The sequence below is a fragment of the Hordeum vulgare genome, chromosome 3H (assembly GCF_904849725.1).
Source record: "Hordeum vulgare subsp. vulgare chromosome 3H, MorexV3_pseudomolecules_assembly, whole genome shotgun sequence".
Taxonomy (NCBI): domain Eukaryota; kingdom Viridiplantae; phylum Streptophyta; class Magnoliopsida; order Poales; family Poaceae; genus Hordeum; species Hordeum vulgare.
In genome coordinates, this window is record NC_058520.1 from 467,419,367 (window position 1) to 467,491,455 (window position 72,089).

General features: G+C 44.8%; 1 protein-coding gene across 1 annotated transcript; it reads left to right on the plus strand.

Annotated features, from left to right (window-relative positions):
- Positions 1-3,004: 3,004 nt before the first annotated feature.
- On the plus strand, positions 3,005-9,506 carry LOC123440188. The gene is made up of 3 exons (XM_045116762.1): positions 3,005-3,290; positions 8,229-8,464; positions 8,940-9,506. The coding sequence occupies exons 1-3, from the start codon at positions 3,014-3,016 to the stop codon at positions 9,504-9,506; spliced, it is 1,080 nt and encodes a 359-aa protein (XP_044972697.1). The 5' UTR covers positions 3,005-3,013.
- Positions 9,507-72,089: the final 62,583 nt, after the last annotated feature.

Sequence of the window (72,089 nt, forward strand, 5' to 3'; positions counted from 1 at the left end):
TCTCTATGAATCTTACCTGCAGAGGGGGAAGAAGAGGGAGAAGGAGGTGGCGGTGGGGGAAGAGGAACCCTAGATGAGGACCGCACGTCGAGGGAAAGTGCGACGAGGGGACGGCCTCGACGTCCGTGAAGCCACGACGTCGGCCCCTCTCTCTCACATATCGCTCTCTGTCTCGACGAAAAGGAGGGGAAAGGAGCACGGCGTCAGGAGGAAGGAGAGGGACGCCGAGCGGGCTGCGCTAGCGAAGAGGAGAGGTGAGGCCCAGGTGGAGGAGGAGTAGGCCGGCCCACCTGGGCTTCTCTCTGGAGCCGGCTAAAATAGAAAGAAAAAAGGGTTTTGCTTTTTTTAAATAACCAAAACAGCAAATGAAATATCCAGAGCAACATAAGGGTTTTGAAAATAAAATAACAACACCTAGGGCATGAGGGATTTATGCCCTATTTAACTAAAATGCAAACCTGATTTTTGGAGCAATTAAATTATACCTAAAAACAGGAATTAATATACCGTTTTATTAAAAAATCCAAATGTATTGAAGCTTAAAAACAACAAGACAAATACCCCCTCAACCACAAGTTAATTCTCTGTAAGTATAACATTTTTAAAACAGGTTATAACAAGGTTTAACAAGAAAGTTTAAAATAACAAAAGGGGGGATGGGCTTTGCATTGTTGTGAAAAGCATAGTAGGCAAACTTTGTTTGAAAACATCACCTCACTCCACACCACACAAGGCAAGCTATCACAAACATCATGGATCAACTAGCATTCAAGAATGAAAGCAATGCATTTGATGAGGATGCCATGATGCAAAAATGATGACATGAAATGATAACTTATATCACAACCACAACAAGGATTCCACAAAATAGGAAAGGATCCAAATATGGAAAGGATTACATCTGGGCTGTTACAGTCCCATAATAACCTTTTTTTCTTTTTCTTTTTTCCTTCCATCCCGAGAGATCCCGTCTCTAGCCACGGCGTGCCTCGCCCCGACGCCTCCCACCTCGCCCTTGACTCATCTCGGCGACGTCAGTTCCCGGCCACACATGGAGTGAAGGAGCCCTGCACCGTTCGCCCCGACCTTCACTCCCCGACGCGCTCGTCCGTCCCGAATTGAGCCTGGCACTGGTCCCCGTCGCGCGCGTGCGTTCCTCGACGTGGCAACACGAGCTCCTCCCTCCCGCTTCCCCTTCCCCCACCCTTCTTCGATGTCGGGCCGCCCATATTCGGGGCCGCTGGTGGCCTGCTCCGCCCTCCCCGTGGACGGCCTAGCCTCGGTAGTGGAGGTCGAGCCGGACGCAACTCGGATCGGCGGCGACAAATTCTGACGTGCGGCGACTTCTTTCGACGTACGGCGACAGATTCATGCAAGTTCTGGATAGATTATGGTTAGTTCCGCGGCGGCGCATTTGCTTCGATGAGGTTTGATCGGTTTACAGATTAAACTATGGAAAACTCTATCGTTCAACCGGCGGATCTGCGCGATCCATCCACCACCTGCTCGTCAGATCCCGCCATCGCAATCGTCTTGACTTTTTTCTGAAACTGGAGCGTTGTTTCCGCAACTGGAGCGTTGTTTCGGAAAACTACCCAGTCCATGTCTCCGCCTCCGCCTCAGCCCGACAACCCTCGCCGCCGCCGGCCTGCTACGGCTCGCCGCCCTCCGCCGTCGGCCTGCCCGCGGCCTCGCGTGCCCTCCGTCGCCGCCCCTGCATCGGCTCCGCCTCGGCTCCGGCGACCTCGCCCGCCGCCTGCTTGTTGCCGCTCAGCCTCGCCGGAGCTGCCGCCGTTGCCATGGCCTTCCCCGCCCTGCTCCCGGCCCCGTCGGCGAGCTCCCGCGACCACGGGGCAGCCGCCTCGCCTCACGCGGCCAGGGGGCAGCCGCCTCGCCTCACGCGGCGAGGGCCAACCGCCGTCGCCCACACCGCCGGAGTGCTGCCGCGTCCCAGCCCGCTCTCGGCTCCGCCGTAGCCCCTCGGCCACGCCGGCGAGCTCCCGCAACCAGGGGGCTAGACGCCTCGCCGCCCGTCGCCCCGCACCGCCGTAGCGCGGCCCCATCCCAGCCCGCTGCAAAAAATTCCTGAAACATGACCTTTGTTGCAAAAAATTCTTCCGCAACAGCACCCATGTTTTGCAGAAAGACGAACATTTTTTTTCCTGAAACAAGTAATTGTTTCTGAAACTCGACCGTTGTTTCAGGATTTAATGGATCCAAAGTTTATTTTTTGCAACAAAGCGATTGTTTCTGGAACTCGAACGTCGTTTCAGGAATTAAATCAGGAGCGGATCGGACGGCTATGGGCGAGATCGAACGGCTGTGGAGGTGATGGATTTTTAGTAAATATTCACCGGTGGATTGGTAGCAGCCCCCTTAAAATATATGTTGTTTTTGAAACTGTACATATAAGGTTTGGTTTTCACGGATGAATTTATAGTGTTATGTTTAAGGGTTGTCGCTTTTTTTTTTTTATATAAAACTATAAACACATGGATTCAACCACGTCGCCTCGTTCATCTCCGAAGCGGTACCCTCTCGGGGCGCCGCCGCCCTCCCCACCTCCGAAGTGGTGCCCTCTCGGTTTGCCGCCGCCCCCCAAACAACAATATCATCTGTTCATCTCATCTCTGCTCTCCTACGGTGGCCCCTCCCGAACTTGCGCAAAGAGATGCTCTACTCACGGCGGAATCTGTACCGTAGCTGCCGGTGCGTTTTTGCGTCGTCAATTTTTTTGGCTTTTTATTGACACCAACGTTGAATTTTGAATCGTATTCGGTCAGGTCTTATTGCTGATTATATTATCCACCCCTCCCCCACCTCACCCTAATCACGGCGAAATTGGAATTTGTATTAGTTTGTTATAGTAGTGGGAAATTTAATTTCTGTTGAGCTAGAGTTAGAACCGGTGACTATATTTAAATTTCTATCCTGCGTGATAGCATGTGTATCTTATTTGAATCGGATTCTAATATTGCTCTTTGATGATAGATCTGCTTATGAATCCTTCTTGATGGCAAGGAATATTGCAGTACATGGCCAAGTGAAACTGGGTAAGCCGATTGGGCCCAGCCACCTCCCTTATGGCAATGCATTTTTGTGCGCCTCCAGTTATCCTCTGGGCGAACAACTTCCCATCACCAAAGGGAAGGATATAGCAGAAATGAGTAGGGAAATCAAGAAGCTCAATGTACCATCAGCCACCATCATTACAAATAGTAGCCATCGCGATGGGTCTATATACAAAAACCCGTCCCTTCACGTATTTCGTGTCAAAAAACGTGGTGAGAGTAAGTGATGCAAATCTCTTTCATCTATTGCTCATATTTGACAATTTATATGATTCATCCTTTAAAAGTTTGTGGCTGATTGTTTTTTTTATTAATATGCAATGTGAATTTTGATTGTTGCACTGAAATTGCTCAGCAGGAGGTAGATCTGCACGCAGGATTTATATCTTAAACATATATGTAGAAAGCTGGTCCTGTACATGATTACTTTGTGTTGTGCTCCCTTGTGTGTGTGTGTTCGGATTTGGTCCTATACTAAACCTTGTGGCTGTGGTGGTTTGCTTTATCTATAAAACGGGACGAAAGCCTTTTTCGGTTTGTAGAAAGCTGGTGATTGATAATGCATAATTATAACTTGAACACTACTCTTGTTCCCCTATAATTAGTAGTCAATATGAGTGGTAATTATGTCAATGGGTGTTAAACTATCAACATTGAGTTGCTGGCAGAATAGAAGTCCAAGTATTTAATTATTATGTTGTTTTCCTGGAATTCCAATATCTTTTGATGGTAAGTTAGTCGATTAGCTCAATCACATAAGAGGATGAACGGTCATTGATAAGATTTCTGTGTGAGCAACCACTTGCTAACATCGTAAGGGGAAAAGGCTATCAATAAAGGAATATGTTAAGCCGTATATGTGATAATTAGTGTTACATTAATCATCTTGAGTTTTAGTATGTCTTGGGGTTGGCAAATTCATAAATTTATAAGTATTATATTTTGTCACATAAAGAAGAAAAAATAGCTATATCAAACAAAAGATGCATGGTCAATTATAACATTTTTGTGTGAGAGCATTAATTGCTAAACCGTAATAGAATAGGACTAGCTACATAAAAAAATTAGTGTTGTCATCAAGGTTTTCGAGTCGACGAGTCGTTCTGGGGTAGTGGCTCTTGATTAGTCGACCGTGCAGTTGTGACTAGGCGTGACTTGTCCGCTAGTCGACATGTTGTTCAGTCGACCTTTTTATACGACTCATCGATGACTGATCGCGTGTAGTCGTTCGACTCAAAAACAGTGGTTGTCATTCATAACCATCTCGGTTTTCAATTATTTTTCGTCTTGGGGAAAATTCATAGAACTTTTTGTAGTTCTGTTAACTACTATATTTTGTATTATTAATTATTGTTTATAACTCACAATTAATCAAATGATTTGGAGGCTGGTATAATGGTCATGGATGTTAGACTAACTCCAGCGCGTGACCCATCCGGACGTCCGTTTGGCTCGGATTCTGTCTGTTTGGGGCGGGCGATGGGGTCGTGTCCGGGCCTGTCCTGGGATGCGGTGGACGTGCGCCCAACGCGCGGATGCATCCTTCGGCCGCATCCTGTCCGCCACGGCCAATATGCCCATATATTCATATTTATCAATGTTTTAAACAAGTTTGCACGTTCATATATCAATTGTCTCGAATAAAAATAGTTTTACAACCCAATCGAAATTGTCTCGAATAAAATAGTTTTACAACCAAATCGAATGTCTTGAATAAAGATAATTAACCAATACATCTATTGGTTTCCAATGTGATCCCATATGTGCTCAACCAAGTCATTTTGAAGCTGCAAATGAGTGTGCCAATCACGGATTTCACGATGGAATTTGGTAAACTGCTCAAACGTGGTCGGTTCTTGGTGCAGGGGCTCAACATTGTTACCTTGAAAATCAAATCCTTGGTCAAAAATGGAGTCATCACGCTCGTCCTCGACGATCATGTTGTGCATGATCACACAAGCAGTCATCACCTCTCAAAGCTTTCCTTCATCCCATGTCAATGCAGGGTTTTGAACGATACCCCATCGGGATTGAAGCACACCAAAAGCACGCTCCACATCCTTTCTAGCACTTTCTTGCATTTGGACAAATCTATTTCTCTTCTCTCTTTGGGGGTTTGAGATTGTCTTCACAAAAGTTGACCACTGAGGATATATACCATGAGCCAGGTAGTATTCCTTGTTGTAGTGGTGGCCATTGATCTCAAAGTTCAGAGGTGGGGAGTGGCCTTCTGCAAGCCTAGCGAACACTGGCGAATGCTACAACACGTTGATATCATTGTGAGAACCGGCCATGCCGAAGAAAGAATGCCATATCCAAAGATCGTGCGAAGCCACCGCTTCTAATATGACAGCGCACGCTTTCACATGCCCCTTGTACTGGTCCTGCCAAGCAAATGCACAGTTCTTCCGCTCCCAGTGCATACAATCTATGCTGCCAAGCATGCCTGGAAAGACTCTATCGGCGTTGATCGGCAACAACCTTCCTGTGTCAGCGTCATTTGGCTGCCTCAAGTACTCGGGGCCAAACACCGCTACCACGACCTTGCAGAAGTTGTACATTGACAACAAACATGTGGACTCACTCATGCGCACGTACTCATCCACAAGATCACATGGAATTCCATATGCAAACATGCGAATGGCGGCGATGCATTTCTGATAAGAGGAGAATCCAAGCTTGCCAAGGGTATCTGTTTTGCACTCAAAGAATGGGTCATGCTGAACCACTCCCTCATGGATGCGATCGAACACATGCCTTGACATACGAAAACGGCGACGGAATTTCTCCGGTTTGAAGAGTGCGGTATTCTCAAAGTAATCAACGTAGAGCAACGCGTGGCCTCTCTCTCTAGCGGTTCAGGTTGGACGCACGGCCAGGCACTGACCCCCTGTACCGAGGCCGCTGCCTTTGAATGTGATCATGAACGACCAGTGCAGCCACCACAAGTTCTTCGTCATACGAGGACGAATCATCTGATGAACAAATGAAGTGGTTGAAGAAAAATTCATCTCCACTGTCCATACCATTGTGGGCAAAGTGTCAAACACCTTGCGGTCGTGATGGCGAAGAGGCCGTGAATCACCTCGAGGCAGCGGGGGGAATGTCGGCCGACTACAGGTCGCTCTGTAGCACCCCCGACGGAAGCTGCCGTTGCCGATGGGCGTCGTCGGCGATCGTATCCCCTCCGCGACCGGATCCGACGGTGGCGGGGTTGGGCGGAGAGGGGTCGGTGGAGGCTTGGGGGGAATGAATCGGCAGAGTCCCTGACAGGCGGGCCAGGGGAGGACAAGGGCGTGCGTCCCGCCCGTCCGCGCGCTGTCCGTTTCTCCCCAAACGTCGCGCAAGTTTGGGCTGGGAATGGGTCGAAAATGGACATTTGTCTGTTTAGGGCCACGCGTTGGGCCCTGCTATTCGTTCGTTTTACCCCAAACGAACGCACCCGGACCGGATGGGGTCGCGCGCTGGAGTTGGCCTTAGTGGAGAGGGTGATTGTATGATGGTGGACTAGGTGGGCAAGGAAAAGCTGAGGTGATGCAATTGGTGGTACTGGGCACGGTATTGTGAGGTTTGTGGGTGGATTGGAGCATAGATTAGAGTAGTGGTAGTGGTGTGGAACGTGGTGGATTGCAGGTATGCCAGTTGAGACATGGTAGATGATATGAGCAGAGGTGTGGTCGTGGATGATGCAATGGTGATGGAGGGAGCCGTCAGGTTGCTGCTAGAGGGCAGTCAGCCCAACAAGCCTAGTGCTTGGATCACCGGGATAGGGTGTGGTGGTCAAGCCTCCAAGAGGAGTGGGGCGTGACGATCTCGCAGAGCGACTGCTACTGCATGATCCAATATTCTGGCATGATCTGGGTAGGTGTGGTCGCTTCCTGCTTGAGAAGCATCCTCAGTCGAGCCAGCAGTCAGCCATGGAATCTGATACCAAGCTCTTATGATTCTTAGATTGAAGCTTGATGCCATGCCTGAGGGGTGCTCTCGGCCGATGAGTCGCCAGCCATCGGGTGTTGTGCAATCAACTGTGAGGGAGATATCGGGGTAGACGAGACAACAAGAGATTAGGAACTAGAACTTCTCTATTGATTGTCTTGAAACCAGCCGTGACTGCCTTTTCAAATAAAGGAAAGCCTAACATGTGATTTGACTTGGAACTCATTTACGATTCAGACTCTTACCAACGTATATTCAGTTAACCTATACAAATACTTTTTCCATTAGGGATCAATCATGACTAGGAAGACGAATGTGATAATTCTTGTATGTGTGGTAATTTAGCTATGTGTAATAACTAATGTTGTATTATAACTGTATTGGTTTTCAACAAATGTTGGAGTTGAGGCAAATTCACAATTTTTTAGTTGTTTTTATTATCGAGTATTATATTTTATCTTAGCAATTATTTTTTTTAAATCACATGGATGAATAGGTCTCATGTAAATAGTACTCCCTTCATTTTTATTTGCTCTGTATATTAGCTTTGTTCGAAGTCTACAATCTCTATGAACTTAGACAAGTTTATAGAAAAAGTCATCAACATCTACAATACCATTAGATTTATCATTGAATACATCATATCTTTTTATTGTAAATGTTCATTTTTTTATATAAACTTGGTAAATAAGAGCAGAGGGAGTATATGTCTACTTTATATTTTTCGCATGATCGATGGTAAAAGAATGAGAGTTCGTGCTATTGTTTATAAAAAAATTGAAAATTCTACCATAAGATACTTTAGCTTGGATCTTGGTAAACCTATTCGTATAACTTGCCCCCCAAAAGTTATACTTTTTCCTGGTAGCATTGTTTTATTCTCCTCACTTATTTGACTAGTGTATTTATCCTGTAATCCTCTTAGTTGAATAATTTTATTAGATAAACTTTTACTAAACCTAACACAAGTATGTACTTGTAAATCATCATTATATTATTACCTATTCGTATAACTTGGCCCCAAAAAGTTAGACTTTTTCCTGGTAGCATTGTTTTATTCTCCCCACTTATTTGATTAGTGTATTTATCCTGTAATCCTCTTAATTGAATAATTTTATTAGATAAATTTTTACTGAACTTAACACAAGTATGTACTTGTAAATCATCATTATACTATTTATAATGATCATTTGTCTAATATTATATTGTTTTTGACTGAAGCACAATTGGAGCCAATGGGGAAATCGGACCCTCCTAGTTGCTTTCCTGACCAGAAAAGGTGTCGTGTGCATTTTGAATGTGACATGATGCAAATTTTCTCATTAAAATTGGCTAAAGTTCCTATGAACGCAAGTTCGGTACAATTGTATGGATATATAGCAGCACGGGATTATCTGGATTCATCGCTTAATTATATTGTCAATCGTAGCAGGGACAATCCTCTTATGGTGCGACAGGTGCACATCTTCATCTAGACACAGTTATTTTAAGTATGATTCATTTGCCAGTGTAAGCTTAATTCCGTCACATGGATCTGAGCACAACAAATACTGTTGCCTTTGAAGTTCAGATTCCTTTTTGCGTCATTGTTGCAATATGTGAAATGCTATCTTCACACAACATTTGAGGTGTTGGTAATGATAGCTTCACTTTAAGTGAAATGTTATCTTATCATTATGGATTATTGAATAGAAATACATGTGTCTTGGACGATGTTATACAAAGAGGGTGTTATCTTTGCAAATGGGAGGCAAGTTTATTGTTCATTATCTTTGCATGATTTATCGAACATTAAGTTTTGTGTGCAACTGACTTATGTTTGTACGCGAGTTTAGAATTTGTGTTATCATTCGTTTGTGATTCTTTGCCAATTGGTTAGAAAGAGGAGTGCTTTTGATGATGAGCTACTAGCAACTAATAATAGTTTTGCAGGGTTCTCTCATTGAGATGACTGGCCCTAAGAGGGGCATCACAATGACCTGCCCTGTTCTAGTTGAGTATGACATGAGGATCAAGACAGGGGAGCAAGAAGAAGATGATCTACAATTAATTGACGGCGCATCAGACTTCTGCGAAGTATCCACACCTTCTCGTCCATATACGAGTCGCATTAATGGCGATTGTGGTGCAGTTGACATCACTGTAGCACACGTTGTCAATGCAGTGGAGGCTACAATAGATGTTGTTGTATCAGAAGTGCAGAGTGGATTCAAGTTATCTCTCAGTTCGTTTGTGTTTGTACGTGGGTCATGTAAGGGAATCGACCTCCTGTGTGATATTATTGGTGAGTCATGTGTTTTAACAAGAAGATACGTGATTGCCGTAGAGCTGGATAGTTGGATGCATTTGAAGCTCAAGGTAGGACAGAAAGGCTCTAAATACGATGATTTGGAACGTTATTGTCGCTTCAAAGCAAACCTCCATGGATATGCACGTCGACAAATACGACTTGAGCACGCCTCTATCTCGCTGAAGGTGACTTGGTCGGTTCTGCCATGAAGTTGTCATCTTTCAAATTCGAATTTTTGTATCATTATTTGATCTTGCATATACATGTCTACTTGGAACTGGATGGATGCCTACTTATTATTGAATATTGATGATGTGTCTTCCCTAAGCTGTGATCAGTGAGCGAGCGGAGCGACTCCCCTCCTGTCCCCGTGCCCGCCGTGCGTCACTCCGATGTTGGCGTCCACCTCCCACCTCCACTGTTGTCCGCCACTCCGGCAACATCGGCCACCTTCCTCATGGCTTTGAGCCTCAACTTTGTGACTGCGCTGCCCTGTAGGACCGGCGACCGACTCGTGGTCTCTCGACTGGGCATCTCCTTTGGCTCCGACTTGTCCGGTGGCAACGACGGTGTCACCCAGGAGATCTCGTCAAGGATGCGCCACGAGGAGGGTGTGGCGGGAGCACCAGCGGTGCAGGACGGAGCCGGTGGGAGCCGCAGGCACACGCATGATCGGGATCTGCTGGCAGTGCAGTCATGGCCGCGCTCCTTCCTCGCCTTACCCCGAGCGCGAGATGTCGTCGGACATGGCTGCTTCCGTTGCCTGCGGGAGGGACACTTCCGGTGAAGATAATTGCAGAGCACTATCACATTTGGGCATCATGTCACGAATTGGTATCAACATGGGCATTGAGAATTCTGCCCTGGATGTTTGCTTGGAGCATGGGCTGCCGCCTGAGCGTCGCTTAGCATTCAAAGGATTTGAGACAGGCAGGAGGCTTTTAGTGTGTGCTCAGTCAGTAAGATGCATGAAGTTGCTTCTGTTTTTTCTATCTGCTGGTTCCCTGCAATTTTCTAGATGCAGCTTAGTTAGATTAGCTAATTCCTGTTTAGATATCTGTTTATTCAATATAGAAGACTACATAGTTAATTGTTTTTGGTTGGTTCTTTAGATCTCTGTTAGCTTAGTTCGATGCAGGATATCATTGTTCCTGATCTCAGCAGTGTCATTGTTTATTACAAATGGGCAAGTGCTCTTAGATTGTTTAATACTAAAGATGGAGCTTAGCTCAAAGATTCTGGCTTAGTTAGAAGTGTTGATATTTTTTTACAAGTAGTGGAAGTAGTGGTGAGTACTTCTACAATTGCTGGTATTTTTTTATTGATTGTAAACATGGAGCTTAGCTCAAAGATTCTGGCTTACTTCTACAATTGCTGGTATTTTTTTATTGATTGTAAACATGGAAGTGCTGGTATTTTTTACAAGTAGTGGAAGTAGTGGTCAGTACTTCTGCAATTGCTCTTATTTTTTTACAAGTAGTTAGAAGTGCTGGTATTGATGGACTGCTAAAGATGCAACTTAGTTACAATTGCTGTTATTTTCTTACGTGTTCATGAAAGTAGTGGTCAGTACTTTTGCAATTATTTTATTGGTGTTTTTTATGGAATAATATAATATATGTTTTTTGTATTGCAGCCACCTCAAAACTGTGGTTTTGTTGGGTGGGTAGTCCAAGAATGGCCTCCCACAATGCAAAATGCATTGTTGAAACTTTGGGAAATGTTGGAAGACAACAAGAGTGGTAGGAGGGGTGATAATTTGGAGAATTCACTGAAAATTCACCACCTCATAGAGGAGAAAAGAAATCTTGATGCAAACTATGACAAACTAGTAGAAGATGTGAATCAACTGCTCAATGCCCAGGAGGAGAGGGTCATGGATTTGAGCTATATGAAGGTGAATGCCCATGGTGCAGAGAGATCTATTTCTGTTGTGTCTGTCATGAAGTCTGAGATTAAGAAGAAAGAGGCAGAGATAATGGAAGTTAAAGGGAAGTATTCAGTGCTTATGAACCTTGCAGAAGCTCAAGGCAGGGTCATTAGGACCCAGAAGGCAAATCATTTGAAGGAGAAGGAGAAGCTAAGTGAAGAGAACTACAATTTAAAGGTTCAGGTTGATACACTGTCAAAATCTGAGGAAAAACTTAATGATGACATTGCGGTGCTCAACCTTCACATTGATGGTCTGAAGAAAGGAATTGCGAATCTGATTAAACGCGGGGATGAGCTGAAGCTCCAGATTGCTGATCAGTTGAAGGCATTGGAGAAGAACCAAGAGAAGTTGAAGATGATCAGGGACATTTTGGATGGATGAGCTGATCAGATGAAGATGAAGTCCACTATGCTATGGTTGATGTGGTGCCCTTTTGTGAAAAGTTGTTCTTTAATGCATGATGAACTCCAGTATGCTATGTGTGTAACTCTACTATGCTATGGTTGGTGTGTTGCCCTTTTGTACCAATGTTGTAATGCAAGAATCTCTGAATTATGTATGCTTAAGTGACTTGATCTTTGTTCAACCCAAGTATGTTGTATTATGCTTAAGTGACTTCTTATTTGTTGCATTGATAGATGGGTATGTGTTTAAGTGTCCATGACAATGAAGCACCTGTTGCATTGATAGATGGGTATATCTTAAGAACCATGACCATCAGAGAGAAATAAGAACCATGACCATCAAGCACATCAGAGAGCAGATATAACACCATTTGAGCAATAAGAACCATGACCATTTGTTGTATTATGTGAAATCTGCTAGCTAAAGAGAGCTCTTAATTTCCTAACCTGTTGTTATAAACAGATGATGAACACATCAATAGATCAGATCATGACCATCACATCACACATCTTATAACCTGATCATCAGCTCACCAAGAAATTAGTACTTATCATAGAACCAACAAATTCACTTAATACTTATCACTTATCACACATCACTTACTACTGGTAGTACAACCAGCAAATTCACTTAATACACATCATAGAACTTAGTACTTATCACTTATCACACATCAATTAGTACTGATCATACAACCAGAAAATACTCTGAATACACATCATTAGTCATGGTTACCAGTGGCAGTAAAAAAATGCCATCCAGCCAGAATGGTTTCTTGGTGGAGGAGCAGCTGATGAACCTCCACGAGATGATGATGAAGCTCCAGCAGCAAATCTTGGGGCAGGAGCAGATGATGAACCTGCATCAACAAATGATGAACCTCTACCAGCAAATCTTGAAAGGCCTATGAACACTGTCACTAGTTGTTGATCTTCTGGTAGATCTTGCAGGGGGGAGGCTGTGATCTTGCTTCCCTCCTTGGTCTTGCAGCTGCAGGTTGTGATCTTGCAGTTGGAGGCTGTGATGTTCCAGTTCTAGCCTGTAATAATGGATTGAACACATGAACATAATAGTTGCAAAGCAAATAAACACAAAAGAAAATACTTGGAAAGCACATTATGAGAAAATGTGCTTACCACATGCTTGTTTTTCCTCAGAGCCAACTCTGCTCTCAACTGTTGTCTGCAGTTGGTGTACCTGTTGCCTTGGAGCCCACAATTGCTGCATGTTATAGTGGCCATTCTTGAACTGTCCTTTGGTTTTGGAACCTCATTTTTCCCTTTATTCTCTTCTCTTTCTTTCTTCCCTCTTCACATGAAATGTGGGTGGCTCTATATCTGGTCCACTTGTCCTTGTCCAATCATGTTCACCAGGAACATGATATATCATTGGCTCATAAGAAGCAAGGTAGAAAGGTTTTTTAAAGAATTTGGACACATATTCCTGTGGAAATCTTTTTGCCTTGTTAATTGCTGATATTGCATTGTTGCAAGGTATGCCAGACAGGTCCCACCTTTTGCAGCCACATGTATGCAGTTCCAAGTTTACAGCATGTGTTTGCTTCCCACTACTCACTTGCCATAAATTAACACCGGCCTGGATAGGTTTGCAGTATCTAGTCCTTTCCTTTTCCACCTCTAGCTTCTCAGCATAATGTGGTGTAATCTCCCACAGAGCTGCCTTTCCTTTCTCTCTATTCCTATGCCACATCACCATGTGCTTGTCCTTAATACCATCAATCATAGTCCTAATAGGTTTTTTCCCTAAAATCTAGGATATAATTGTTGAACACCTCACACATGTTGTTAACAACCAAGTCTGTCTTGCAGTTAGTGTCAAAAGCATGCCTAGCCCATGTGTGCTTAGGTATTCCAGTCAGCCACTTCCAAGCTTCCTTAATCTCATTTTTGAGATCATTCATGGCAATGTTAAACTTGTGTTGGTTGTAAGCATAGCTGGCATTATCCATGCATTTATTAAGATCTTCCCCCCTAAAACCAGCATTCTGGAAATTTGCATAGAGGTGTCTAAGGCAAAATCTTTGATGACATTTTGGGAATATTTGATTTACTGCTTTTAGCAACCCCTGATCACATAGCATCCTAAACTTAGATACTGTACAACTACAAATGCAGAACTTAATAGAAATGCTAAATTTGATTCAGTTGCAAAGCACATACCTTCTGTCTATCAGACATGATAGTATAAGGACCAAATTTCCCAATTTCACCTCCTAGACATATCTTCAATTGGTGCAGAAACCAACACCAGTTAGCTGTGTCCTCTTGTCCAACTATAGCAAATGCAAGTGGAAAAATATTGTTATTGCCATCTCTTCCAGTGGCAGCAAGGATTTGAGCACCAGTTGTCAGCTTAATGAAGCATCCATCAACACCTGTTCATGGAAAGCAAAGAACAATTTAAGTATATAAACCATTGCTAAACAATTAAAATTACTGATGCACAATAAAAGAATGATTAACCAATGAATGGTCTGCATCCCTTCAGAAATCCCTCCCTTGCTCCATTGATGCAGAAGAACATAGCATGAAACCTTGGTGCTGGATGTGGTATTTTTGTAGTAGGTTTAGAAGTAACTGTTGTGACTACAACTCTACTACCAGGGTTTGTATCCATGATGGTCTGAGCATAATCCCTAAGTCTAGGATACTCCTTCTTGTGCTCTCCTAGCACAGCTTCTACAACAAGATTTTTGGCCCTATAGGCCATGTGCCTTCCCACATCAACACCATAATTCTCCCTACAGTTATCCATCAAAGTGTTTATGCTAGTGCTGGGATCAGACCTGAACAATGACTCATAGGTCTTTGCAAGCCACTTTGCACTAATCCTTGATTTCTTTGTGTTGGTAGGGCAAGTGTGCTCCAGCCTCATTTTCTTAATAGCAAAGGTCTTCCCCTCTTTGATAACTACAGCAACAATGCAAAACTGGCAATGATCTTGCTTACAACAAGCAATGATCCTTTGGTCTGAGTTTCTATGATACCTAAAGTCTCTGGCCTGTGTGATGTGCAAGATCAACAAAGCTTCTCTGAATTGATGTTGATCCTTAAAGCACATGTATAGACATAACTGCTGATGTGGATGCTCAAGTTTTTCATTGTACTAGATCCTTGGTTTCCTTTTCTTGGCCCTACTCTTCCTCCCTTTAGGTAGCACAAATGAGGGTGGCTCATGTCCATCATCATCATCCTCAAACAACAACCAATCATCTTCTTCATCTGCTGAAGGAATGAAATCTGGTCTCACCTCCTATAACACACTACAATGTGACCTAGTAGTGGGGCCTTTCCTAACTTCAAGTTTCATCCTCCTTTTTGGAGATTTTTGGATTTGAGGCTCTTCAGTTGCAAAAACATCCTCATCTTCCTGCTCAAACAAATCCTCAACATCAGTGTCACCCTCATAATGTAATAGTTCCTCATCTGAATTTTCATTTGAATCTTCAGATTGATCTACATCTTCTTCCTCCTCTCCTAATTGTGAGATGTTATCTGAATTGTTATCACTGTCATATGCATCACTACTATTATGTGACTGTTCAAACACTGGCTCTTCCTCCATTATAACATTCAGATTGTCCTTTCTGAAGTTTATGCTCTCTTGGGTGCAAAAGGCAGTAGGCTGACTAGGGCTGCTATGGAAAACTACACCTTCTGGATCAATAGCAAGAACTGCAGGCTCACTAAGATCATAAAGAACAAGTGGTTCATAAACTATCGCTGCTAATTTATCCTCTTCAATTGGTGCACTTGCTGCTAAATAAGTTGTTGTTGCCCTCACTAGCAAGTTGAGAACTAAACTGTGGTTATATTCCTTTTTTAGTTCCTGTAGTTTGATGTTTGTGTCAATCAAATCTAAGCCCTCCTCTCTCTCCTCTTATATTCCTAAATTCCTCATGTGGTATAACTCATCTGACAAATAAAAAACTTGTGTTTGCAACACTGCATACATGTTCAGAAATGTAACATCTGAGCTACATAGCTTCATATCAATATTTGGCTGAGAATCAAAGTGAATCCTTAGTTCCCAAACATCATCATTCAAACTACAGTTCAGACATAAAAATTCAGATAAGCACATAAGCATCAAAATTCAGATAAGCAAGCATATAAATTCAGATAAGCAAGCATATAAATTCAGATAAGCACATAGACATCAAAATTCAGATAAGCACATAAGCACTTGATGTCTTCATCGGTCAAACTATAAGCATATAAAGCATCTACTATGAACTCTAAATTGCACACGAGCAACACACAACCTGTACTATGAATTTTGGTATGTCATGGGAGCACTGATTCAGAGTCCAGGAGCAACAGAAAACCTCTACCATTGATAAACCTAGCTGGAGCAACACACATATCGAGTCTAGCAGCACTGGTTTAGAGTCCACGAGCATCAGACAACCTCTAGCATTGATACAACTGGCCTCTACCATTGATACAACACAAAAAAAGAAAGAAAAAAAATTGGCAGTGTTCATCACTGACTTACATCATGCCGCCACCAGCACCACTGGTCTAGTGATGGCTACTGCTAGGGTTGGCGACCCAGATCTCTGCCATCTTCACCCTGCCCTCCATGGACAGCGCCTCCTCCTCCTCCAAATCCTCATCCTTCGAACTAGCGCCAGAGGAGTGGTTCGAACTGTAGCCGCCATCGTCCACAGCCAGACCTACGTGGTAATCTACCCCGAGGCCGGGGAAGTCTCTGTAGCCGCCAGCAACGTCACCGCCACCGGGAGTCGCCGGCACCATCGTCGGAGAGCCGCATAGAGAGGGAGAGGGGAGAGCAAGGCTAGGGTTCGAGCGAGATGGTCGGGTTCGACCAGGTTCGAGCGAGATGGTCGAGTTCGACTAGGTTCGAGTGAGTGACCGAGCCGGTACATGTACGCCACCGTGGAGACTGACATGCGGGCCCGGTATGTCAGATACATCGTCAATACATGTTATACGGCTATCAGATCGTATTGCAACAATTAGGCTATGAGATGGTACTGACACGCAAAAAAAAGACTATTGGTAGCAATTCGTTACATGGTGCCCAAGTGTGGTACTGCATTGCAATTATCTCCTTCCGGTGGGACTGCACCAACCTCATCATCTGCATCAGGTGCGGCCTTGAAGGTCATGGTCCCATAGGATATAGGCGTGTGTGCAACCCTTCCTCGGAGGTGGAGCTAAGGTGGCTTGCTGTGGCCATGGTGGCGCAGCGCACCTCGGGTGGGCGGGTTCCCTCAAGCTCCACGGCTCTGGCCCCTCCGTTGGCGGACCCTCTGACAACATGACCTTGGCCACATCTCGCAACACCGCGGCCACGACCACCGGCCCCGAGACTGGTGCTCCCCCCTGATGATGAGATGGCGCCAATAGAGCTTTGCATCATGAGGCGCACCCGGTCGATGGTAGATCTGGACACGCGACTTCAATTTGCGATGGTTGTCTAGACGTGACCTTTTGCCGGAGTTTATCATCGAAGCTCTCGTCGTCAATGCCGATATTGATGCGGAAAGGGTGTCGATCCACAAATTCAGGTCGGAAGATTTTCTCATCGTCTTTGCGGGGCCGGAGGATAGGAACAAGATGAGTTCTTTGCGTTCCATTGATCACCGAGGTGTCCGTCTGTTCTTCACGCAGTGGAACCGTCAGGCTCACGCGGTGCACGGAACATTCCAATTCAAGGTGAATCTGATTCTGGAGGGTGTTCTGCCGCATGCTTGGGACCGAGAAGTGGTGGAAAGTTTGTTGGGTTCTTCTTGCTTGGTGGATTCGTTGGAGCCCAAGACGTGTTCCATAGTAGACCTCTTGGCTTTCCGGCGCTTGGCATGGAGTGAGCAACCAGATGAGATCCCGTCGCTCCGATGGCTCGCGATTCCGGATTCGGGACAAACTCCGCCGCTGATGGAGCCTACTCTGCAATACAAGGTTCTGATTCATCTCAATGAGACCTTCGACTATATATAGAGCAGCGGAGGAGACATGGTTCCTCGTTGCGTCATCTCGGAGTGACCAAAGTGGGATTCCGGGCTCAGATGATGGTGGCGGTTTTGGCGGCGGCAGTGACATCATGTCTGAGCGTGGGAACTAGGGTTTCAGAGTTCTTGATGCGAGGGGGTTCGGTGGAGCCGGTGCCGGTGGCGGTGCTATCAGTGTTGGGGCACCTCCCGTTGGGAGGTTGGCTGCCCAGGATTGGAGACTCCCTTAGACGATGCAATCGTCAGCACCGGTCCCAGCCTACAGAGGCTCTACTATTCATGACAAGATCAGGATAAGGCCTTCTGCTTTTGACCGACCGTCGCTTCCAAAGCATGGGCCAACTGGTGAGCCTAAAAAATTGACACATACGACGATAAAGGAGCCGGGGAATGAGACGATAGTGTCCTCGCCTCCTCGCAATAATTTAAGAGAGGTTGCAGGAGTTCGTGGGTGTGTTCTAAGGCCAGCTTGATAGCTGGAGTCAATCAGGCCAACTCCACCGCACGACCTCAAACGAACGTCTGGTTTGAGCGGATTTTGTCCGTTTGGTACGACAATGGGTTCGCCCATGTCCGCCTCTGTCCGTTGGGTCGTGCGTGCGTCCACCGCGCGGCTGCACCCCAAATCATGTCCGTGTTGGACTTGATTTCAAAAAAAGGAAAACTCAACTAAAAATTAATAAACGCAGTTTAAAAAGTTATAACATAATAAGATTAACATTAATAAAGGCCCAGTTTTCACGGCCACAAAATGGCCTAGTTTGACATAGTTAACATAAAAAGTAGCCCGTCGTTGCCGTCGTCGTCACCGCCTTCACTGGTCGCCGGTGTCGTCGTCGTCACCGTCGCTGACGAGGTCGACGTAGGGCGGCAACGTCGAGAGGTGGGCCGGCGGTTCCTCGTGCACGGGGGCGTGCTGGAAGCTGTCCTGCAACACCTCCTCCCGTGGCGAGGCCTCCCATTCCGGTGACCGAGGCGGCGTGGGGCACCAGTTGACGGCCCCCACTGCCTGCGCCATCTCCGGCGCGGTGCACGACCAGCCCCACGACACGCCCACCAGTTACGGAGGGAACGCGGCCACCTCCTCTTCCTCCATCGGCTTGGGGATGGCGACGTCACCGGCCGTAGAGAGGGCCATGGCGTGGTCCAGGCCCGACCATTGGTGCTCATCATGCGTCGTCATGGAGTCCTCCATGACGCGCTGCATGAGCCGGGCCTCCTCCTCCTCCGTCATGCGAGGAGGTGGAGGTGGTGACGGAGACGGAGAAGGCGACGGCGTGGGCGTGTGGCCGCGTACCCGTGTACACCCGCGCACCTCCCGTGCCCGCCGCGGCTCCGCGACCGTCCCGGCAAAGTAAGAGGCACGCCGCACGTCGTGCTCGTACCTGAGCCAGATGTCCCAGAGGGTGGAGTCGGCGGGGAGGAGGCGGCAGCGGCGCTCGATCTCCTCGCGGCGCGCAATACCACTCGTTAGCACTGGAGGGATAGGGACACGGTCGGCGGAGAGATGCCACGCGTTGGGGAGGTGGACATCGCTCCACTGGACCGGCGTCCTCGTCTCCCAGTAGCGCCGACAGACCTCAACGCTGAGGTACTGTCGGTCCGATGGCCGGCGGGCCTAGGAGCGATGGTGAAGGGAGTCGTGGCTTGGCACGGTGGCGATGCGGCCTCCTCCTTGACAGAGCCGCGGCGGCGTCCCGACGAGGAGCCATCCTTGCGGTCATGGGTGCCCTTGCGGTCGTAGTTCCACAGGCCCAAGGCTGCGGCGGCCCGCGAGTTCGAGGAGGAGGCTAGGGTTTGCGGAGGTAATTGTCGGGTTTCGAGGAGGCCGCGGGGGTGTTGATGGAAACTATGGACGACCGGTCCACAACTTCCTCATTTAAGAAGGACCGCGACCATCCCCTCGGCGGATGATAGGCGGGCCTGGTCGCTCGTGCGCATTGATGCAGGTGGGTGGGAGGTTGGTGGCTGATATGTCTCCAACGTATCTATAATTTTTAATCGTTCCATGCTATTATATTATCAACTTTGGATGTTTTATATGCATGAATATGCTATTTTATATTATTTTTGGGACTAACCTATTGACCTAGAGCCCAGTGCCAGTTCCTGTTTTTTTCCTTGTTTTTTGACCTTTTTCAGATAGGAATATCAAACGGAGTCCAAATGGAATAAAACTTTCCCGATGATTCTTTTTGGACCAAAAGAGACCCCCGAAGCTTTCGAAGAAGGCCAGAAGAGCCACGAGGGAGTCACGAGCCCGGTAGGCGCGTGATGTCAGTTGTGCTTCCCTTGCAACGGTGCCAGAAATTGTCGTGTCGACGGCACCAGGAATCCTTCAGCTGCGGCTACGCCTTTAGGGACTTCCTAGGAAAGTATGCAAAGGATTTCCCCCGTGGCCTTGGAGCCTTGCGTTGGTGTTCCCTCGAAGCGGAAAGGGTGATGTAGTACAGCGGTGGTAAGTATTTCCCTCAGTTTGAGAACCAAGGTATCAATCCAGTGGAGGAGTATCTCAAGATCCTACACAAACACAAAAGCTTGCTCCCAACGCTATGAAGGGGTTGACAATCTCTTATATATTGTTTGCCAAGTGAGAACTGAAAGCAACAAAGTAACAAAGCAAAGTAAAAGCGGAGGTGTAAACGATGGATGTGAATATACCCGAGGGCCGTAGTGTTTACAAGTGGCTTCTCTCATGAAAGCAAGTAGACGGTAGGTGAACAAATTACGGTCGAGCAATTGATAGAACCACGCAAAGTCGTGACGATATCTATGCAATGATTATATCTATAGGCATCACGTCCAAAACAAGTAGACCGATACTTTCTGCATCTACTACTATTACTCCACACGTCTACCGCTATCCAGCATGCATCTAGTGTATTAAGTCCATAAGAACAGAGTAACGCCTTAAGCAAGATGACATGATGTAGAGGGATAATCTCAAATCAATGATAAAACCCCCACCTTTTTACCCTTGATGGCAACTACTTGATGTGTGCCTTGCTGCCTCTACTGTCACTGGGAAAGGTTACCACATGGTAGAACCCAAAACCAAGCACTTCTCCCATTGCAAGAATCATAGATCTAGTTGGCCAAACAAAACCCAAGACTCGGAGAGACTTACAAGGATATCAAATCATGCATATAAGAAATCAGCAAAGACTCAAATATATATCATAGATAATCTGATCACAAATCCACAATTCATCGGATCTCAACAAACACACCGCCAAAGAAGATTACATCGGATAGATCTCCATGAAGATCATGGAGAACTTTGCATTGAAGATCCAAGAGAGAGAAGAAGCCATCTAGCTACTAACTACGGACCCGTAGGTCTAAAGTGAACTACTTACGAGTCATTGGAGGGGCGATGATGATGATGAAGAAGCCCTCCAACTCCAAAGCCCCCTCCGGCAGGGTGCCGGGAAGGGTCTGCAGATGAGATCTCGCGGAAACGGAAGCTTGCGGCGATGGAAAAGTATTTTCGAGGCTCCCCTGATTTTTTGCTGAATATTTGGGAATATATAGGCCAAAGATCTAGGTCAGGGGGCGGCCAGAGAGGCTCCAAAATAAGATCTGAAAAGAGTCAAAAACATAGATAAAACAGGAGCTGGCACTTGGCACTGAATTAATAAGTTAGTCCCAAAAAAGATATAAAAGGTACATAAAACATCCAAAGAAGACAAGATAACAGCGTGAAACCATCAAAAATTATAGATACGTTTGAAACGTATCAGCGCGCCCTACCCCCCCCCCCCCGGGGAGGGCCTAGCAGGCTCGTGACGTCCTCGTGGGCCCAACTGACGTAATTCCACCACCATAAATTCCTATAAATACAGAAACCCCCAAAAAGAAACCGAGATCGGGAGTTCCGCCGCCGCAAGCCTCTGTAGCCACCAAAAACCAATCGGGAGCCCGGTCCGGCACCCTGCCAGAGGGGGAATCCATCTCCGGTGGCCATCTTCATCATCCCGGCGATCTCCATGACGAGGAGGGAGTAGTTCTCCCTCGGGGCTGAGGGTATGTACCAGTAGCTATGTGTTTGATCTCTCTCTCATGTTCTTGAGATGTCATGATCTCGATGTACCGCGGGCTTTGCTACTATAGTTGGATCCTATGATGTTCTTCCCCCTCTCCCTTTGAAGTTATCTTATCGGATTGAGTCTTTAAGAACACTTGATGTATGTCTTGCACGTGTCTATCTGTGGTGACAATGGGATATTCATGTGAGTACTTGATGTATGTTTTGGTGATCAACTTGCGGGTTTCGTGACATCGAAAACCTATGCATATGGGTTGGCACACATTTTGACTCTCCGGTAGAAACTTTGGGGCACTCTTTGATGTTCTATGTGTTGGTTGAATAGATGATTCTGAGATTGTGTGATGCATATCGTATAATCATGCCCACAGATACTTGAGGTGACAATGGAGTATCTAGGTGACATTAGGGTCTTGGTTGATGTGTGTCTTAAGGTGTTATTCTAGTACGAACTCTAGGATAGATTGAACGGAAAGAATAGCTTCGTGTTATTTTACTACGGACTCTTGAATAGATCGATCAGAAAGAATAACTTTGTGGTGGTTTCGTACCCGACAATAATCTCTTCGTTTGGTCTCCGCTATTAGTGACTTTGGAGTGACTCTTTGTTGCAAGTTGAGGGCTAGTTATATGATCCAATTATGTTATCATTGTTGAGAGAACTTCACTAGTGAAAGTATGAACCCTAGGCCTTGTTTCCACGCATTGCAATACCGTTCGTGCTCACTTTTACTATTAGTTACCTTGCTGTTTTTATAATTTAAGATTACAAAAACCTATATCTACCATCCATATTGCACTTGTATCACCATCTCTTCGCCGAACTAGTGCACCTATACAACTTACCATTTTATTGGGTGTGTTGGGGACACAAGAGACTCTTTGTTATTTGGTTGCAGGGTTGCTTGAGAGAAACCATCTTCATCCTACACATCCCGTGGATTGATAAACCCACTTGAGGGAAAATTTCTACTGTCCTATAAACCTCTGCACTTGGAGGCCCAACAACGTCTACAAGGAGAAGGTTGCGTAGTACACATCAAGCTCTTTTCTGGCGCCATTGCCGGGGAGGTTAGCGCTTGAAGGTATATCTTTAGATCTTGCAATTTAATCTTTTAGTTTCTTGTTTTATCACTAGTTTAGTTTATTAATAGAAAACCACAAAAAATGGAATTAAGGTTGCCTCATATGCTTCATCTTTTTAATGTCTTTCGTGAAAATGATGGAAATGAAAATTGTGCTCAAGTGCTAAAAGAAGAATTACATAGAATGCTTGGCATAAAATATGTGAATGATGAGCACGATTGCAATCTTGTTAGTATGAATTCTTTGAATACCCATGATGCTAATGATATGCAAAGCCACAAGCTTGGGGATGCTATGTTTGATGAAGATGATCTTTTTAGTTCCCCCACTTTGAATGATCAAAATTATTATGATGAAAGCATGCCCCCTATCTATAATAATTATTGTGATGATACTTATGCTATAAAGAAGAATGATAATAAAACTTGTCACAATTATGAGTACCCTCTTACTGAACATTACTCTTTTAATGTGGAAACAATTCGTAGTGTTCAAGTCTTTTACGATACTCCCACTACTATTGATGTGAATAAATTTCCTTATGTGGAGAGTAGTAAAATTTGTATGCTTGTAGATCATGAAAAGAATGCTTTAGGTGCTGGTTATATTGTGGAATTCATTCATGATGCTACTGAAAATTATTATGAGAGAGGATCATATGCTTCTACATATTGCAACAATATCAAGCTTCCTCTCCATGTGTTGAAACTTTTGAAGTCATGCTTGTTTTATTTTCCTATGCTAGTTGATTCTTGCTCCAATAAATTGCTTGATCACAAAATCCCTATGCATAGGAAGTGGGTTATACTTAAATGTGCTAGTCATATGATCCATGATGCTTCCATTATGTTTCAATCATTATCTTTTATGTGAGCATCATTGAAATCATCATGCCTAGCTTGAAAGGCATTAAAGAAAAGCGCTTGTTGGGAGACAACCCAATATGTATACTTACTGTTTTTTTGTGTTCACATGATTAGTATACTGTGTTAATCATGTTTTATAGCTTTTTTTTTCAATGAAGTGCCAACTAAAGCCTTTATGATTAGTTTGGGTGATAGTTGTTTGATCATGCTGAAAAACACAGAAACTTTGCACTCACGAAATTAATTTTCATTCGTATCCAGAGAGTGATATTGAGATGATTCTTTTTTCTGATGATTGATATACAAATTTCCTTAATTTTCATAATTGTTTCAGAATTTTTGGAGGTGCAGAAGTATGGTTATTATTCAGATCATTACAGACTGTTCTGTTTTTGACAGATTCTGTTTTCAATGCATAGTTTGCTTGTTTTGGTGTTTCCATAGATTATATTGAGTAATATAAATTGTGGAAATAGTAAGATACAGTAGGAATTGTGTGAAAATAATTATGAGTCTTGTTTTGACAGTACCCAAGTGATTGATTTTCTCGTTATCATACTAACCCATCTCACGAAGTTCCGTTAAGTTTTGTGTTGTGAAGTTTTCAGGTTTTGGATAGAGTTTAGATGGACTATGGAACAAGGAGTGGCAATAGCCTAAGATTGGGGATTCCCAAGGCACCCCAAAGCCATATTCAAGGACACCAAAGAGACTAAGCTTGGGGATGCCCCGGGAAGGCATCCCCTCTGTCGTCTTCAATCCATCGGTAACTTTACTTGGGGTTATATTTTTATTCACCACATGATAGGTGTTTTGCTTGGAGCGTCATTTTATTTTATTAATACTTGCTTGCTATTATTTAGATTAATGTTTTGCATCATTTAGTTCAATAAAAATGTCAAGGATAGCCTTTACCATGCTTAATTTGCAAGTTTAGGAGTTGCTGTTCCAAAACAGAAAGTTTGCTTGTAGTGCAAAAATTCCCTAGAATTTTCTATATGTCATAATAACTTGAAATTTGGACACAGTATGATCTTATAAATTATCTACAGCATGGAAGTTTTTTTCAGATTTTGTTCAGTTAATTAAGTATGGATCTTTCTGCATTCTTTACAGACTGTTCTGTTTAGGCAGATTGCTGTTATGTTTGCATTGTTTGCATATGTTTGCTTGTTTAATGATCCTATTTGAGGATAGAAGTTTTAAATATGCAGAGGCATTTAGTATGAAATGTCAAATAATAATTTTAGTGATTTACTACAGTAGAGGATGATAAAGTTTTGCATTGATTTATACTAACCTATCTCACGAGTTCTTGTTGAGTTTTGTGTGCATGAAGTTTTTAAGATTTTGGAAACCACCATATGAGAGGAATTAAGGAGACACAAAATCTCAATCTTGGGGATTCCCAAGTTTATATTTCAATAAGTCTCAAGCACCTAAGCTTGGGGATGCCCCGGTTGGCATCCCACCTTTCTTCTTCAACAATTATCGGTTAGTATCGGTTGAACCTAAATTTTTGCTTCTTCACACGATTCGTGCTATCCTTGGAGTGTAAATTTATTTTGTTTGAATAAGGTACTTAGGATCTGAAATTCTTAGATGGGAGAGTCTTCACATAGCCAAATAGTTATTCAACTACTCATTGAGCTTCACTTATATCTTGTGGAGTAGTTTGTCTTTTGCTCTAGTGCTTCACTTATATCTTTGTAGAGCATTGAAATGGTTTTATTTTATAGAAATAGTTGAACTCTCATGCTTCACTTATATTATTTAGTGAGTCTTAAACAACATGGTAATTTGCTTAGGTTATGAATCTAGTCCTAATATGATGGGCATCCAAGAGGGATATAATAAAAACTTTCATATAGAGTGCATCGAATACTATGAGAAGTTTGATTCTTTGCATATAGTTTTGAGATATAAAGATGGTGATATTATAGTCATGCTAGTGAGTAATTATGGATTGGTAGAAATGCTTGTGTTAGAGTTTTTGATTCCCGTAGCATGCACGTATGGTGAACCGCTATGTTAGGAAGTCGGAGCATGATGTTTTTATTGATTGTCATCCTTTGTGTGGCGGTCGGGATCGCGTGATGGTTTACTCCTACCAACCCTTCCCCTAGGAGCATTTGTCTAATACTTTGTTTCGATTACTAATAAAACTTTTGCAATAAGTATGTGAGTTCTTTATGACTGATGTTGAGTCCATGGATTATACGCACTCTCACCCTTCCACCATTGCTAGCCTCTCTAGTACCGCGCAACTTTTGTCGGTGCATTACACCCACCATATATCCTTCCTCAAAACAGCCACCATACCTACCCATCATGGCATTTCCATAGCAATTCCGAGATATATTGGCATGCAACTTCCACCGTTCCGTTTATTATGACACGCATCATCATTGTCATATTGCTTTGCATGATCATGTAGTTGACATCGTATTTGTGGCAAAGCCACCGTTACCTTTCATACATGTCACTCATGAGTCATTGCACATCCCGGTACACTACCGGAGGCATCCATATAGAGTCATATCTTTGTTCTAAGTATCAAGTTGTAAGTAAATAAAAGTGTGATGATCATCATTATTAGAGCATTGTCCCATGTGAGGAAAGGACGGAAGCTATGATTCCCTCACAAGTTGGGATGAGACTCCGGACTTCAAATAAAAAGAAAATAAAATAGGCCAAAGAGCCCACCAAAAAAAATGAATGAAAAAATGAAAAAAAGAGGCCAAAGTGCCCAAACAAAATAAATGAGAGAAAAAGAGAGAAGGGACAATGCTACTATCCTTTACCACACTTGTGCTTCAAAGTAGCACCATGATCTTCATAATAGAGAGTCTCCTATTTTGTCACTTTCATATACTAGTGGGAATTTTAATTATATAACTTGGCTTGTATATTCCAATGATGGGCTTCCTCAAAAGTGCCCTAGGTATTCGTAAGCAAGCAAGTTGGGTGCACACCCACTTAGTTTCTTTTTGAGCTTTCATACACTTATAACTCTAGTGCATCCGTTGCATGGCAATCCCTACTCACTCACATTGATATCTATTGATGGGCATCTCCATAGCCCGTTGATACGCCTAGTTGATGTGACCATCTCCTCCTTTTTTCCTCGCAACCACCACCATATTCTATTCCACCTATAGTGCCATGTCCATGGCTCACGCTCATGTATTGCGTGAGAGTTGAAAAGGTTTGAGAAAGTAAAAGTGTGAAAACAATTGCTTGACTAACACCGGGGGTGTGCATGATTTAAATACGTTGTGTGGGGATGATAGAGCATAGCCAGACTATATGATATTGTAGGGATAACTATCTTTGGCCATGTTATTTTGAGAAGACATGATTGCTTTGTTAGTATGCTTGAAGTATTATTGTTCTTATGTCAACATTAAACTTTCTGTCTTGAATCATATGGATCTGAATATTCATGCCACAATATATGTTAGGTAGCATTCCACATCAAAAATTCAGTTTTTATCATTTACCTACTCGAGGACGAGCATGAATTAAGCTTGTGGATGCTTGATACGTCTCCAACGTATCTATAATTTTTGATCGTTCCATGCTATTATATTATCAACTTTGGATGCTTTATATAAATGAATATGCTATTTTATATTATTTTTGGGACTAACCTATTGACCTAGAGCCTAGTGCCAGTTCCTGTTTTTTCCTTGTTTTTGACCTTTTTTAGATAGGAATATCAAATGGAGTCCAAATGGAATAAAACATTCGCGATGATTTTTTTTGGACCAAAAGAGACCCCCGAAGCTTTGGAAGAAGGCCAGAAGAGCCACGAGGGAGTCACGAGCCCGGTAGGCGCGCCCTACCCCCCCCCCCCCCCCCCCCGGGAGGGCCTACCAGACTCGTGACCTCCTCGTGGGCCCAACTGACGTAATTCCACCACCATAAATTCCTATAAATACATAAAACCCCAAAAATAAACCGAGATCGGGAGTTCCGCCGCCGCAAGCCTCTGTAGCCACCAAAAACCAATCGAGAGCCCGGTCCGGCACCCTGCCGGAGGGGGAATCCATCTCCGGTGGCCATCTTCATCATCCCGTCGATCCCCATGACGAGGAGGGAGTAGTTCTCCCTCGGGGCTGAGGGTATGTACGAGTAGCTATGTGTTTGATCTCTCTCTCTCGTGTTCTTGAGATGTCATGATCTCGATGTACCGTGGGCTTTGCTACTATACTTGGATCCTATGATGCTCTTCCCCCTCTCCCTTCTTGTAATGAATTGAGTTTCCCCTTTGAAGTTATCTTATCGGATTGAGTCTTTAAGAACACTTGATGTATGTCTTGCACGTGTCTATCTGTGGTGACAATGGGATATTAATGTGAGTACTTGATGTATGTTTTGGTGATCAACTTGCGGGTTTCGTGACATCGGGAACCTATGCATATGGGTTGGCACACGTTTTGACTCTCCGGTAGAAACGTTGGGGCACTCTTTGAAGTTCTATGTGTTGGTTGAATAGATGATTCTGAGATTGTGTGATGCATATCATATAATCATGCCCACAGATACTTGAGGTGACAATGGAGTATCTAGGTGACATTACGGTCTTGGTTGACGTGTGTCTTAAGGTGTTATTCTAGTACGAACTCTAGGGTAGATTTAACGGAAAGAATAGCTTCATGTTATTTTACTACGGACTCTTGAATAGATCTATCAGAAAGAAGAACTTTGTGGTGGTTTCGTACCCGACAATAATCTCTTCATTTGTTCTCCGTTATTAGTGACTTTGGAGTGACTCTTTGTTGCATGTTGAGGGCTAGTTATATGATCCAATTATGTTATCATTGTTGAGAGAACTTCACTAGTGAAAGTATGAACCCTAGGCCTTGTTTCCACGCATTGCAATACCGTTCGTGCTCACTTTTACTATTAGTTACCTTGCTGTTTTTATAATTTCAGATTACAAAACCTATATCTACCATCCATATTGCACTTGTATCACCATCTCTTCGCCGAACTAGTGCACCTATACAACTTACCATTGTATTGGGTGTGTTGGGAACACAAGAGACTCTTTGTTATTTTGTTGCAGGGTTGCTTGAGAAAGACCATCTTCATCCTACGCCTCCCGTGGATTGATAAATCTTAGGTCACCCACTTGAGGGAAAATTGCTACTGTGCTACAAACCTCTGCACTTGGAGGCCCAACAACGTCTACAAGGAGAAAGTTGCATAGTAGACATCAGTGGCCGCCTGCCATGTGTCCCCGACGCGGACGAGCACGCATCCCCGACACGGACGAGCACGCGTCCGTCTGATGTCTGCCGCGACCCAAATCCCGTGCAAGTTTGTGGTCGAAATGGGTCGTGCCGGACACAAAACGGATAGGATGGGTCCGGTCCGTCTCGCGCTGGGCCGTCTTGTTTGTCCCTTTTACCCTAACGGACGGGGGCGGACAGAACGGGGTCGTGCGGTGGAGTTGGCCTCATTGTGGTTTCACCAATTGTCGCCTGCTGACCATGCAACAGGATGAGGTGGACTCAAAGTGCCCATAGTCTGAGGCGGCATGAAACTTCGCGCCTCCCATCGGGCAATCTCAGGATGCCTCACTTTGGGGGGGGTGGGAAGTTACCCGATGGCCCCGTGCGCAACAACAACGCAAATGGATCCAATCATCCAGATGAGTGCGAAGCCCAACAACTCGAAAGAAATCGACAAAGGTGAGCGTCGAGTCCTGACCACTCGGTCAGAGAGCGACCGTGTAAATTCACTTGGTGATATGATGACCCACAAGTATATCGGGTCAATTTTAGCCTTTTCGATAAGTAAGAGTGTCGAACCCAACGAGGTGCAGAATGAAATGACAAGTGTTTTTCAGCAAGGTAATGTCTGCAAGTGCTAAAATTGTAAGTAGCAGAGTAGTTTGATATCAAGATAATTTGTAACGAGCAAGTAACGATAGTAGTAACAAAAGTGCAGCAAGGTAGCCCAATCCTTTTGAGGCAAAGGACATGCCAAAACAGTCTCTTATTGTAAGCAAAGTGTTCTTGAGGGTACACGGGAATTTCCTCTAGTCACTTTCACCATGTTGGCTTAATTCGTGTTCGCTACTTTGATAATTTGGTATGTGGGTAGACCGGTGCCTAGGTGATGTTCTTACTTGAACAAACCTCCTACTTATGATTAACACTCTCGTAAGCATCCGCAACTACGAGAAAAGTATTAAGAATAAATTCTAACCATAGCATTAAACTTTTGGAACCAATCAGTCCCTTATGGAATAGCGCATAAACTAGGGTTTAATCTTCTATCACTCTTGCAACCCATCATCTAATAACTACTTCACAATGCATTCCCTTAGGCCCAAGTATGGTGAAGTGTCATGTAGTCGACGTTCACATGACACCACTAAGGGAATCACAACATACATATCATCAAAATATCAAATACATATCAAGTTCACATGATTACTTGCAACATGATTTCTCCCGTGACCTCAAGAACAAAAGTAACTACTCACAAATGATAATCATGCTCAAGATCAGAGGGGTATTAAATAGCATAATGGATCTGAACATATAATCTTCCACCAAATAAACCATATAGTAATCAACTACAAGATGTAATCAACACTACTAGTCACCCACAAGCACCAATCTATAGTTCCTGTACAAAGATTGAACATAAGAGATGAACTAGGGTTTGAGAGGAGTTGGTGTTGTTGAAGATGTTGATGAAGATAGCCCTCCCCAAGATGGGAGAGTTGTTGGTGATGATGATGACGATGATTTCCCCCTTCGGGAGGGAAGTTCCCCTGGCAGAATCGCTCCGCTAAAGGGAAAAAGTGCTCGTGCTCAAGTTCCGCCTCGATACGTCGACGCTTCGTCCCGAAAGTCCTCTCCTACTTTTTTCTAGGTCAAAATGACTTATATACCAGAAGAGGGGCACCGGAGGTGGGCCTGGGTGAGCATAACCCACCGGGGCGCGCCTGGGCTCCCTGGCTCGCCCAGGTGGGTTGTGCCCACTTGGTAGCCCCCCTCTAGTACTTATTTGCTCCAATATTCCTCAATTATTCCATAAATATTCCTCATAAAGTTTCATCTCATTTGGAGTTGTGCAGAATAGGTAGCCTGGCATAGCTTTTTCAGGTCCAGATTTCCAACTGTCAGAATTCTCCCCCTTTGTGTATACCTTGCATATTATGAGAGAAAAGGCATTATTATACAATAAAAAAACATAAATAACAGTAGGAAAACATGATGCAAAATGGACGTATAAACTCCCCCATGCTTAGACCTTGCTTGTCCTCAAGCGAAAACCGAAATCGAGAAACATGTCCACATGCTTAGAGAGAGGTGTCGATAAAAAACAAAAATACGGACATAGCAGCATCATGTAACTTATTATAACAACAACAAACTTTAACATAAAACTTTTATCATAGAACTTTTATCATAAGCTTCTCATGAACAAGTGACAATTCATCACAACATCGAAGTATAAAGCATAACTCTATTGGAAACCAACAAACTATGTTCTCAGTCAACTTGCAACTACAATTCATCATCTTTTCAGGAAGGGTCACATATCAGAGCCTTTAGGCAAGTCCACATACTCATCCATCATTTAGTCTTCTATGATTGCTAACCCTCACCGCGTACACATGAGAAAAACGTTTCAATCGGACACATAGAAAGATAGGGGCTTATAGTTTTTCCTCCCAACGAATTCACCTCAAGGGTGATGTCAACAATAATAACTCATGCTACCCATATTCAACTGGATATATGTGCCTAGATCTTTCCTCACCACATGATGCTTTCAAAAGGAGAAAATAAAAAGGAATAGAGAGAAAAACTTTGACTCTTGCATGAAAGTAAATACATACAAGTAAAAGATAGGCCCTTCGCAGATGGCAACAGAGGTTGCCATGCGCTTTTTGTTTGTATGCTCAACCCCTTAGTGCAAGAGAACGTCACGTTATATTGCCCCTTGTGATGGCAACCTTTATATGCAGTCTGTCGCTTTTATTCTTCACCATCACAAGTTTGTACAACGCTCAATTTTCCCTTACACTAAATGATCTTACACTTTTAGAAGCAATTTTTATTGCCCTTTTTGCACCGATGACAACTTACTTGAAGGATCTTACTCAATCCATAGGTAGGTATGGTGGACTCTCAAACAATATTTGGGTTTAAGGGTTTTGGATGCACAAGTAGTATCTCTACTTAGTGCGGAGTTTTTGGCTAGCAAAGATAGGGGCAAGCACCACATGTTCAAGGATCCATGACAATATAACTTCTATGTGAATATGAACAAACATAATTCATTACGTTGTCTTCCTTGTCCAACATCAACAATTTTGGCATATAATATTTTGATGGGTGCTCACCATCACAAAAGATTTCCAGGATAGTGTATTTGCATGTGAATCTTCTCTTCCCTTATTAATTCTTTCATGAGTTGCATTATTTACCAATGCTATGTTTGTGAATCTACAATAAAATTTTCTACTTATACTTTTCCATGTGTAATGTCATCACTTACCATAAGATTAGCATATGATCTTTTTCATTTATTTCCTTTCTTTTTATTGAAACAAGAAAGTAAGAAGGCAAAACTCAAACTAAACTTTATTATATATCTCGCACACGATTGCATAGATTGATCACTAAGAAAACTCTTGGAAAGAAAGGATCGAACTAAACTTTTATTCATCTAAAGCAAAATATAACCATGGATCAAACTAAGAAAAGTAAAGGCAAAAGATAGTGGACATGATACGATACCAGGGCACCTCCCCCAAGCTTGGCGAAAGCCAAGGGGAGTGCCCATACCCGATACTCAATTTTATTTTGGTGATGAAGGAGGTGGTGGTGATCAAGTAGAAGCGATCCGGTCCTTAAGGTCCAAGAGACTGTCCAATCTTCGGATGACGCTCTAGAGGGAGGCGATGTGCTCCAAATGCAGAATATTTTCACGAGTGAGATACTTATTTTTTATACGAACCGGTTCAATGATCCTCAAGGATGCAATATTAGTGGGGTAAGATGAGCATAATAAGGTTTAAGGATATCTTCCTCTTCCTCATCAGCAGGCAAGGCTTGCTCGACCATCGGCACTTGATCTCCGGTGGCCTCCTTGCTCTTGTCCTCCTTGGCTGCTCCAATGGGATCCTCCCTCTTCAGCTCGATCTTCATCAACGAAGCATACTCTTCCATATGATCAGAGGGAGAAGAAGACATGATGCCCGGCTCAACAGATCTGACAGAAAACAACGAGAAAATAAAACCGGAGATTTCTCCACGATACGGAGGTCAATAGGTTTGGGAGGTATATAAAGATTTTTTATCTTGGTGAACAAGCGGAACGGAAGAAAAACGGAGTCCGGAAAGTATCCGAGGTGGGCACAACCCACAGGGTCACTTACCTGGAAGTTTCTTATTTTCCTAATTTTTTAAATATTCCAAAACTGACAAAAAATATTTTTGCGGATTTTTCACAGTCCGTTTACTTACCGTATCACGTACCTCCCTTTTTTCACGATTCCGGAGTGTTCCAGAAGGTTTCTTTTATGTGTTCTTCCGGTGTCATAGTTTGGATAATATCGCTTTCAACATTAATGGGCGTACCTCAGATATAATGTACGTGAGATATAATGATTTATTCGTTGCCCATTGACAACCTTTGGGTTAGTACCTTCGGCATTATTTATTTTGATAGCTCCGGATTGATAGACCTCCTTGATAACATAGGGTCCTTCCCATTTGGAGAGGAGTTTTCCTGCAAAGAATCTGAAATGAGAGTTGTACAAAAGAACATATTCTCAAACTTTGAACTCACGCTTTTGGATTCTTTTGTCATGCCATCTTTTAACTTTTCTTTAAATAACTTTGCATTTTCATAAGCTTGGGTTCTCCATTCATCTAATGAGCTAATGTCAAATAACCTCTTTTCACCAGCAAGTTTGAAATCATAGTTGAGTTCTTTGATTGCCCAATATGCTTTATGTTCTAACTCAAGAGGCAAATGACAAGCTTTTCCATAAACCATTTTATAAGGAGGCATACCCATAGGATTTTTATATGTTGTTCTATAAGCCCAAAGTGCATCATCTAATTTCTTAGACCAATTCTTCCAGGACCTATTAACAGTCTTTTGTAAGATTAGTTTTATTTCTCTATTTCTAAGTTCAACTTGACCACTAGACTGAGGATGATAAGGTGATGCAATTATATGGTTAACATCATACTTAGCAAACATTTTACAGAAAGCACCATGAATAAAGTGTGAACCACCATCAGTCTTTAAATATCTAGGGACTCCAAACCTTGGGAAAATAACTTCCTTAAGCATTTTAATAGAGGTGTTGTGATCAGCACTACTACTTGGAATAGCTTCTACCCTCTTAGTAACATAATCAACAACAACCAAAATATGTGTATACCCATTAGAGGAAGGAAAAGGTCCCATGAAATCAAATCCCCAAACATCAAATGGTTCAACAACAAGTGAATAATTCATAGGAATTTTTTGACACTTACTGATATTACCTATTCTTTGACATTCATCACAAGATGAGACAAACTTACGGGCATCCTTGAAGAGAGTAGACCAATAAAAACTAGATTGCAATACCTTATGAGCGGTTCTGTCTCCCGTGTGATGCCCTCCATAAGCTTCTGAGTGACATTTCCGTAGGATTTGTTCATATTCATGCTCAGGTACACAACGTCTAATAATACCATCTACTCCTTCTTTATAAAGATGTGGGTCATCCCAAAAGTAATGTCTTAAATCATAGAAGAATTTTTTTCTTTTGTTGGTATGTGAAGCTAGGTGATATTTATTTAGCAACAATATAATTAGCATAATCAACATACCAAGGTGTACTATTAGAAACATTTATTGCAGCTAATTGTTCATCAGCAAAACTATCATTAATAGGTTGTGGGTCATCAAGAATATTTTCAAGCCTAGAAAAGTTATCAGCTACGGGCTTCTGTGCTCCTTTCCTATGAGTGATATGCAAATCAAATTCTTGTAACAAAAGAACCTACCTAATGAGTCTAGGTTTAGCATATTTCTTTTCCATAAGATATTTAATAGCAGCATGATCACTATGAACAATAACTTTAGAATAAACAATGTAAGATCTGAATTTATCACAAGCAAACACTACTGCTAAGAATTCTTTTTCAGTAGTAGCATAATTTTGAGCACTATCTAGAGTTTTACTAGCATAATGGATAAAATTCATTTTCTTAGGAACTCTTTGTCCTAGAACAACACCAACAGCATAATCACTAGAATCACACATAATCTCAAAAGGCAAGTTCCAATCAGGTGGTGGAACAACATGTGTAGTAATTAAGGATTTCTTTAGTGTTTTGAAGGCTTCCAAACAATATCATCAAACACAAAAGGAATATCCTTTTGCAAAAGATTTGTAAGAGGCCTAGAAATTTTAGAAAAGTCTTTGATAAACCTCTTATAGAAACCAGCATGACCAAGGAAACTACGAATACTTTTGATATATTTAGTACATGGCATTTTCTAAATTGCATCAACCTTGGCTTTGTCCACCTCAATGCCTCTTTCAGAAATTTTATGGCCCAAAAAAATACCTTCATTAACCATAAAGTGGCAATTCTCCCAATTCAAGACACGATTTGTTTGTTCACATCTTTGCAAAACTCGATCAAGATTGCTTAAACAATCATCAAAAGACTTCCCATAAACAGAAAATTCATCCATGAAAACCTCAACAATGTTTTCACAGAAATCAGAGAATATATCAGTCATACACCTTTGATAGGTAGCAGGTGTATTACATAAACCAAAAGGCATACGTATATAAGCATAAGTAGGGATGAAAATGGAGTGAAAACTTTCTGCTTTTCCGGAGGAAAAATGAAAATGGAGAGGAAATATGGAAGTGGAAATGGAAATTTGCAGAACGGAAATGGAATTTTTAATGTGAAAACGGAAACAAAAACGGAAGAGTGTTTTCCGATGGAAAGTACGTGGAAATGGAACTTTCCGTTTCCGTGAATATGGAATTTCCCATTTTTAATCTAGGCCTATGGCTTCTTTCTAGCTCAACCACCAAATAGCACATAATGATACAATGAGCATAATGGATCATTTCAGGCCCAACTTCTACTACCATATACGAGCTCAACTAGACCCTATACACAATTGTCATGTACTAATACAATACTAGGATATGTTGCTAATATAATAAAATTATATTGTAGCCATGTTAGAAATTCATTACATTTTGTCGTTGTGTGTATTATTCTATGATTCAAGGGATTTAAAAGTTTTGGTCAATGCCCACTTCTGTTTCCGTATCCGATCTGTATTCGCTCCGTGTCTATTTTTGGTAGAATCTGATTTTGTATTCATTTCCGGGGTTTCTGTATTCATTTCCAGTTCTGCAAAACAATATGAAAACAAATGTGATAGCACTCAGTTCTGTCCGTTTCCGCTCCATTTTCATCGCTAAGCATAAGTTCCAAAAGGACAAGTAAAAGTGGTATTTTCTTGATGAGGTTGTTAAACACGTATTTGTGAAAAAGCAGAATATCCATCAAGAAAGAAAAAAAATGTGCGTGCTTAGATAGTCTTTCTAACATTTGATCAATAAAAGGAAGAGGGTAATGATCTTTTCTAGTTGCTTTGTTTAATTTTCTAAAATCAATTACGATTCTATAGCCTGTGACAATTCTTTATGGAATAAGTTCATTCTTATCGTTAGGAACAACAGTAATACCTCCCTTCTTAGGGACACAATGAACATGACTTACCCATCTACTATCAGCTATAGGATAGATTATACCTGCTTCCAGAAGTTTCAATATTTACGTTCTTACCACTTCTTTCATCTTCGGATTTAACCGACGTTGGTGATCAACAACGGGTTTAGCATCAGGTTCCATATTAATCTTGTGCTGACATAGAGTGGGACTAATGCCCTTAAGATCATCAAGAGTATATCCAATAGCAGCTTGGTGCTTCCTTAGAACTTTCAGTAATCTTTCTTCTTCAAGTTCTGAAAGGTTAGCACTAATAATAACAGGATATATCTTTTTCCCATCAAGATAAGCATATTTCAAAGTGTCTGGCAATTGTTTTAATTCAAACATAGGATCACCTTTAGGTGGAGGGGGACCTCCTAGAGTTTCAATAGGCAAATTGTGTTTAAGCAGAGGTTGTTGTTGGAAAAAGATTCTATCTATTTCATTTCTTTCACGCATATGCAAATCATTTTCATGGTCTAGCAAATATTGTTCTAAAGGATCAGTAGGAGGTACAGAAATAGAAGCAAGATCAATAATTTCATCCTTACTAAGAAAATCTTTCTTATGCGGTTGTCGACTAAACTTGGAAAAGTTAAATTCATGAGATTCATCACCAAAGCTTACACCGACAGTTTGTTTCTTACAATCTGTTTTGGCATTGGCGGTGTTCAAGAAAGGTCTACCAAAGATAATGGGACAAAAGTCATCTTGTGGGGAGCCAAGAACAAGAAAATCACACTACTAGGAAAAGGCCTGCTAGTGGCGCACCTATTTTGGCTACTAATGGCGCACTATTGGTGCGCCACTAGCATCACGCCATTAGATTTTTTTACTAATGGCACACCACAAGTGCGCCATAGTATCTGCTATACTAATGGTGCACCAGGCAGTGTGCCATTAGTATTGCTCATGGTGCGCCATTAGTATCTGGTATACTAATGGCGCACCAATAAGTGCGCCATTAGTATAGCTCCTGGTATACTAATGGCGCACCAGGAGGTGCTCCATTAGTATAGCTTATAGTGCGCCATTAGTATGCCTCCCAGGGCCATATTTACCCATGTGCTCTGGCTTACTAATGGCGCACTAGTTGACAATGCGCCACTAGTGTGCTATTGAAGTGCGCCACTAAAGTGCTGAGTGGTGCGCCACTCGTATGAATATTAGGTATTTATTTTATTTTTTCTAATATTTGCACAGATTACAAAACATATTATTGCACAGAATATATAGAGCACAACATATAAACAACAGATTTATCGAATACAATAGAAGATTAGTCTCCGAATACAATTCATCATATTAGTCTTCGAATTTAAAATACCGAACAAAGTTAGAACATTACAAGTCTCGAGACCGCGAGTAGCGAGTTTGTCTTCACATTACAAGTCGATATCGACCATCTAAACTACCATCACATAGAAGAGAGCTGCGGTCATCACGATGAGCATAATCGCAATGAAACTGGTCTTCATCCGGTTCCTCCAACGCTCCCTCCTCTCTCCCGCTAGATAGCGCGCGTATCTAACTTCTGCCTCCGCCTTTGTGGTGTACCCTTTGTAACTGTTACCGCTGAATCGGTGAACCTGTCTCCAACACTCCTCCCAGTCGTCGTAGACTCCGGGAACCTTACCCTTGTACACGACATACGACAACATCTCTATGCACTAGCCAAACAAAATGTTAGTAGCAATTCACAGAGACATACAAGTTCATTAAAGTTCAATATTACAACTATAACAGTAGGATTCATGGTCCTACTAATAAATAGCATCGATTACATATAAGTTGAACGACTGTCCAAACCAAAGAGACATACAAGTTCATTAAAGTTTAATATTGCAACATGAATTAGTAGCAATTCACGGGAACGTGGATGAAGCCGCCTTCTTTCGTGATGGTCATGAAATTGCGGTCGTTGTCAGCCTGCATTTGTAGCATTGTATCTATTTCACTATTGGACAACGGAGATCTCAGGTAGAACTGCCCCGAGGTACGAAGGACATCTTGTTGGATGATTTCCGCAAACTCCGACTGGATGCGAAAGAATTCTTGTCTGATGTCCGCATCCTGGATTGCCGACAAGCGTGCGGCCCAATCTTTGAGATTATTTGGTAGACGAAGGTGATTACTATCCTGTATGATCGCCCGCATGTGATGAAGGGCGTAGTAGGCATCCTTCTGACTGCCAGGCGGCTGCTTGACGCAGGCGAACGTCGTATTGTGGGCGAACACGTGCTTGCCGTGCCTAAGACTTGTCCTGCTGAAGGTGCCTCCAGATATGGCGTAGCCGGGAAGAGCTTCATCAAGAACTTTCTTGATATTTGTGTAGTCTTTTTTTGACTGATGGTCCGAGTCGAAATACGTGGCCGTGGAATATATCGGGCTTAAGAGAATGAGTGTGCAACGTGTGTCACTGCACAAAACACGGAATGTTAGAAAAAAAGGACGATCAAAATCTAAGAAATCTTATGTTACGGGGCGATGAGGGGATAACTTACCAGGGAAAGTAAGGCACGAGGAAGTTATCCTTTTCTGAGTTTGCGAGAATGACGCCTTCGAGGTATGAACTCGCGACTTGCCGGTCCCCAGCGCTGCCCAAGATCTTGGCACACATATAGAAGGGGTCGACTATCACTAGGTCCGGGGTCTTGTCTCTAATGATCCGCATCTCCATACTCAGCGAAAATAGCCGAACGAAGGTGTAGTGCAGCGGATGAAGGTTAAACATAGCGGAGATGTCAGCAAACCGTAGGACGATCATACCCCCGATGGCGCTATCGACCAAGCCCTTGCCCTCTGGCACCTTGGCCATGAAAACCGGGTATGCCACATTATTCTCGGAGAGACACCGCTTCTCCAAACAATGAACACTGTCATGCAGACTCCGCATTGTATTGGTTGCAGCATTGAGAAGATTAGTCGGTAGCATCAGCCTACCCGCCACATGCACCCTCCTCGAGATATCCTTAGGTGAAGGTGGCCCGTCCAGAGCACGGATCGTACTCGGTGCCGACTGGCTCGCACCCTTGTTAGTCTTTCTTTTCCGTCCCTTCTTCTGCTGATGTAATGGGATCGAGTTCTGCTCAGAGACCACCTTCTTGAGTGTGTTGGGGCTGATAATATTTTGCACCTCGGCTCTCTGAGGCTCGGTGAAGGCAGCAGCTGGAGGCGTCTCCTCAAAACTAAACGCCAGACAACGCCTGTTGCAATTGGGTTTCTCCGCGGTACCAGCTAGATCGCGGTCGTCTTTTGCAGGGTTGGGTTCTTGAGAAGGAGGCCCCAAGAATTCCTCACCGTACCCATGTTTGGCAAAGTACTTATCGACCTTGGTAAATGTACCATCGTCGTCATCGTCGTCGTCCGGATCCTGTGCCATATGCATGTCCGGATCCTGTGCCATATGCATGTCCGGTAGCGTTGCGGCGGTCTTGCCATGGCTTGGCGCCGGCAGGACTGGCGATGTTGTCTGTGGGGTGGTGTCCCCCGCCCCCAAACGAATCTGGCTCTTCGGCCAAAGCAAGGGCCAGCTTAAGCAGGCGCTGAGGGTCATCACATCATCTTTGTCGGCCCGAGCGAGGTGGAACGGAGGTAACAAGTCGTCGCAGCCTGGCAGCACCCGAACCAGTTGAACCCTATACGTGGTGGGTGGCATCGGTTTACCGTGGAACATGGGGTTGCCCGGTTGAACGATTCTTCCCTTGGCGACATCGATCAACTCGCAGCCCATGAAGTGCAGGAGAGTGCATGGAACGTCGGCGCCGGCGCCCTGCGAAAACATGTAGGGCGTCAGGGAATGCCCAGTCAAAGGCAAGGAGATGAAGTCATCGGCCGAGAGAGGCTTAGTTACCGTGATGGCGTCGAGCTCGGTAATGTCGAGGCACCGCCAACGGCGGGCGTGCAAGTGACGGAGGGGCCTCTTGCTGCCGAGGTGCCGGCCGGCGTATTCTTCGCACACCCGGGTGCATTAATAAGGTCCAATGCTCGTGCCGGCGCCGGAGACACCAATGGCGCCGCCTGCGCGTTGTGCGAGTTGCTGGCCGTGAAGCTGGGAATCGGGGGCGGCCCCTGTTGGCCGCCCGCAATCCACGCCTGCAGCCCCTCAATCAAGGTAGGCACAATGGCGGTGATCACCCCTCCCACTTGGTGTTGCACTAGCTCTTGGACCATCTCCGGAATCCGCGCCACTTTTTCCTTGAGTTTTTCAACGTCGCGCGACTGGCTTTCCAAGTTGGTATTTCTCTCCTTTCGCCCACCAGCGTTATAGTATGACGACCATTTCGTGGACAAGCCTTTGCGGCCACATGACCAGCTGACGACGGCTTACTGGACTTATCCTTGTTTTTCATTACGTTAAACGCCCTATTTAAATTGGTGTCCCAATGGGAGCTCTGAGACGACCCCGCGCTACTGCTTTCAGTGTCCTACGGAAGGAATGAACCATTTAGAAATTTGGCTTCATTAATTAGAATGCAACCATATGGAGCTAATTACGTGGGGTGTATTCCTTACCAGAACACGCTCAAGCGCCCTGGTCTTCGCATCCGTGGTAAGCTCCTTTGTTACCGGGTCCACCTTGTACCGGGCCCTGACATAGTTCCTGGTCTGCTTGTCACCGTATTTCTCGAAGCGGGGTGGTAGGCCTTGCTCGGCACGCTCCGCGTCCTCCTTGTCCCATATAGGTTCCGCCACTCTGTAACCGCCGGGACCGAGTTGGTGGACCCCTAAGTTCAACTCCCGCATTTCTTTCCCCCACTGACTTGATTCCGCGGTTGCCTTGCTCTCCCACTTGATCTTGAACTCCTTGTAGTCATCTTCGCTGATCTAAGGATTTTTCGCCTTGATCTTCTCATAACTATCACGTTTGTCAATCATTCTCTTCACCACGCTTCTCCAAGTAGACACGGCCTTGCTCATCTTTGTGAGGGCGGCACTGTTCACTTTATTCCTTGAGAGGCGTGTGTTTGCGACGTCACCGGGGAACTTGTATCGTTCATGCAGCTTCGTGAAGAGGAGGTTGCGCAAATTCCCTCGATCCTTATGCCTTAGGTTCTCGGTGTTGATCAAGACAGTGCTCCGGAGAATGCACCCGAGCTGAGCCACGTACCCCTTGACTATTTCTTTGGGTGCTGTTGGATACCCGTCGGAGTTCACTTCAGTAAATTCGTCCTTTACGGTGCTTAGCACGTTCGGGCACCGGTCCTTCCGTTGCCTCTTCGATTGGCTGCCATCTGTGCGTGCGCTGCCATCATCAGTGGTGGCATCCTCGGCGGCACCATCAGTGGTGTCATCCCCGATGCCACTAGGGGTTGTGTACTCGGGATCGGTGTCTTCCGCGGCGTCCTCATAGCGGTGAGGTTCTTCCTCCATCTCCTGGGACAGCTCCCAGAATGGCTTGCCCGAACCGCCGGCCTCATTTTGTGGGCCATGTTTCGCTCTAAATAGGAAAAAAGTTTGGTTAAAAAGTTGGTTATTGTCAAGGAAGAAGATCATGGTCTCATCATTTAGGGTTTGTCGACACCGAGGCATCCTAAAAGCTAAGCTTTTATCATTTAGGGTTTGTCGACGCCGAGGCACCCTAAAAGCCTAAGCTTTCATCATTTAGGTTTTTATCGACACCGAGGCACCCTAAAAGCCAAGGTTTTATAATTTAGGGTTTGTCGACGCTGAGGCAACCTAAATGCTAAGTTAAGTTTTCATCATTTAGGGTTTATCGATGCCGGGGCACCCTAGGTTGACTGATATATATGGGTATCTTCTAATAATATACCCTATCAAGAAAAGGGAAGGAGAATTCTAAGTTGGGCCTAATAACTTGGCTCTATTGCCACCTATGGTTTAATGCAGCAAGAATGAAGGGGCAGTTGATCCTACTTAATTAAGTACTAAGATACCCCGGCCCATGCATTAGTCGCAAGTACCCCATATGTCCTATTTTTAGCAAAGTCATGCTAAAATTCACGGAAAATTTCAGCATGACCTTTGCTGAAAATAGGACATATGGAGTACCCGAATTTGCCGGAACGGAAGTTAATCAAAATTCCGGCAAACTCAGGGGCCTCACGGGGTACCTGCAAAATCATCACGACACGATGGTCGGAAACAAAACCGAGCAAACTAGCACCACAATGTGCCTCTACTTTCATATGGATGAAAAGGAGACAGACCATATGGTCCTCTTATTTGGTGTGTTGTTTCTCTAGTTTTCAGTTCTGTTCCATTTCATGTTTAGTATCCTTTGGTTAGTCCCCTGTCATACTAATATAATGAATCTTTTATACTACCTTGAAGGCTAGTGCACTGGTCTTGTTTCTGAATCTGCCCAAGGTTAGTGCACTGAACGTCATTGGCTCCTGCACATAGAGCCCTACAGTACTGTTAGTCTGGACCATTGCATTTGCTGTATATCTACCAAAGTCGTTCAGTATTCATTGGTGCATTGGTCAGTGGTGGTACTGGGTCACATCTTTCTAGTATTGATATTACATGTACTTGCTTGTTACATTTCTACCGAGATGATCATTCAGCTAGCAAACTTTATACCAGGAGCAGTATCTAGCAAACCTACGAGTGGCCTGGCAACTTGGCAAAGCAAGGCCTGCTAATTTGTAACTTATGTCATCCAATCTTCAAAAAAACCCATTTTCCTGTCCTGAACTAGTAAAAGTAAGATTATGACTTCATTTTCCTGACTATAAACTATAGCGTACTTGACATATTTTTAATCAATTTCGAATATAGCCTTAGGACAGTATGGTGCATCAGATATTATGTGTTAACTAAACTTATAGCCATTCAAATCAGCCCTCTATACAAGTCCTTCCAGACCTATATATTTGTATCATTTTAGAACCAAAAAGGAAAAGTTATGTAATAGAATGTAGTAAGTGATGCCATTTTCCTATTTTTTTAGCAAGCAGCTTCCTATTTAATAGTACATAGCAGCTGTTGCATCATGTATGGCTGAGGAGCGATGGCTACTGGAGTACCTAGCAAACACAACTTACTACAAATTCTACAGCATTCAGAAATATGATGTTGACAGTTCTTTCTTTACCAACCCAGTATATATAGTTGCAACCATAAATTACTGCTACAAGCAAATCAGCAGACTAAAATTCAGATGGACAGAAAACATTGTAGACAAAAACATTCGACGACACATAAGGGAAACATAGATTGCCAACAATTCATGTTGATTTTTTTCTTAAGGAAAAGGTAAAGCACCTGCCCTGTTCTGCAATAAACTTACAGATGGACTCCACCTACTGATGTCGTTCTCTTGCAGATGAAGGCTGGTTGACAACTCTTGGAAATATCTGCACCTAGGAAATTTAAATATGCAAAGAGAGGACTAAATTATGTCTTTGAAAAAGTCATCCATCTAAAGGAAGCAAGATCGATAAATCATTGACGAAGCAAGACAAACGTGTTGCTCCCAATTTGATAAAGTGAACACAGAAGATGAAGACATATGGAAGCACTACATTTAGTTATAAATATATCAAAACCTGGAAGTGGTTTTTTAGAGCGTACACAACACCGAGTGAGGAAAAATGGAAGTGCACAATAGACCCTTGACTCATTAACACATATCCTGGTAATTAAGATTTCCTTACCTCTGTTGCTTACAAGATCTGCCCACAACCCACCAGCACCAGCATGGTTGATCTCCTACAGATAAAACCAAAAAATGGTTTGAATCACTAATTGGTGTTGAGCTTATCCGCTTTGCAGCAAAATCAAATTAAACCATTTTTCCAAGATCCATTTTTTTAACCGAGACAAACAGGGACAGAGCCGCACTCTGTAATCCTATGAGATTCAGTTAACCAATATAGCTGCAATATAGTTTAAACTATAACCAAACAAAAGGTCCTTACTGAAATTTTTATGCAAAGTTTTACCAGGTAGCTAGTAGAAACTCGAACAAAGAGCGCAGATTTTTCAGAGATCGCAGTTTAACAAGCAATTCACCAAGAGACCCTTATTCTCACCTCAAAAAAGATGCCGAACATCTTGTGAGGCATCTTCCGCGCAGTCTGCGGTGAGGCATCCACACTCAGCTGCCCGGCCTAACCCGCCACGAACCTAACAGAGGACGACGCCCAGCACAAGGCACACACCACTACCAGCACACAACGAAGCCGATGATACGCCCTCGGCGCAGCCATTGCGCTCATCTGAAGCCTCCCCCAGCTCAAATCAAAGAACAGAGTACTGATTACTGAAAGCACTACCTACATACATAGCATGGGCTATGGCTCATGCAACAAGAGGCTAGAAACGTACTGCGTCAAGTAACCAACAATTTGAGCAAAAAGTTGTTCCACGAGTGGAAGCAAAGCTGAGGATTTATAACTAAATGTAGTGCTTCCATATGTCATCCAAACATATCAGGAGGACCTGAGGATTCTTCAGTCCAAACAATAGCTGAACAGCTGCCGGTATACCCTTTTACAGACAAAATCTCTTGTCGAAAACTAGCAGAAGTCTACCTAGCTAACATTCTCAATGATCAGGAGTTTTAGGAGTTCAATGACTAATCACACAGATGAACAAATGACATGCTTATCTACGGAAAAACCACGGGAACTACTAGTTTTTACCTGGCTATTTACTGGTGCTGCGCTGCATGGGGCGGAGGAAGGGGCACCGCCGGTGGAGAGGACGAGGACGGCGTGGGTCTTGCAGGGGGACTTGAGGTGGCGGCCGAGGACGGTGAGGTCGGGGAGGTGGTGGCCCTCCGCGGCGGCGGAGCTAGGGTTCGGGGAGACGACGGGCGCCGCTGGGTGGTGGAAAGGGGATAGGGGGAGGCCGCGGGAGAAGAGAGGAGGGGGCGGTTGGGTGCGCGTCTTCGGGGCTGGAGCAAACCCTAGCGCCGCCAGAGCTCCGTGGGTTGCGTGGACGAAGGTGGGGGAATGGGTGGGCGGGGACGAGGGCGCACGAGGGCAGATCAAGTAGAGGCGCGCGAGGGCAGCCGGCTTAGGAATGGCGGACCCCGAGCGGTGCGCCATTAGAATGTTTTTTATATAGTAATGGCGCATGTATATGAGGTGCGCCTTCTCTACCTTGTTAATCTCCGAAGTAGTAGCGCAGTGGTGCGTGGGTTTTGCCTGCTAGCAGGAGGTGGCGGGTTTGATCCCCCTCAGCACCCTTTTTGGGGTTATTTCCCTTCGGCACAGTAGCCATCAGAGAGTATTCCCTGCTCTCTTGCACTTTGTTGTCGAGCAGATGCTTCTCAGCCCAGTGGTTTGATGCAGGATTGAGTACCAGGGGGACAGGGTTCAAATCCTCTTCCCCCCTCCTTTTATTTTTTTCCTTTTATTTTTTTCTATGCATTGTTTTCTTGTGCTGGTTGCACCTTGGTTTGAGAAGTTGATGCTGTGGTGTGCATCACACCATGAGGGTGATTTATCTTCCCTCACAACAACATCTAGTGCCTAGTATTTTTTTTATGTTTGCAAGTAGATGCCTATGAATAGGAGTTGAATCTTGTGAATAGGTGTTCTAGTGGTAAGTATGCCGAGGACGGCGGCGGTGGAGCGGGGGAGGGTGCGGGGGGTGTTCGGCGGCGAGGGGGATCTTGCGAGGGGTGATAGCGATCGAGATGGAGGGGATTGAGATCGAGTGTCCTCATGAATATTCAATATTTTTTCATATTGAATATGAAAAAATATCATCAAATTTGAAAATGTCGAAATACAATCGAGAAATGAAGGCTACAATTTAAATACAATCGATCTTAGCTAGCTATCTGTTCACAATCTTCTTGCCCTTATTTTTCGTAAATGGAGTTCTTCTCTTGAACGGACGTCCTTTAGGTAGGGTGGTCCTGCTTCTTCTTGTGGTGTATGCTGGTACTTCATCATCGTCGTCATGTTCCATCTTCGGGTCACCGTACTTGTCGAAGTCTTGCTCATTGGCGACTCCATCCATTCCGATGATCTTCCTTTTGCCTCTCCTCATGACAACACGACTGGGCTTTGGCGGGTCGGTAATGCAGAAGCATTGGTCCACTTGGGAAGCTAGTACCCATGGCTCATTTTTCGCGGTGACGTTTGCGCCCACGGTCTTGGATTTGGCTTCGGGTATAACCATGGTGGTGAAATACCGGTCTTCTTTTATGACGCTCTTGGCCCATCTGACAGGAACATCGGGACCTTCTCTCCGGCGTAGCTCAGCTCCCAGATCTCCTCGATCCTTCCGTAGTATCTGTCCTTGTCGTTACCGGTGTAGGATTCCATCGTTACCCCGGAGTTTTGATAACCATCGCTCTTCATGTCCTTTCCCTCGGTGTAGAATGTGTAGCCGTTGATATCATACGCCTCATACGTCATCAGGTTGTGCTCGGCGCCCTGTGACAAGGCGAATATGAGTTGTTCTTCCGCGGAAGAATCCTCATGTAAAGGGTACGACAGAAGCTTCTGCTTGAACTGTCACATCCCTGACACCTTAAGCAAGTTAGCTTTGTGCTCATGTTTTCTTTGCATTGAATCTAGGAATTTTTCAACAAGAATAAAGTAAGTGGTGAAGGAAAACTCAAAACCCTAGCCACTTCTTAAAATAAAGGAAATTTCAAACTAGTTAAAATCAATGAACCCAAAACGGCCTCAAGAAAAGTTCAACTTTTCTAATAATTCTTGGAAACAAATAATCAATAAAGGAAACCATTTATTTTATACTCTTGGTATTTTAAATAAATGCAAAAGCTACTGGTTTCAAGTTTTAAATTTGAAATCAGAAACTTTAAGCTTTCAAAAATGTTGAAAACTTTAGGAATGGTTGGAAACATTCCAACAAATATTCTGGGGTGTTCAACATAGTTTTTGCAAACTAATTGGGAGCTGAAATAAATAGTAAATCAATGAAATAGCAAAACAGAAACAAAACAGGAAAAAAGAGAGAAAAGAACTACCTGTCGCTCACCTCGGCCCGGCCCAGTAGCGTGCCGTCTTCCTCCTCGCAAGTAGGAGCAGGAGGTGGCCGCCGCGTCGCCATGCGCCTCCACGCAGCTCCCTGCCTGCCTGGCCGCCGCCTCGCGCTGGAAGCACGGGGATATCCACCCCGATCCCGTCCCTATTCGTTCCCAAGCTCTAGTTCCCCCCTCCTCTCGGGATCTCTCCTCCCTCCTTCTGCCGCCATTGCCAAGAGCTCGAGGTCGAGCTGCCGCGCCTCTAGCCACAGGACCCCCCCTTCCGAGTAGTCCAGTAGCTTCGCCTCGTCGAGCTGGTTCTCTTTGCAACGGCCGAAGTCTCCCCAAGCTCTGCAACATCCCCAGCGCCATCATCTTCAACCTTCGGTCGTCGGCAAATCGACGGTGAAACGCCGGCAATAGCCCTTCCCCGAGCCGTCTAAGACCTTGTCTCCACTCCACGTGAGCCTGCAATCATTTCCCCTCTCCTTCCCCTCGGATCCGTGCCCCCTAGCCACTGGACCATCGAACCCGTACTCCGGCAGCCGCCCCGGCTCGTCGCCGGCTTACTCCGGCCACCTATAGCTCTCCCTGAGGCCAGCGCTGGATGAGGTCGAGCCTGGAGATCACTCCAGTGCTCTCAGCATCCTTTTCCGAGCACCACAGCACGTTTTAGCATGTCTCCGGCGAGGTTCTGCCGCGGATCTGGTCGCCGTCGGCCAGGCTCCGGCGAGGAACGACGTGGCCAGCCTAACCCAGTAGTTTAAAGCCTAAACACTCACCGACAGTGGGCCCAAGGCCAAGTCAAACCCACTTAGGGGCTGGTCAGCGCGGGATTAGCCCCTAAGGCGCTGACCAGTGGGTCCCCCCTGTCAGGTTTGACCGGATCAGGTCAGTTGACCTGCTGATGTCAGGCTGATGCAATAAAGGGGTTTTCCAGTATAAAAATAATTCCACAAATGTTAAAAACTTCTAAAATTCATAGAAATTAATCTGTAACTCCAATGAAAATAATTTATATATGAAAAAGTATCAGAAATAATTCAAGGAATCTGAATATGTCATTTTCAAACATGTTTGAGAATGTTACAAAACCCAAACATGTAGATTAATGAATAAGTTAATTCTTATAAATACTTTATAAATAGAATTTGGAAAATATTTAAATTTTACTATAAATAACATGATCAAACACTGTTCTAATTACAAACCAGCAACCTAACATGTCATCCCATGCATGTTAAAAGCAAGTTGATCTGAGCATGAGGTCGAATCAATTAAAATGGTATCCGCGAATACCTCGTTTGAAGTGGTATTTGAATTTGATTCAAATCAACTTCAAACCTAATACATGTTAGCTATAATAGTTTACCATCTTACATTCTCATGCCATGCTCATGCATCATCTTGATTGCATATGTTTGATATTGGTTGTTGTCATTCCTTTCGGTAGGCTCCGCTCCCCCGGATTCCACCGAATATCCGTCTGACGGATATTGTCACTCCTCCGAGCAACAAGGCAAGCAACCATTTTGATCATTCCGATAAATCCCATGTTCTTGCTCCTACACTTACTTATTGTATTAGGATTAAATGCTTCAACTGCTTTTGCCACGTTAGTTGAACCCACTTCCTTTGCATGACCTATCCTTGTCACAGTACATAGCTGAACCTTGTAACCTAGCATACCTGGTAGTTGCTTGAGCCATGATGTGCCTTATCCTGCTATGCATGCTATGCTTAGAGTTGTGTATGGTCTGTCATCTGCGAGATGAACAGAATTGTGAGAATGTGTTCGGTAAGCAAAGGTTGTGTGTTGAACCTGATTTGGTAAAGGTACCGGTGAAAGGCTGTGTAGGAGTACATGGTGGGTTGTTTCATTGGAACCGTCCTTAGGAACTGAGTTCCATGTATGTAATCCAAGACGAGATACTACCACATGCTGGGCCCTGAAATATGACCCCGCTCGACCTATTAATCGCTTAGTACTCGGTCGAGGAGTTGCAAGTAGTTTCTGGTGTTTATAGTCATGCTGGAGGCCGTGCATGGTGCTGACCTGAGAGGTGGGCTGTGATGCGGTAGGCAGTGGCACAGTGTACCAAGTGGCACCCGGATGGTGGGCTTGGGAACCCTGTGCACATCGTTTGGGGCCGTGGCGGAAACCTCGGCCAGACTTCCGTGCGGGTTACCCTCAGATAGGCGATAGACCTGGACTAGGTACTAATGTGGTTAACGGTCGTGGCCGACTCCCTCGCTGGGCTTCTGCTTGAAGGTTGCCGAGGTGCATGACGTGCACATGGCGATAAGTGGCGAGAGCGTGTGTGACGAAGTACACCCCTGCAGGGTTATGATCTATTCGAATAGCCGCGTCCGCGGATATGGAGTACTTGGAGACATATGTTGTTCATAGATAACTTAAACGGCTACTCAAAAAATTGTCAAGATAAGCGTGAGTGTCGTGGACGGCATTTCCGTATGGAGAAGGAATGATTCCACGATGGTGTATTGTTGTGGTGTTAGTGGACTCGTGTGCGAGAAATCAAGTTGTCAAAATTATTTAAAAATGCAAGTTGTCTAGCCACGAGTCAAATGCTGGCTTTCCGCATGAAACCCCACAATACCTTATTGATACATTGCATGAGTAGATAGTTATCCTAAAGTCTTGCTGAGTACCTCCATACTCATGTTTGCTTAATAAATGTTGCAGAGGTTGCTAATGACCCTAATGGAGGGTTCTTCATAGACATCGACGACAACGAGTAGCTGGTGTCCCAGCTACGATCTGGCCCTAGGTTGGGTCTGTAGTATAGTCAAGCCATGTGCCTTCTAGTTGCACCTGTCTGTACTCAGACAGTTTTGAACACTTCCGCTGGCTTGTAACTGAATGACTGCTATTATGGGTCACGAGACCCTTACTGTGTAATATTATGTGTGTGGCTCTTCCGAACCTCTTAAATAAAGCTTGTATGTTTATGGTTATGTTGTGATGCCATCGATGTATCTATACATATCGGTTTGCCATGCGTACATGTGTCGTACTTGATATGTATGGGGTTCGATTACCTAGTCGTGAATTTTAGTAGCACTCCTTACAGGGAAATGCCCCTTTGTGATCCAACGAGCCATGGTAGCTCGCTACTCCTTCGGACATATTGGTTGACCGGCATGTGTCCTTCTTAGCTGCTGTGTCTGTCCCCTTTGGGGAAATGTCACGTGATGTAATGGAGTCCTTGTAGCTTGCTACGACTCGTCTACACTCGCTGGTGACCGACACCTGCTTTGTTGGGTCATGTATGCCTGTCCTTGTGCGGTACTGCCACTTTGGTTTATGACTAGACTTGTCGATCCTGGTTCTTTGACATTGGAATGCTAGCGACACTATTGCATACGTGAGTCAAAAGACGCAAACGGTCCCAGCTAAGGTAAGGCTGCAGCCGTGGAGTTAACCGTGCGTGAGACCACAAAGGGATGCGATGTGTTGCAGGCTGGATTCCTATGGCTTAGGATCGGGGTCCCGACAGCGTTGGTATCAGAGCCTGACTGACTGTAGGATTACTAAGCCAAACTGGTCGAAGTTGAGTCTAGAATTGCTTTAGTTATATATAAGGGAATTGTTTGTGGAAGGGAACGTAAGACTCTTGTTCTCTTCTCAAGTTATTCTATTCTGGTCATCCTCGTCTTTTGTGCGGCAATTAAGGACTAGGTTACTCATCTTCTTCTAGGCTCGTGTTTGTGATCGGTAGATTATAGGACTACGGGTCAAGAGATATTTGGGTTTCTTTCATTCCTAGGAAAAAGGAAGTAAGTTTGATGATCAGAGAATTGAACTTGATAGTTGATTGGTTACGCTATTCCATTTTGGGTTGTCTCAAAATTTGTTTTTGAGCATTTACAGCCGTTATGCTGCCCAATTTTGCATTCGGAGCTCTAATGCTTTTGCATTACTCTCTATTTACAGATGCCTGGCCGTCCTTCTCGTCAGGTGGTACGTCTGACCAGGTGCATTGATGTGCCGGGTCATACGGCCATGCTGGTCAGAGTGATGTCGGTGTGCGGTTACCGCTGGTACCCCGAGTACACAGTGGAGGAACAGTACCGAGACTTCAACCAGAGCCAGTACATCTGCACTGTTAGGGTATTTCCAGACTACCCTGGAGCTGAGGAGCCAATCCATTGGTCCTATGGGTTGGGAGTCACTGTTGACATGGCAGTACAAGATGCCGCCTATTCAATGCTGACCATTATGAGGGCGAGTCATGCACTGTTGTAGAATTCAGAATTCTGCTATGTTCCGGCCTCTCAGCCTGGTGAAGAGGGATACCTCAGCGGAGTCTATTTTGATTCTTCTATGGAGGATCCACTACCGCAGTCCACTGTTGAGATGCTAGAGAACAGAGACAGGGATGCTCGTGCTCTCCGCATGGAGCTTTATGCTACCCGTGCCCGTCTGTGGACGGCTTTGACGCAGCTGGCACCGGTAGTCGAGACAGGGTACGGAGATATGGAGATGCTAAACCCTGTTAGGAACCATCTTCCGGCCCACGTTGACTGGCCAACTATAGGAGGAGTCACCCCTCTTCGGGGACCCCTCTTACCACCAGTCAGGGGACCAAGGCCACATCCGTGTCCTTATGGATCCCAGGGATCTCAGGCTAGAGTGTTTCCTGATCCGCAGGTTGAGCTTCCAGGTCATGGAGGTAATCTCTATGAGATGTTCGATGCGGATGCCTGAGCTGTGAGCGAAAGGATAGTATGGTAGTAGCCGTACGTTCACAGTCCTGCGTGACTTGTGAAGTATGCCTGTGATGTGAAATGAATTCCGGAGGCCTAGATAAATAATGTATAGGAAGCTTGTAAGCCTCTGATGAGTAGTTTCATAATTTCAGTAGTTTGCTCTTCGGTTAAGGTTGTACTGAACTATGTAAGGGTGTGTATGAACCGTGGTGTATATATAACAGTTGCCTGTTACCATGCTGTTCGGATATTCATTTCCGCATTCCGTGTGTTCAGTACATTCTTAATCCATAGATAGTATTGATATGATATTGGTATAAGCTGTGAGTTTGTTTGTCAGGATGGTGTTCACCAGGTTGAACCGTGCCCCTGCTCATGAGCAAGGCGAGGGTAGTCAAGCATCGCAGGAAGGCCTGCCTCACCCGCCCTCTCTGGCGGAAGTTATGCTTGAGGCAGAGAGAAACAAAAGGGAGACCAACCGACTGTTAGAGCGTATTGAGCAGAATACGGCTCGTCAGCCTAGGAATGCTGTACTGTCCCTCAACGACTTTGTGAAGCTGAATCCTCCAAAGTTTCATCATTCCGTCGATCCCCTCGACGCTGATGACTGGTTGTGCAGCATCTCACGCAAGATTCGCTCTGCGAATGTTTCTGAGGCCGACAAGGTGACCTTTGCGGCGTATTTCCTGGAAGGACCCGCCAATCTGTGGTGGGAGAACTTTGAAGCTATGCGTCTCGCTGAACCAGCAGCCACGTGGGCAGACTTCAGTGCAGCCTTTCGTCTGCACCATATTCCAGAGGGCCTGATGGACAGAAAGAGAGAGGAGTTCTGTGCCTTCACTCAGGGCAAGTTGATCGTGGATGCCTATAGCCGTGAGTTTGGTAACCTCGCCCGCTATGCAACAGAGGAGGTGTCTACTGACGCCAAGAAGCAAGCAAGATTCCATAAGGGTCTGAGCCCTGAGCTTCGTCGTGATCTGCGCCTCCACGAGTGTGCAAGCTTTCAAGCCCTGGTCAACAAGGCGATCAGTGCCGAGACTGGTCATACTGCCTTTATAGCGACAAGGAAGCACCCCCGTGACTTTGGCTCATCTTCTGGTTCCGCGTTTCCAAAACGCAGGCTGTGGGTTCCGAACAGTTCCCTGCCGCCAAGATACACTCCGAGGCCATCCTACGTGGCGCCTCAGACGAATCAGCCCAACCCTCCAGCAAAAACCTATGGTGGTCCAGCTAGCAATGCTGCACCACGTGCCAACCAAGTGATATGCTACAAGTGTGGAGAACCAGGGCACTATTCCCGTGAGTGTCCTCAAAATGTGGGTGCCAAGCAACCCGGAAAGTCCGTCGGGCAAGGCAAGTCGGGCAAAGCTTACTATGTGAAGCCAACTCCTGCACGTGGCCGTGTGAACTATGTCTCAGCAGAAGAAGCTGCAGAGGATCCCGACGTCATACTGGGTACGCTTCTTGTTAATCATCACCCAGCGTCTGTTCTCTTTGACACTGGGTCTTCTCATTCCTTCATTTCAGAAAGTTATGCACAGTTGCATAACATGTCTTTTTGTGATATGCCAATTCCATTGGTTGTCCAAACTCCTGGTAGTAAATGGCAAACCTCTAGGATAACCTATGACAATGAAATTCTAGTAGACAGGCTAGTTTTTCTAGCCTCATTGATAGCCTTGAAATCTTCGGATATTAATATCATCTTGGGTATGGACTGGATGTCAGCTCACTATGCCAAGATTGATACTCATTCTAGAAATGTCCAGCTTACCCATCCCTCGGGTGAGATAGTAAATGTCTCTACTCGAGTTGCCAAATGCCAACTCTATTCCCTAAATGCCAACCCTCTTCCGGAACTTGAAGACATTCCGGTAGTCCGTGACTTTTCGGATGTCTTTCCAGAGGAACTGCCAGGAATTCCACCTGACAAAGATGTAGAGTTTGTGATAGATCTTGTTCCGGGAACTGTCCCAATAGCCAGAAGACCATATAAGATGGCACCCCTGGAGCTAGCCGAACTTAAGAAGCAACTAGATGAGGCCTTGAATAAAGGTTTCATTCGTCCTAGCTCTTCTCCTTGGGTTTGCCCCGTCCTCTTCGTCAAGAAGAAAGACGGAACAGATCGGATGGTTGTAGATTACCGACCAGTTAATCTGGTCACCATAAAGAACAAGTATCCCCTCCCCAGGATCAACGACCTATACGATCAGCTCGCTGGGTCCTCAGTCTTCTCCAAAATGGATTTGAGGTTGGGATACCATCAAGTCAAGATCAAGAACGGGGACATTCCAAAAATGGCTTTTGTTACTCGTTATGGCCAATACGAGTACACCGTCATGTCCTTCGGTTTAACCAATGCCCCAGCCACTTTCTCTCGTCTGATGAATTCAATCTTCATGGAGTATTTGGATAAATTCGTCATGGTATACCTCGATGATATTCTCATCTACTCGAAGAACGAACAAGAACATGCCGAGCATCTAAGGCTGGTATTGTCGAAACTTCGAGAGCATCGCCTTTATGCCAAGTTTTCCAAATGTGAATTTTGGTTACCAGAAGTGACCTATCTAGGTCACGTAATCTCTGGTAAGGGTATTGCTGTCAATCCCGAGAGAGTTCAAGCTGTCCTTGATTGGACTCAACCTTAATCGGTTAAGCAAGTTAGGAGTTTTCTTGGTCTAGCGAGCTATTGTCGCCGCTTTGTCGAGAATTTCTCCAAGGTTGCAAAGCCTCTAACTGAACTCCTCAAGAAGGATAAAAAGTTCGAGTGGACACCGCAGTGTGAGCATAGTTTTCAGGAACTGAAAAGACGCCTGACTTCCGCACCTGTGTTGCTACCACCAGATTTTTCTAAGGACTTTGTTATCTATTGCGACGCCTCGCGACAAGGGTTAGGTTGCATTCTCATGCAGGATCGTCATGTGATCGCATACGCATCTCGACAGTTGCGTCCACATGAGGATAATTATCCCACACATGACCTTGAGCTTGCAGCGGTGGTCCATGCACTAAAAACCTGGCGACATTACCTTCTGGGTAATCGTTGCGAAATATTCACTGATCACCAAAGTCTGAAATATATCTTCACCCAACCGGATTTGAATCTCAGGCAAAGACGGTGGGTTGAGTTGATCTCGGATTACGACTTAGGGATAACTTACACCCCGGGGAAGGCCAATGTTATGGCTGATGCACTAAGTCGTAAATCTTATTGTAACAATTTGATGCTACAACAAGGTCAACCACATCTCTATGAGGACTTTCGGAAGTTGAATCTTCATATTGTTCCTCAAGGATTCCTTTCTACCCTGGTGGCGAAGCCTACCCTTAAGAATCAAATTATAGCTGGCCAAAAGCGTGACAAGGGTATATCACGGATCAAGGAGAATATTTTTAGCGGAAATGCTAAAGAATTTTCCATGAACGATCAAGGTGTTGTGTTCTTCCAGAATCGTCTAGTGGTTCCTAAGAACCCACATCTAAGGCAGTTAATCCTTAAGGAGGCCCATGATTCTCCTCTCACCATTCATCCCGGTAGTACTAAGATGTATCAGGACCTACACCAGAGGTTCTGGTGGACTAGCATGAAGAGAGAAATTGATGAGTTCGTTGCTAACTGCGAAGTTTGTCGTCGAGTTAAGGCAGAACATCAAAGGCCTGCTGGCACCCTTCAACCTCTAGCTATTCCTGAATGGAAATGGGATAAAGTTAGTATGGATTTCATTATCGGATTTCCCAAGACCAAGAAAGGAAATAATGCTATCTTTGTGGTCATTGACCGTCTTTCCAAAGTGGCTCATTTTTTTCCCGTTCGTGAGAGTATAACAGCTAGCCACCTAGCAGAGTTATATATCTCTCGAATAGTGTCTCTTCATGGTGTTCCCTTGGAGATTAACTCGGACCGTGGGAGTATCTTTACTTCTCGCTTCTGGGAAAGTTTTTAGAATGCCATGGGGACTCACTTGTCTTTTAGCACTGCTTTCCATCCCCGATCAAGTGGTCAAGTAGAAAGAGTGAATCAAATCCTAGAAGATATGCTCCGAGCTTGTGTTATATCGTTCGGTATGAATTGGGAGAAGTGCCTTCCATTCGCCGAATTCGCTTATAACAATAGTTATCAATCAAGCTTGGGCAAAGCTCCTTTTGAAGTTCTCTATGGACGAAGATGTCGAACACCTCTTATTTGGTCAGAAACTGGAGAGAGGCAACTCTTTGGCCCGGATATGATCCAGGATGCAGAAGAGCAGGTTCGCATTATTCGTGAAAAGTTGAAAACAGCCCAGTCTCGTCAAAAGAGCCAATATGATCGTCATCATAAGGCTGTGACCTTTGAAGTTGACGAGAAGGCTTACCTTCGGGTTACACCTTTGAAGGGTACCCATCTATTCGGTATCAAGGGCAAGTTGGCTCCTCGTTACATTGCTCCTTTTCGCATTCTTGCCAAACGAGGAGAAGTTGCCTACTAGTTGGAACTTCCTCGACATCTTTCCAAGGTTCATGATGTCTTCCACGTCTCGCAATTCAGGCATTGCTTTTCGGATCCTATCCGTGAAGTGGACCACGAAACGCTTGATCTCCAAGATAACCTTTCATACCGAGAATACCCCGTGCGTATTCTTGATCAAGCTGAGCGTACCACTCGACGTCGAAACCTTAAGTTTCTTAAAGTTCAATGGTCAAATCATTCTAAAAAGGAGGCAACTTGGGAAAGAGATGATCGTCTCCGACTTGAGTATCCTGCCTTATTCCCGACGACTTCTAAATCTCGGGACGAGATTCTTTTGAGTGGGAGTGAGTTGTCACATCCCTGACACCTTAAGCAAGTTAGCTTTGTGCTCATGTTTTCTTTGCATTGCATCTAGGAATTTTTCAACAAGAATAAAGTAAGTGGTGAAGGAAAACTCAAAACCCTAGCCACTTCTTAAAATAAAGGAAATTTCAAACTAGTTAAAATCAATGAACCTAAAATGGCCTCAAGAAAAGTTCAACTTTTCTGATAATTCTTGGAAACAAATAATCAATAAAGGAAACCATTTATTTTATACTCTTGGAATTTTAAATAAATGCAAAAGCTACTGGTTTCAAGTTTTAAATTTGAAATCAGAAACTTTAAGCTTTCAAAAATGTTGAAAACTTTAGGAATGGTTGGAAATATTCCAACAAATATTCTGGGGTGTTCAACATAGTTTTTGCAAACTAATTGGGAGCTGAAATAAATAGTAAATCAATGAAATAGCAAAACAGAAACAAAACAGGAAAAAAAAGAGAAAAGAACTACCTGTCGCTCACCTCGGCCCGGCCGAGTAGCGCTGCCGTCTTCCTCCTCGCCAGTAGGAGCACGAGGTGGCCGCCGCGTCGCCGCATGCCTGTAGCTCCCTGCCTGCCTGGCCTCTGCCTCGCGCTGGCAAGCACGGGGATATCCACCCCGAGCCCGTCCCTATCCGTTCCCCAGCTCTAGTTCCCCCCTCCTCTCGGGATCTCTCCTCCCTCCTTCTGCCGCCATTGCCAAGAGCTCGAGCTCGAGCTGCCGCGCCTCTAGCCACAGGACCCCCCTTCCAAGTAGTCCAGTAGCTTCGCCTCGTCGAGCTGGTTCTCTCTGCAACGGCCGAAGTCTCCCCGAGCTCTGCAACGTCCCGAGCGCCATCGTCTTCAACCTTCGGTCGCCGGCAAATCAACGGTGCAACGCCGGCAACAGCCCTTCCCCTCGGATCCGTGCCCCCTAGCCACTGGACCATCGAACCCGTACTCCGGCAGCTGCCCCGGCTCGTCGCCGGCTTACTCCGGCCACCTATAGCTCTCCCTGAGGCCAGCGCTGGATGAGGTCGAGCCTGGAGATCACTCCAGTGCTCTCAGCATCCTTTTCCGAGCACCACAACACGTTTTAGCATGTCTCCGGCGAGGTTCTGCCGCGGATCTAGTCGCCGCCGGCCAGGCTCCGGCGAGGAACGACGTGGCCAGCCTAACCCAGTAGTTTAAAGCCTAAACACTCACTGACAGTGGGCCCAAGGCCAAGTCAAACCCACTTAGGGGCTGGTCAGCGCGTTATTAGCCCCTGAGACGCTGACCAGTGGGTCCCCCCTGTCAGGTTTGACCTGATCAGGTCAGTTCACCTGCTGATGTCAGGTTGATGCAATAAAGGGGTTTTCTAGTATAAAAATAATTCCAGAAATGTTTAAAACTTCTAAAATTCATAGAAATTAATCTGTAACTCCAATGAAAATAATTTATATACGAAAAAGTATCAGAAAAATTCAAGGAACCTGAATATGTCATTTTCAAACATGTTTGAGAATGCTACAGAACCCAAACATGTAGATTAATGAATAAGTTAATTCTTATAAATACTTTATAAATAGAATTTGGAAAATATTTAAATTTCACTATGAATGACATGATCAAACACTGTTCTAATTACAAACCAGCAACCTAACATGTCATCCCATGCATGTTAAAAGCAAGTTGATCTGAGCATCAGGTCGAATCAATTAAAATGGTATCCGAGAATACCTCGTTTGAAGTGGTATTTGAATTTGATTCAAATCAACTTCAAACCTAATACATGTTAGCTATAATAGTTTACCATCTTACATTCTCATGCGATGCTCATGCATCATCTTGATTGCATATGTTTGATATTGGTTGTTGTCATTCCTTTCAATAGGCTCCGCTCCCCCGGATTCCACCGAATATCCGTCTGACGGATATTGTCACTCCTCCGAGCAACAAGGCAAGCAACCATTTTGATCATTCCGATAAATCCCATGTTCTTGCTCCTGCACTTACTTATTGCATTAGGATTAAATGCTTCAACTGCTTTTGCCACGTTAGTTGAACACACTTCCTTTGCATGACCTATCCTTGTCACAGTACATAGCTGAACCTTGTAACCTAGCATACCTGGTAGTTGCTTGAGCCATGATGTGCCTTATCCTGCTATGCATGCTATGCTTAGAGTTGTGTATGGTCTGTCATCTGGGAGATGAAAAGAATTGTGAGAATGTGTTCGGTAAGCAAAGGTTGTGTGTTGAACCTGATTTGGTAAAGGTACCGGTGAAAGGCTGTGTAGGAGTACATGGCGGGTTGTTTCATTGGAACCGTCCTTAGGAACGGAGTTCCGTGTATGTAATCCAAGACGAGATATTACCACATGCTGGGCCCTGAAATATGACCCCGCTCGACCTATTAATCGCTTAGTACTCGGTCCAGGAGTTGCAAGTAGTTTCTGGTGTTTATAGTCATGCTGGAGGCCGTGCATGGTGCTGACCTGAGAGGTGGGCTGTGATGCGGTAGGCAGTGGCACGGTGTACCAAGTGGCACCCGGATGGTGGGCTTGGGAACCCTGCGCACATCATTTGGGGCCGTGGCGGAAACCTCGGCCGGACTTCCGTGCGGGTTACCCTCAGATAGGCGATAGACCTGGACTAGGAACTAATGTGGTTAATGGTCGTGGCCGACTCCCTTGCTGGGCTTCCGCTTGAAGGTTGCCGAGGTGCATGACGTGCACATGGCGATAAGTGGTGAGAGCGTGTGTGACGAAGTACACCCCTGCAGGGTTATGATCTATTCGAATAGCCGCGTCCGCGGATATGGACTACTTGGAGACATATGTTGTTCATAGATAACTTAAACGGCTACTCATAAAATTGTCAAGATAAGCGTGAGTGTCGTGGACGGCATTTCCGTATGGAGACGGAATGATTCCACGATGGTGTATTGTTGTGGTGTTAGGGGACTCGTGTGCGAGAAATCAAGTTGTCAAAATTATTTAAAAATGCAAGTTGTCTAGCCACGAGTCAAATGCTGGCTTTCCGCATGAAACCCCACAATACCTTATTGATACATTGCATGAGTAGATAGTTATCCTAAAGTCTTACTGAGTACCTCCGTACTCATGTTTTCTTAATAAATGTTGCAGAGGTTGCTAATGACCCTAATGGAGGGTTCTTCATAGACATCGACGACGACGAGTAGCTGGTGTCCCAGCTACGATCTGGCCCTAGGTTGGTTCTGTAGTATAGTCAGGCCATGTGCCTTCTAGTTGCACCTGTCTGTACTCAGACAGGTTTGAACACTTCCGCTGGCTTGTAACTGAATGACTGCTATTATAGGTCGTGAGACCCTTACTGTGTAATATTATGTGTGTGGCTCTTCCGAGCCTCTTAAATAAAGCTTGTATGTTTATGGTTATGTTGTGATGCCATCGATGTATCTATACATATCTGTTTGCCATGCGTACGTGTGTCGTACTTGATATGTATGGGGTTCGATTACCTAGTCGTGAATTTTAGTAGCACTCCTTATAGGGAAATGCCCCTTTGTGATCCAACGAGCCATGGTAGCTCGCTACTGCTCCGGACACATTGGTTGACCGGCATGTGTCCTTCTTAGCTGTTGTGTCTGTCCCCTTTGGGGAAATGTCACGCGATGTAATGGAGTCCTTGTAGCTTGCTACGACTCGTCTACACTCGCTGGTGACCGACACCTGCTTTGTTTGGTCATGTATGTCTGTCCTTGTGCGGTACTGCCACTTTGGTTTATGACTAGACTTGTCGATCCGGGTTCTTTGACATTGGAATGCTAGCGACACTATTGCACACGTGAGTCAAAAGACGCAAACGGTCCCGGCTAAGGTAAGGCTGCAGACGTGGAGTTAACCGTGCGTGAGACCACAAAGGGATGCGATGTGTTACAGGCTGGATTCCTATGGCTTAGGATCGGGGTCCCGACACAACGCGTGAAACATGAGTTGTGCTCTTTGATTATATCTCCGTCCGTCCTCTGTTGGCCTCGGCCATTGTACGTCTTCTCAATAAAGGTTTTGTGCTCTACGACCCAAGGATCGACCACGTCTATGTGTTGTAGCGCGACTAGGTTTGCTCTTTCAAAGTCGGCGAGTCGACCCTCGAAGTCGACATGTATTTCGCGGCGACCCTCATGGTGACCCCATCCAGCGAGCCTGCCGAGGTGCCTGTTGGCGGGCAGACCAACGGGGTTCTCGATGCCTAGATAATTCATGCAGTAGGAGATGCACTCTTCGGTCAGAAAGCCCCTGGCTATGCTTCCCTCTGGACATGACATGTTGCCAACGTATCCTTTGATGACACCATTCATCCTTTCGAACGGCATCATGCTGTCCAGGAACGTCGGCCCGAGTTGGATGATATCCTCCACGATATGGACCAGCAGATGCACCATAACGTCAAAGAATGCGGGCGGGAAGTACATCTCAAGCTCGCATAGTATCACCACGATCTCTTCTTGTAGCCTTGTGAGTTGCCTCACGCCAACCGACTTCCGATAGATGACGTCGAAAAAATTGCATAGGCCAAATAGCGTTTCACGGACGTGCGCGTCCATGATCCCACGGATAACAACTGGAAGTATCTGCGTCATCAGCACGTGACAGTCGTGAGACTTCATCCCGCTAAACTTCTGCTTCGCTGAGTCTAGGTATCTGCTTATCTTCCCCGCGTAACCGTAAGGAAGTTTACTCCTATGAGGCAGGTGAAAAACTGATCGATCTCCTCCTGACTTAGAGTGAAGCACGCGGGAGGGAATTCATTTCCGGTCTTCTTGGCCTTTTTGCCTTTGCGACGACTTTCCGTGTCCTGCTTCGCCTCATCATCATCATCATTATTAGCGTGAAGCTCCTCCCTGATGCCCATTGATTTCAAGTCTGCCCTTGCTTTCGGTCCATCTTCGGTCCTCTCTGGCATGTTGAGCAGGGTACCAAGCAGACTCTCGCACACGCTCTTCGTGATATGCATGACATCAAGGCTGTGAGGCACACGGAGGATCTTCCAGTACGGAAAGTCCTAGAAAACAGACCTCGTTTTCCATACCTTCAGCTGCGGCTCTGGTGCCTTTCGCTTCTTTCCCGGCTCTGGCGCCTTTCCCGGCGGTGGGCACTCTTTCCAATTTTTCAACAGCTCGTATATTTCCTCGCCGCTCCTCATAAGGGGCGTCTTCGGGGTTCGGTTTCAGCACCGAACAGATCCTTGCGTTTTCTCCATGAGTCATCGTCGCGAAGCCACCTTCGATGTCCCATGAAAACGGTTTTTGAAGACCCGGGATCTCTTTCTAGCTGGCGATACATTGTGTCATCCATGCACCTGACGCATCCAGAAAATCCGTGGACCACGTGCCCCGCAACATATCCGTAACCGAGATAGTCGTGCACCGTCGTGACCAGTGCGGCTCTCATAGGGAAATATTCTTTCTCTGCGGCGTCCCACGTATTGGCTGGCATTTTCCACAGCGTGTCTAGCTCCTCTTTCAGCAGCCCCAGATATAGATTGATGTCGTTCCCTGGTTGTTTCGGCCCTTCAATTAGCATACTCATGTGAATGTACTTCCTCTTCATGCACAACCAGGGGGGAGGTTGTACATCCACACAAACACAGGCCAGGTGCTATGTGTGCTTCTCTGGCTGCCAAACGGATTGACTCCATCGGTGCTCGCGCCCAGCACGATGTTCCTTGGATCGTCCCCAAATTCTGGGTATTCGTAGTTCAACGCTTGCCACTGGCTCGCATCCTTAGGGTGACTGAGCATCTTGTCTTTTTTATTTATCTCCGGATCATTTCCGTCATCTTCTTGCTTTTTCTCCTCCCTATCCGCGTGCCAACGCAGGAGCTTTGCTACCTTAGGGTCCGCGAAATACCGTTGCAGACGAGGAGTGATCGGAAAGTACCACACCACTTTTCGAGGAGCTTTCTTCCTCTTCTTGTATCGACTGATGCCGCACACCGGACATATGGTAGACTCCGCGTGCTCGTCCCGATAAATGATGCAATTGTTCATGCACACATGGTATTTCACGTGCGGTAAATCTAGAGGACACACGATTTTCTTCGCCTCCTCGAAACTGGTCGGGCACTTGTTCCCCTTGGGAAGACATTCGTGCCAGAATGACATGTTCTCGTCGAAGCATGCGTCGGTCATTTTGTGTTTTACCTTCATCTCCAAAGCCATGAGCGTTACTTTCAGGCGGGTATCCTCGGGCCTGCATCCTTCATACAATGTAGTAACCGCGTCTATCTCCAGTTGATCCAGCTTGGCTTTCTCTCGGGCGGTAGCTCTTGCGTTATCCGTCTGCTTGAGACGCAGCTCTTGAATATGAGGGTCCTGCACCCAGGCCATCGATGGTCCATCGTCGTCTGCTCCGGCATCTTCATCTTCATGATCATGCCCTTCGTCTGCTCCGGCATCTTCCTCATCATCATGTCCGGCATCTTCTACATGATGACTGTGTCCTGGAGATTCTTCGTCTTCTCGCTCGCCCTCGCCGCGGTTGTCTTGCTCATGCCCTTCCTCATTTCTCTCCCGGCCCCCATGGACGACTTCATAATCATCTTCATCACCTTGCCACCGATAGCCATCCATGAAACCATGCAAGAGCAGGTGGTCCCGCACCTTTACGGAATCCGGGTCCATAAGGCTCTTCAGCTTGCATCTTCGACACGGACATCTTATCTCCGTCTCGTTCTTTTGAAGCATCTCGGCCTTCGCGGAGCTCAAAAACCTATTCACGATGCCTTCGGTCATCGTGCGGACCATGGTCACGTGCGGGGTAGAGCAAAACGATATTTTAGAACCAAATTTTTTTGGCATGACTTTGCCTAAAAATAGGACAAAAAAGAATGCATAGTGCCAAATTCTCGCCGAAACGGAAATGAATCAACATTCCGGGAAAATATGGGCAACTATCGCATTACAAATACCGTACCTGCAAACACAAACATATATGCAACACCACAAACATATGCAACACCACAAACATACGTAGATCTAGCTAGGCCATGAAAAGTGCATGTGCACGTTGTTGGAGGGAGAAAAAAGTAGATCTACAACATAAAAGCTTTCCCCTTACTTACCTATCAAAAAAGGTATTTTAACCACTTAATTTGGGTGAATCTATGATGCAAATGAGGTGAGGAGGAGGAGGCACCCGAGACAAGCTTGGAGGAGGAGGTGGAGAGATTGAAAGTGGGGAAAGTGAGTGTGGTAGGTGGCTGTCCAAAATATCTAGCTGGTCCCAGGTTACTAATGGCGCACCACCTACATATGCGCCATTAGTAACCCTGGTTACTAATGGCGCACCTTCTGTGGTGCGCCATTAGTAGTTCTGCAAAAAAATATAGTAGTGGCGCACCACCAACAGATGTGCCATTAGTAACCCTGGTTACTAATGGCGCACCAGCTGTGGTGCGCCATTAGTAGTTTGCAAAAAAAAATTATATTAGTGGCGCACTACCAACAGATGCGCCATTAGTAACCTTGGTTACTAATGGCGCACCAGCTGCTGGTGCGCCGTTAGTAGTTTTGCAAAAAAAAATAGTAGTGGCGCACCGAGTGTGTGGTGCGCCATTAGTGTCCATCACACTAATGGCACACCTGCACATGGTGCGCCACTACTATATAGTAGTGGCGCACTACTTGTCTGGTGCGCCATTAGTGTCTATATCATCTATAGCCATTTTCGTAGTAGTGTGAGTAGGGTATTTTATCTTCACACACAAGACTTCAATATCTCTGAGAATCCCAATTGGTGATATAGTATCTCTATTGGCAAGTTTAATAGTAACACATCTATGTCTTCTATTTCAGTAGGTGCTATTTCATTCTTAATTTCTTCATATAAGGAAAAAGGAATGGCACTCACACTAGAACCTAGGTCACATAACCTATGATAACGGTGATCTCCTATCTTAACTGAGACAACGGGCATGCCAACAACTGGTCTATGTTTATCTTTTTATACGGTTTGGCAATTCTAGAAGCTTCATCATAGAAGTAAATAACATGCCCATTGATATTATTGACCAAGAGATCTTTAATCATAGCAACACTAGGTTCAACTCTGATTTGTTTAGCTGGTTTGGGTGTTCTAACATAACTTTTGTTAACCACAGTTGAAGCTTTAGTATGTTCCTTCATCCTAACACGGAAAGGTGGTAATCAGTTGGATCAACATTGTAAATGATAGTTTCTTTTTAGCTTTTACCGGTTTTTTAATTTCTTCTTTAGTAGGTGGGTGATATTTAAACCACTTCTCCTTAGGGATATCAACATGAGTAGCAAAATATTCACAAAAGGAAGCTACTATCTTAGAGTCAAGTCCATATTTAATGCTAAACTTTTGAAAAGCATCGGTAGTCATAAAAGATTTAACATAATCAAACTTAGGTTCAATACCTGACTCTTTACCTTCATCGAGTTCCCAATCTTCAGAGTTGCGTTAATTCTTTCTAAAATATCCCACCAAAGTACAGTAGTCTTCTTCATAAAAGAACCAATACACGAAGTATCGAGCATGGATTGATCATTACAAGAAAGCCGATCATAAAAATTCTGAATAATAATTTCTCTTGAGAGCTCATGATTGGGGCATGAATATAACATTGACTTAAGCCTCCCCCAAGATAGACTGATACTTTCTCCTTCACGAGGCCAAAAATTATATATATAATTCCGATCACGATGAACTAGAAGCATAGGATAAAAGTTTTGATGGAATTCCAATTTCAACCGATTCCAGTTCCAAGATCCAATACCATCGCATAACCTATGCCATGTCAATGCTTTTCCCTTCAAAGATAAAGGGAAAACCTTCGTCTTAGCTTCATCTTCGGGTAAACCTGCAAGCTTAAACTATCCACAAATTTCATCCACATATATCAAGTGCATATCAAGATCTTCGGTTCCATCTCTTGCATAAGGATTAGCTAGCAGTTATTCTACCATACACGAAGGAATTTCATATTCAATATTTTCAGTAGGTGCAGTAGGTTGAGGGGCAACTAATTGTGGTTCTCATCGAGGTGAAGATACCCCGAACAAACCCCTCAAAGGATTGTTTTCCATAGTAGCAAGTGACAATAAATTTCAGCACGTAGTAATAATGTTTCCTTACCGATTTCCAGTTATCAAGAGTGCTTCAATCCCCGACAATGGCACCCGAAAATAGCCTTGATGACCCACAAGTATATGGGGTCAATCGTAGCCTTTTCGATAAGTAAGAGTGTCAACCCCAACGAGGAGCATAAGGAAATGACAAGTGGTTTTCAGCAAGGTAATGTGTGCAAGTGCTAAAATTGTAAGCAGCGGAGTAGTTTGTTAGCAAGATAATTTGTAACGAGCAAGTAACGATAGTAGTAACAAAAGTGCAGCAAGGTAGCCCAATCCTTTTGAGGCAAAGGACATGCCAAAACGGTCTCTTATGATAAGCAAAGTGTTCTTGAGGGTATACGGGAATTTCATCTAGTCACTTTCATCATGTTGGCTTAATTCGTGTTCGCTACTTTGATAATTTAGGATGTGGGTGGACCGGTGCTTAGGTGCTATTCTTACTTGAACAAACCTCCTACTTGTGATTAACCCTCTCGCAAGCATCCACAACTACGAGAAAAGTATTAAGAATAAATTCTAACCATAGCATTAAACTTCTGGATCCAATCGGTCCCTTACGGAATAGCGCATAAACTAGGGTTTAAGCTTCTGTCACTCTCGCAACCCATCATCTAATAACTACTCCACAATGCATTCCCTTAGGCCCAAATATGGTGAAGTGTCATGTAGTCGATGTTCACATGACACCACTAAGGGAGTCACAACATACATATCATCAAAATATCAAAAACATATCAAGTTCACATGATTACTTGCCACATGATTTCTCCCGTGACCTCAAGAACAAAAGTAACTACTCACAAATGATAATCATGCTCAAGATCCGAGGGGAATTAAATATCATAATGGATCTGAACATATATTCTTCCACCAAATAAACCATATAGCAATCAACTCCAAGATGTAATCAACACAACTAGTCACCCACAAGCACCAATCTATAGTTCTGGTACAAAGATTGAACACAAGAGATGAACTAGGGTTTGAGAGGAGTTGGTGCTGTTGAAGATGTTGATGAAGATAGCCCTCCCCAAGATGGGAGAGTTGTTGGTGGTGATGATGATGATGATTTCCCCTCCGGGAGGGAAGTTCCCCCGGCGAAATCGCGCCGCCGGAGGGCAAAAGTGCTCGTGCCCAAGTTCCGCCTCGAGACAGTGAAGCTTCATCCGGAAAGTACTCTCCTACTTTTTTTCTAGGTCAAAATGACTTATATACCAGAAGAGGGGCACCGGAGGTGGGCCTGGGTGAGCACAACCCACCGGGGCGTGCGTGGGCTCCGTGGCTCGCCTAGGTGGCTTGTGCCCACCTGGTGGGCCCCCTCTGGTACTTATTTGCTCCAATATTCCTCAAATATTCCATAAAAATTCCTCGTTAAGTTTTAGCTCATTTGGAGTTGTGCAGAATAGGTAGCGTGACGTAGCTTTTTCAGGTCGAGATTTCCAGCTGTCATAATTCTCCCCCTTTGTGTATACCTTGCATATTATGAGAGAAAAGGCATTAGAACTACTCCAAAAATCATTATTATACAATAAAACAACATAAATAATAGTAGGAAAACATGATGCAAAATGGATGTATCATGATGTTTGGAGTGTGTGCATGAGGGCCCCTCGAGTGGGCCTCTCACGCGCACTCAGCCGGTGCTTGAGGACCCCACTAATGGAAATCATGACCACACAAACACATGGGATTGGCATGCACGTGAATCAATACATGCACGACACGTCCTCGTGCATTCCGTTGGACAAGGGGCAGAACTGCATTGACGAAGGAACTCCTGAGGGCTGGCCAGAAGTGGTGACCGCGCCGGTGGCCCATGACGAACCGATCCTGGTGCAGCAAATGGTAGAGGAGAGCTCAAGCAATGAAATGACAATACATGGGACAACCACCTACGAATTGAACAAGATTCTCATAGAATTAATGAAAATGCACCTAGCTCATATAAAAACAAAAAGGAAAGGAAAGATGATAGGGCTTTGCATGCTTCTAGTGAACGTGTCGAGAAACATAATGATGTTTCTATTTCTGATGGAGAGACACAGCCTGGTAGTGAAGATGAACTTAGTGATAATGATAATGATAATAATGATGTTCATGTAGAAGATCCACAAGATAGTAATAAGGAAACCAATAATGATGTGGAAAAAGAACCCGTTGAAAATCTTGATAACCCACACAGTAAGAATGAACGCTATGATAAAAGAGATTTTGTTGCTAGAAAACATGGAAAAGAAAGAGAGCCATGGATTCATACACCCATGCCCTTCCCTTGTAAGCCTTCTAAAAGTAAGGACGATGAAGAATTTGAAAGCTTTGCTGAAATTATTAGACCCGTCTTTTTGTGCACTCCCTTGAGTGGTATATTGAAAATGTGTCGGGACCCCGATCCTAAGCCATAGGAATCCAGCCTGTAACACATCACATCTCTTTGTGGTCTCACGCACGGTTAACCCCACGGTTGCAGCCTTACCTTAGCCGGGACCGTTTGCGCCTTTTGACTCGCGTATTCAATTGTGTCGCTAGCAATCCAATGACAAAGAACCCGGATCGACGTGTCTAGTCATAAACCAAAGTGGTAGTTCCGCACAGGAACAGGCATACATGACCCAGCAAAGTAGGTGTCGGTCACCAGCGAATGTAGACGAGTCGTAGCAAGCTACAAGGACTCCATTACATCGCGTGACATTTCCCCAAAGGGGACAAACACAACAGCTAAGAAGGACACACGCCGGTCAACCAATGTGTCCGGAGCAGTAGCGAGCTACCATGCCTCGCTGGATCACAAAGGGGAATTTCCCTGTAAGGAATGCTACTAAAGTCTACGGCTAGGTAATCGAACCCCATACATATCAAGTACGACACACGTACGCATGGCATACCGATATGTATAGATACATCGAGAGCATCACAACATAACCATAAACATACAAGCTTTATTTAAAAGGCTAGGAAGAGCCACACACATAATATTACACAGTAGGGGTCTCACGACCCGTCATAACAGTCATTCAAGTTACAAGCCAGCGGAAGTAATTAAATAGTCTGAGTACAGACAGATGAAACTAGAAGGCACGTGGCGTGACTATACTACAGACCCACCCTAGGGCCAGATCATAGCTGGGATACCCGCTACTCGTCGTCGTCGATGTCTAGGAAGAACCCTCCATTAGGGTCATTAACAACCTCTGCAACAATTATTAAGGAAACATGAGTACGGAGGTACTCAACAAGACTTTAGGATAACTATCTACTCATGCAATGTATCAATAAGGAATTGTGAGGTTTCATGCGGAAAGCCAGCATTTGACTCATGGCTAGACAACTTGCATTTTAAAACAATTTTTGACAACTTGATTTCTCGCACACGAGTCCACTAACACCACAACAATACTCCATTGTGGAATCATTCCGTTTCCATACGGAAATGCCGTCCACGACACTCATGCTTATCTTGACAATTTTATGAGTAGCCATTGAAATTATCAATGAACAACATATGTCTCCAAGTAGTCCATATCCGCGGACGCGGCTATTCGAATAGATCATAACCCTGCAGGGGTGTACTTCTTCACACACGCTCTCGCCACTTATCGCCATGTGCACGTCATGCACCTCGGCAATCTTCAAGCGGAAGGCCAGCGAGGGAGTCAGCCACGATCGTTAACCACACTAATACTTAGTCTAGGTCTATCGCCTATCTGAGGGTAACCCGCACGGAAGTCCGGCCGAGGTTTCCGCCATGGCCCCAAACGATGTGCGCAGGGTTCCCAAGCCCACCATCCGGGTGCCACTTGGTACACCGTGCCACTGCCTACCGCATCACAGCCCACCTCTCAGGTTAGCGCTATGCATGGCCTCCAACATGACTATAAATACCAGAAACTACTTACAACTCCTGGACCGAGTACTAAGCGATTAATAAGTCGAGCTGGGTCATATTTCAGGGCCCAGCATGTGGTAGTATCTCGTCTTGGATTACATACACGGAACTCAGTTCCTAAGGACGGTTCCAATGAAACAACCTGCCATGTACTCCTAAATAGCCTTTCACCGGTACCTTTACCAAATCAGGTTCAACGCACAACCTTTACTTACTAAACACATTCTCACAATTCTGTTCATCTCCCAGATGACAGACCATACACAACTCTAAGCATAGCATGCATAGCAGGATAAGGCACATCATGGCTCAAGCAACTACCAGGTATGCTAGGTTGCAAGGTTCAGCTATTTGCTGTGACAAGGATAGGTTATGCAAAGGAAGTGGGTTCAACTAACGTGGCAAAAGCATTCGAAGCATTTCATCCTAATGCAATAAGTAAGTGAAGGAGCGAGAACGTGGGATTTATTGGGATGATCAAAATGGTTGCTTGTCTTGTTGCTCAGAGGAGGGATAATATCCGTCAGTCGGATATCCGGTGGAATCCGGAGGAGCGGAGCCTACCGAAAGGAATGAAAACAATCAATATCAATCATATGCAACAAGATGATGCATGAGCATGGTATGAGGATGCAAGGTGGTATGCTAATATAGCTAACATTTAATAGGTTTGAATTTGATTTGAATCACATTCAATATCACTTCAAATGGGGTATTCTCGAATACCGTTTTAATTGATTCGACCTGATGCTCAGATCAACTTGTTTTTAGCATGCATGGAAATGATATGTTAAGTTGCTGGTTGTGATTGAACAATGTTTGATCATATCATTTGAAGTGGAATTCAAATGATTTTCAAATTCCATCTCCATAGCATTTATAAAATTTAACTTATTCATTATTCTACAAGTTTGGTCTAGTAACATTTTCAAACATGTTTGAAAATGACATATTCAGATTCTTTGGATTTTTCTGATACTTTTTCATATATAAATTGTTTTCATTAGAGTTACAGATTAATTTCTATGATTTTTAGAAGTTTTGGCATTTTTCTGGAATTCTTTTAAATCAGAAAACTCTTTATTGCGTCATAACCACGTCAGCATTGCGTCAGCAGGTCAACTGACCTGGTCAGGTCAAACCTGACAGGTGGGGGCCACTGGTCAGCGTCACAGGAGCTAATCCCGCGCTGACCAACCCCTAAGTGGGTTTGACCCAGTGCTAGGGCCCACTGTCAGTGGCCGCTTAGTGCTAATCCACCGGGATTAGGCCGGCCACGTCGTTCCCCGCCGGAGACTGACCGGTGGCGACCAGATCCGCGGCAGATCTTCGCCGGAGACGCACCAAATCGCGCTGTGGTGCTCGGAATCGAGTGCCGAGAGCACTGGGATGATCCCCAGGCTCGGCCTCATCCTCCACGGGCATCAGGAGGGGCTATGGGTAGCCGGAGCATGCCGACGACGAGCCGAGGCGGCTGCCAGAGCTCGGGTTCATGGGTCTCGGGGATAGAGTGCTGGGGAGAGAGGGGAAACAGAGGGGAAATGCTCGCAAGCTTACGGTGGAGGTGAAGCTGGGCTCAGACTGCTCGGGGAGGGGCTGTAGCCGACGATCCACCGTCGATTTGCCGGCAGCCGGAGGTTGAAGACGACGGCACTGGGGGCGTTGTAGGGCTCGGGGAGGACGGTTTCGTCGACGTGCGTGTCGGGCTCGACGTTGCGGAGGGGATGGAACACTCGGGGGGGCTTCCCTGTGGCCAGAGAGCTCGGGCTCCTCGAGCTCAAGCTTCTGTCAATGGCGGCAGGAGGAGAGGGAAGAAACCGAGAGGAGGGGGAGGAATGGATAGCGGGGATGGATAGGGACGCGCTCGAGGAGGTTATCCCCGCTGTCATGCTGTCCTGGGGGGCACGGGAGGTCGCCACGGCGAAGCAGAATATTTCCAATCACCCATAAAGTTTTCAACATTTTTGAAAACTTAAAGTTTTTTAATTCAAATTTTCAACTTGAAACCAGTAGCCTTTTGCATTTATTTAAAATGCCAAATGTGTTAATAAAATGGTTTTCTTCATTGCTTATTTGCTTTCAAGAATTATCACAAAAGTTGAACTTTTCTTGAGGCCATTTTGGGTTCATTGATTTGAACAAGTTTATAATTTCTTTGAATTTGAGAAGTGGCTAGGGTTTTTGAGTTTTTCTTCACCACTTGCTTTGTTCTTGTTGAA

Excerpts from the sequence above, each read along its gene's own strand:
- LOC123440188 (XM_045116762.1), top strand. The coding sequence starts at position 3,014 with ATGGCAAGGAATATTGCAGTACATGGCCAAGTGAAACTGGGTAAGCCG. Across the intron at positions 3,291-8,228 it reads TGTCAAAAAACGTGGTGAGA|CACAATTGGAGCCAATGGGG; the intron begins GTAAGTGATGCA and ends TTTTGACTGAAG. Across the intron at positions 8,465-8,939 it reads ATCCTCTTATGGTGCGACAG|GGTTCTCTCATTGAGATGAC; the intron begins GTGCACATCTTC and ends ATAGTTTTGCAG.